The following is a 62221-nucleotide window of genomic DNA, read 5'->3' on the forward strand; positions in this document are numbered from 1 at the left end:
AAAATTAAAATGCAAAATATATATGCAAATTAATAAATGAAATTTAAAAAAACTTAAGCATTGAATTCCATACCTTCTTCCCCTTTCTTTTTCTTCCCTTTGTCATGGGGCTCCTTTCTACCCCTTGTCACGATCGCACTTACTAGTGATAACAGACCTGGGATACCATGACTATGAGAGGATTGAACAAGCTAAGAAGATTGGGAAACATCAGTATAATTGATTATAAACTGAAATAATTGGGATTGATTGAGAATATCAAATACCGGCTTATTCACACTTAAAGTAAATAACACAAGTTTGAGTTTAACTTGCAGGTGAAGAGTATTAGAACAAATGACATCATGTATGGAGATATGATCCATACAACATTATTTTATCAAAAGACACTTAGCATCTCTGCTCAACATCTTCGGTCGTCATCACTTCTCATTCTGTAAATTTTTAAAACATATGAAGGACTAAATATTTGGTATATTCAATTAACACATGCCAAAAGATATGTTTTTGGCAAAAGAAGTTTTGTTAACCCATTATTAAATGAGCTGTTTTATCTTTTAAAAATGTTTGAGTACACTAAATATTTCATCCGTAAAAGTCAACTGCGCAATCTAAATATCTTTAACATATATCGTATCTGAAATTTTTTTAACCGAGAATGTGGTTATATTCCACGATCCCATTTGTGTGCACTAGTCCGAGTTGGGACTCTTCCCGCACTAGGACTCGGATTTTATTTGTATTAGTTTATTAATCTAGTGGGGACTTGAACTTTACCTTGTTCGCTTAAATCCTTAACTTGACTTACCATTTCGGTCTCAAATAGCATGCAAAAATGACCTTTTTAGAAAGAATAATGATCAGACTTTAAAAATCATCTGACTTAAATAAAATGCATATATTATACATGATGTTTACTTTATTCTTTGTCTCATCTTAATGAATTTATGAAGTTATATGCCTTAATTAAAACATGAGATTTGATTTATTGCATTAGTTAATTTGGAAACACTAATTTAATTGAATTAATTATTTGGGAACTAAAATAAATCCGGAGATTAAATAGTCATCTCAATTTTTTAAAAACCATCTAACACATTTATGTCTTCGGTCTAAAACATTACTTCCTTCGTCCATAAAAATATATGCACTGTTCACTTCTTGACGTCAACCTCATTCGTCACTGTAGACTACAATCTGTGACTCTTAAAAAAATGCAATATACAATTGTCTATGACTAAAACCAAGTCTTTTCATAATAGACCAACATGACCAAGAGAATATCCGAAATAAAATTTTCATAATCAATATATTCATTTTAGGCATATCTAAATTCAATACATGATACATAGAGAAGTCTAAAAAATAAAAATGACTAAAAATCTTGAACAATAATATATTAATCAAAGTTAACTCAATTCTAACTGCATGTACTACTGCTGCCACCTTAAGTAATTTATATATAGATATAATGGGAAGTGATAATTGCTGGCAATCTCAAATTAAGATCAAATCTTAGATATTAGATTAGAATATCTAGTGGTTGAAATAATGCCACATGGATTATATTTAATTAAGAAAATTAATAAATAAAATTAGAGGGTATTAATGTTAATTCCCTCTCATTAAAATCATCTTAAAACTTTAAATTTACGTAACTCTCTCGATTTAAATTATTTTTTCCTAAAAAATATATCAAATTAAAGATAATTTTATAAGGATTCCAACGATATCTCAATTGCATATGTTCCGACGACGTTCGGATGATGAAATTTGATATTTTTTATTTTAGTTTTCGTAAATGTTGATAACCAGATTTTTATCAACAAATACATAAAAAAATATCAATATAATGCAAATAAAATCTCAATAAAACCATGTAAAAATCTCAATAAATATGTGTTGATATTTCTTGTACTAGTGTTGATATTCTTATGTCATATTGTTGATATTTGTAATACACTATGTTGATATAAAAAAACATTCACAAAAATTATCATATGATAACATAATAACGATATTACCCTTTTGTTGATATTTTGTCTACTATTTATTGAAATTCGTAAGTTTCAATCTCATCCACTCATTTTAAAATTTAAGGGTGGAGATTTGGTCTTGATTTTGGATTAGAATGCTATAAGCAATAGAAGATGACTCTAGATATAATATAGATATATTTATAAATTATAAAGCTTGAATATTAATCATAAAAAAAAATAGTATATAAAGATAAATCTTACTGTATAATTAATATATACATTTATTTACTTAATGAACAAGAATTTAATTTAAAAATTACATAGTTATACAAAGTGTCAACGAGAGAGTGTTAGGGTGCCACCACCTCTTAAAATAACACCATACCACCATTCCTAGTCAATCATTTGTACACGTGGACAAATAATAAGCTGCCACATAAAAAAAAAAGACCCAAAAAAGACGGCCAGGAATGTGCTACACCTTATACAACAATTTTTCTCGGCCAACAATATCAGACACACTATACAACAATCTATAGATTGCTATGTAGCGTTTATAATATTGTTGTGTAACGTTTATAATATTGTTGTATATGTGGTGTCTATATGTGATGTCACGGTGTCACTTTAAGAGGTGTTGTCATTTTAACACAAACTAGTGTCAACGTCCAATAAATATACATAAATATAAAAGCATAATATTACTAAAATCTCGAAATTCCAAATTTCGATCAATTATTGAGCGTACGATACATATAATTTGAACAGATAAGCTACTAAGCTAGGATACATGTGGTTGGGCGATCTCAACCGCAGAAAACAAAAGAGATAGTACTCCCTCCGTCCCAGAGAAGTTGACACACTTTCTTTTTTAGTTTGTCCCACAAAAGATGTCACATTTCCCTTTTTGGAAAAAGTTCTCTCTCACATGAATATAAAAATTATATTTTCTCTCTCCATTTAACACACAAAACAAAACCTCCTAAAATCCCGTGCCATTTTCAAAGTATGCCAACTTCTCTGGGACGGAGGGAGTAGTAGGAATTAATTAGAGGGTGTGGAGGCCGAGCACCTTCCTCATCACTGAAACGAAGTCATAAATCTTAGCCGGATCGGCCAAGGATTCCGACACAAAGTCTATACACCTCTTCACACATTGAGTGAGTTTGGGGCAGTGCTCTCGAATGCTGAAACCACTACACATTTTGTAGGTGTGGAAACACGTCGAATACGGGACCAATACCACGTCCAAAAACCCCAGCCTTTCGCCCCCGAAGAAGGCCTCCTCGCCCAGCTGCGATTCCAACTGCTTCAGAGTCTCAACCAATTCCTTCTTCCCTGCTTCCAGCTCTTCCTCGCTGCTCGTACACCAGATCTTCCTTCCAGTACCATAGAACTGCAACACAAACATGATAACAAGTCATTTTTGTTCATATAATGTTAGAAATAAAGGGATAAACTTTCCAAGCCGTTACAGGCGGTACTCTAACTATTACAATCGAAAGAAGATAATAACAATAAGTGGAATGAAAATTACAACAGAAGTAATAAAACAAACCGAACTATAAGTCGAGTCGAGGGAAGCCCTCTTTCCGCAAGACAAATTACGTCCCGGCTAGTGCTCACGGAATGACGTATTGTCCCCAAAGATAAAACGACTTCCTCCTAGCGTGTAGAAGCACCTCAAACCCGCTAGGCACCGGAGAACTTGATGGAGTTCCGAGAATTGAGCTATGCAATGCTACTATGATGTAGCGAACTAGAGAGAAGAGAGAATGCTTTTTGTTGGTCTCTTTCCCTCTTCCAAACTCTACCTATTTATAGGAGAGGGGAGGCCACCTCAAAGGTCTTAGTATCAAGGGACATCATAAACCAAATGGAGGTTACAAGAACATGAAAGGCCGAAGGACTTAGCCACATGAAAGGCCAAAAGCCTCTTATTTATCACACGTTTTCAATATATAATTCCAAGATAGATGAGTTATCTACCCTATCAAACTGATAAAGAATAACAAACCTGTTTGTCGATGTAATCAACCCAGAACCTAGCTTGAGCTCTCTGGTAGGGATGGGGAGGCAAAAGAGGGTATCCTTGGTTCCAAACCTCGTCGATGTACTCAAGAATGATGAGAGACTCGCAGACGGGCTTATCGTTCTGAATCAAGATGGGGATTTGCTTGTGAATGGGGTTGGATTGGAGAAGAAGCTGGCTTTTGTTGAACAGGTCTTGCTCTCTGTAGTCGTATACCACGCCTTTTGCTGCCAGCGCTATTCTCGCCCTCATTCCGAACATGCTAACAAACTGATCCAGCAGAATCACCTTCTCCCCCATTTTTTCTCTCTCTCTTTTACTTCTCTCAGATTTTCAGTTTTTTTTCTCTCTCTCTTTTACTTCTCTCATATTTTCAGTTTGTTGTTATGTAGGAGTAGTAAATATAAAGACTTTCTTTTTCACTTTTTAGCATATTCCGTATTTTATTTTTATTTTACATTTTACCCCTCATCATTATCCACATTTTTTTCACTAGTGAACAATTTCCATATTGGACGTCACCTTATTGGAGATGTAAAGATACCTGATGAAGTTGAACAGATTGATGCCTCATATGATGGACATGTGTCGAGTAATGAGCACATTCCAGCTCATGAAAAAGATCACAAATGGTCATGTGAAAGGAGATGGATTGAAGAATATGATTCTTGTTATTATTACAGAAAGTGGTTCCTTTGCTTTATGCTTCAGTAGTCCAATAGGATTATATAATAGGTAAAGTGTCCATGCCCTCATCATTATCCTCTTTTTTTCATTAGTTCACAATTTCCACATTGAGCTAAGTGCGATGACCAATTTTTTATTTATTTTTTATTAGGAGTGTTATTATTTTCCAGATAATAAGGTGCTGCTTGTCGCTCATTGAGAACGTGCATCGTGCCGCGAGGGTGGGGGCCGGAGTGGATAATAGGCTGTCGTCGAAATTTAAATATTTTATTCTGAATTTTAAATCTTTAATAAATATAACCTCATTTCACTTTCATTTCATATACTCATTTCCAACAAAATTTTACTCCATCTCTTTAGAAATGTACGTGGAGGGCTTGCCAATAATTGAGAGATAAAAATCCCCAGTCGGCGTTGCAGGCTTTGGGAAAGATTTCGGATAACAATTTACTTAACTTAAATATAAAAAGCATAAAACTCACCAACTATAGTAAAAAAATTTAAAGAATGTCGAAATTCCAGATTTCAATTATTGAATAAGTTGAAGAGATAAGGATACATGTGGTTGGGCGATCTCAACCACAGACAATAGTAATTAGGGGGTGTGGATGCCGAGCACCTTCCTTCCCTCTACAATCAAGTCATAAATCTTAGCCGGATCGGGCAAGGATTCGGACACAAAGTCTATCTCCAAACACCTCTTCACCCACTGAGTGAGTTTGGGACAATGCTCTTGAATGCTGAAACCACCGCACATTTCGTAGGTGTGGAACCACCTGGAATACCCGATCAACGCCACGTCCAAAAACCCCAGCCTTTCGCCCCCGAAGAAGGCCTCCTCTCCCAGCTGCGATTCCATCTGCTTCAGAGTCTCAACCAACTCCTTCTTCGCCGCTTCCTGCTCTTCCCCGCTACCCGTACCCCAGATCTTCCTTCCCGCACCATACAGCTGCAATACAAATAAAATATAATAAGATCACACAAGTCATTTTTTATCATACGTATAGATAATTCCAACTTCCAAGAAAAATTAAGAAACTGGCCTTTTTGTCGATGTAATGAGCCCAGAACCTAGCTTGAGATCTCTGGTATGGATGGGGAGGCAGAAGAGGGTATTCTTGGTTCCAAACCTCGTCGATGTACTCAAGAATGATGAGAGACTCGCAAACGGGTTTACCGTTGTGAATCAAGACGGGGATTTGCTTGTGAATGGGGTTGGATTGGAGAAGAAGCTGGCTTTTGTTGAACAGGTCTTGCTCGCTGTACTCGTATTCCACACCTTTTGCTGCCAGCGCTACTCTCGCCCTCATTCCGAACGAGCTAGCAAAATGATCCAACAGAATCACCTTCTCCCCCATTTTTTCTTTCTCTTTCACTTCTCTCAGATTTTCAGTTTCTTGGAGTAGTACTTATATAGAGTAGTTGCCAACGGACTGAAGGGAGTGATAGAGAGTGAACGGTATCTTATGAAATAAATATAAAGACTTTCTTTTTCACTTTTTAGCACATTCCACATTAGTTCACAATTTCCACATTGGACGTCTCCCCTCCTCGTACCCCTTCCCACACCCTTCACGTTAATTTACGGTAATTATTCAAAATACATACTACTAGAATAAATATGTAATTAGTTAAATAATCAAAATTTAATGCAAAAATCAGTAATTGAAATTAAAATACAATAAAAACACACATATTAATAATTGAAATAAAAAAAATATAAAAAGATAACTAAAATTAAAATGCAAAATAAATATACAAATTAATAAATGAAATTTAAAAAAACTTGAGCACTGAATTCCCATATCTTCTTCCCCTTTTTTTTCTTCTCTTTGTCCTGGCTTTCCTTTCCACCCCTTGTCACGGTCACACTTACTAGTAATAGTAGGCTTGGGATACCATGACTATGGGAGGATTGAACAAGCGAAGAAGATTGGAAAACATCGGTACAATTGAATATAAACTGAAATAATTGAGATTAATTGACTTGAGAATATCAAGTACCAGCTTATTCACAAGTAAATGACAAGTAAATAACACAAGTTTGGGTTTAACTTGCAGGGGAAGAGTTTAAGAATAAATGACATCATGTATGGAGACATGATCCATATAATATTATTTATCAAAAGACACTTAGCTTGTAATATCTCAGAAATGATCCTACACGGAATTTTTCATTCCGATTTAGAAATAGTAGAATCAGATCTTATGACAAATAATTCGATATAAAAAATAGTAAAAATTATATATGGTTGGAAATGAAAGGGAATTAGAAGGTTTATAGTCAAGATAATTAAAGTTTACAAATTAAGTTTTCGGTAATGGTTTTAATGCCTAGAGAGTTGAATAAATGAAATAATAAGTGATAGTTAATGAGAGTTATTGTATCTTTCTAATTGAGTGGCAATGGTTTTGATGCCGAGAGAGTTGAATAAATTTAAATAATGGAGCAAGTGATAGTTAACGAGAGTTATTTTATCTTTCTAAATGAACATTAAAAGTATAATATGAATAATGCAAGAAATTAGAATTTGATTGATGTTTGTATAAGAAATTGACAGAGCAAATTTGTAATTTCGCATGAAATACACTACTCTTAGACTTGATTTACGTGTGGCGATTTTATTCCTACAAGTAATACCATAAGATGAGTTCTTTTTAATTCTTAGAAGTATGTAGAAAAGTCTAGAAATTATATATATGTATGTAGGATTATGCCAAATGGCAACATAATGTTCATGAATTAAAATAATAGTTGGGGGCACCTTTTATGATCAAAATTTGAATTCTTCTTCCCAAAAATTATCATAAAAAAATCGGCTGCCCCTCTAACACTCCATTTTTCTCTATTTTTTCTCTTTCTTTTACTTTCGGGTTTATTTTTTCTCAATTTTTTAACTTTTTCTTGAGAAAGATTGCATTTTGCTTTGATTTGGTGGACGGGGCTCGGAACCCATATAAAAATTGGAGCAAACTCCTTTGGGTTTGTTCTTACTTGTTACTACTATAACGTTACTTTGTTTTAGGCTTATTTTGGAATAATTATCAAAATGACTCTGATTTGTGAAAAAAAGAGATAAGGGTCTGATTCTTGGAAGGGTAAATTTTAAATTAGTTTTTTATTCCATTTGTTACAAACTTAAAAATTGTCTAAAATAAGTACAATTGTTTTATGGTTGCTCATGTAAGTTTTTGCTGAAAATATCTTATTTGAATCGGATTAGAAAATAACACAAGAAATATTAATTTGTGATATTTCAAATCACTTATAAAGTTCTTAGAAATAACACACATTGATATTTTTGAAATAACATACGGAGGGGTAATTAAATACATAGTAGTACAAAATGTTTCTAATTTGTTCTACATTGGTATAAAAAAGTTTGAGGTTTACGCAGCCGTAGTAGTACAAACATTTCAACCATGTTTCAATTTAATATATTCTGTCATATGAGTTTGGACATTATTAATTCATTACCTAAGTGACGTAGAGAATATGAAACAATAATGAAATTTTTAGTATGAACATTAAACAACGATATAACTTTTTGTACAAAAATGAAATAACGATGGTACTCAACATACGCAAAAATTTAATGATTTCTATACATAACAAAATGAAATAGGAGTATTTTATATGAGTTGCGTAATTATCCCGAAATAAGAGATTTAGACCAAAATTCATAGTTGACCAATATCTCTTACTAATTTTTGTATTGATTATCGACTATGCTTTATTTTATTTATACGGTTTTATATTTATATATTAAGATTACTGAGTGTAAATAACTTTCTAACATGTTGAAATTTATTGATTTGTAATATTTCAATCATTCTAATTACAATATAGTTTGAGGCGTATAATAATAGAATAAACATTGCAAATACGAATTTTCGTAATACTTTGATATATAATTCAATGTGGTAGAAACTAGATTTGCTATAGTACAGCACTACAGCTAAGTAGTTGTAGTAACTAAGTTTGATCGCATTTATATATAATATCATCACTAATGCTACATTAATAGCAAATCATTAGTACATCAAAGAATTGAGTTTGGAATTTCAATATTTTATTGTAAATGTTTGTTAACAATACTCAACTTATTTACTGGATATTGGTTAAATAAATTACTCAATCTAGAGGAATACATATTATGCATTTGATATTTGTAAATAAATACTCTTTCCGTTTCACAGTAGTGAAAGCATTTCTTTCCAGCATAGAAATTAAGAAAATTTGTGTTAATTGAGTTCGGTAAAGAAACACTAATAAAGTAGAAAAAGAAAAAGGTAAAGAGATAAAAAGAGAATAAAAGTAAGTGAAAAGAGTAAAGTAAGTAAGAAGAAATTGACATTTACTAAAAGTAAAAATAACTCAACTATTATGGAACGTACCAAATTGGCAAAATGACTTCAGTGCCATGGAGTGGAGGGAGTAGTTCACATGGTAGAATATGTTGCGGTTGGCCCTCTCCTTTTGAAACTTGCTACAGTTGTCGTATCCCAATTGTTTGAGCTGAAAGTGTGATGATCAGTCCTTTTTTCCCCCTTATTTTCCAGATAATACACAACCTTAGGTGCTGCTTGTCGCTCATTGTAAACGTGGTGGGGGGTGGTAGGTGGTTTTAGGGGTGGATAATAGGCGGTCGAAATTTAAATTTTTTATTCTTAATTCAAAATCGTTTAAATATAACCTCATTTCACTTTTATTTCAGATATTATTTCCATCAAAATTTTACTCCATCTCTCTAAAAATGCACATGGAGGGCTTGCCAATAATTGAGAGATAAAAATCCACGGTAGGCATTGCAGGCTTTGGGAAGATTTCGGATAACAATTTAATATAAAAGCATAATTACTTTACCACGTAAGTTTAATATTACTAAAATTCACTAACTGTAGTAGAAAAATTCTCGAAATTCCAGATTTCAATTATTGAGCGTAAGTAGTAGGAGTAGTACATTTTATTTGAAGAGATAAGGATACATGTGGTTGGGCGATCTCAACCACAGAAAACAAAAGAGATGGAGTAGTAATTACTAACTAGGGGGTGTGGATGCCGAGCACGTCCTTCCTATACTCTACCATCGAGCCATAAATCTTAGCCGGATCGGTCAAGGATTCGGACACAAAGTCTATCTCCAAACACCTCTTCACCCATTGAGTGAGTTTGGGACAATGCTCTTGAATGCTGAAACCACCGCACATTTCGTAGGTGTGGAACCACCTGGAATACCCGATCAACGCCACGTCCAAAAACCCCAGCCTTTCGCCCCCGAAGAAGGCCTCCTCTCCCAGCTGCGATTCCATCTGCTTCAGAGTCTCAACCAACTCCTTCTTCGCCGCTTCCTGCTCTTCCCCGCTGCCCGTACTCCAGATCTTCCTTCCAGCACCATACAACTGTAACACAAACATGATGACTAGTCATTTTTGATCATATAATTCCAAACTGATAAAGAACAGAAACCTTTTTGTCGATGTAATCAGCCCAGAACCTAGCTTGAGCTCGCTGGTAGGGATGGGGAGGCAGAAGAGGGTATTCTTTGTTCCAAACCTCGTCGATGTACTCAAGAATGATGAGAGACTCGCAGACAGGTTTACCGTTGTGAATCAAGACGGGGATTTGCTTGTGAATGGGGTTGGATTCGAGAAGAAGCTGGCTTTTGTTGAACAGGTCTTGCTCGCTGTACTCGTATGCCACGCCTTTTGCTGCCAGCGCTACTCTCGCCCTCATTCCGAACGAGCTAGCAAAATGATCCAGCAGAATCAGCTTCTCACCCATTTCTTTTCTCTCTCTTTTACTTCTCTCAGATTGAAGTTTGCTGTTATGTATTCTTATAGAGAGTAAGCGGTATAAAATACTACTCCAGTAAATATAAAGACTTTCTTTTTCACTTTTTAGCATATTCCGTATATTTATATTTTTTTACTCCACATTTTACCCCTCATCATTATCCTCTTTTTTTTCGTTAGTACACAATTTTCACGTTGGACGTCACCTTATTGGAGATGTAAAGATACCTGATGAAGTTGAACAGATTGATGCCTCAGATGATGGACATATGTCGAGTAATAAGCACATTCCAGCTCATGAAAAAATCACAAATAGGGGTGATCATTCAGGTTTTGATTCGATTTTTTGCTCAAACTGAACCAAAACCGAATTTAGTTCAAAACCCAAACCGAACCGAATCCGAAAAATCGAACACCGAACTTCAAAAATTGAAAAAACCGAAAAATATATGGACTATATATTAATATATATATATATGTAATATAAAATTAATAGAATATATATAATACATATTATATAAAATATATTAAAAGAATATATATTATATACTCCCTCCGTCCCCCATAGGAGTCACACTTTGACCGGGCACGGGTTTTAAGAAATATAAAGAACAGTTGGTTTGAAAAAGTTAGTGGGATGTGGGACCCATTTTTTTATATTGGTTTTATAATAAAATGTGAGTGAATTGAGTTAGTAGAATGTGGGACCTACTTACCATTTATGGTAAAAATGAAGTGTGACTCTTAATTGAGGACGGACCGAAATGGAAAAGTGTGACTGTTAATAGGGGACAGAGGTAGTAATATATTAAATTAATAGAATAAATATATATAATATTATATTTAAAATATAATTCGATTTTTCAGTTTTTTTATTATTTTTCGTCTGAACTGAATCGAAAAACCAAATTTTTTATATTTTTAAAGCCGAACCGAATTTAAAATTTTCAGTTTGGTTAGGTTCGGATATTCGATTTTTGATTTTTTGCTCACCCCTAATCACAAACAGTCATGATGGAGCGATCAACGACGTGATGAAAGGAGATGGATTCAAGAATATCTGATTCTTGTTATTGTTACAGAAAATGGTCCCGTGTTGAGTTGTTGGCTAATGGATATGAAATCAGTTTTATGTCCCCTTCTTTATGCTTCAGTAGTCTAATATATAATGAGGTAAAGTGTCGGTGTAATATATTCTGCAATCATATCACTTATTGCAGCAAAAAAAAAAGGCTGAGTCCCCACGTTACGACATCATGCGAGGGAGTTAAATTAGGATACAAAATAGTCCTTTAAGAGGAAGGCCTTAACCCACTGGTTGTCAAAAGCCAATCACTTATAGTAATACAGCTAGCCGCTTTCTCTTTTCAAAACAATAGAGTTTCTCATTTTTCTTCACGCCTCTCCTCGTACCCCTCCCCATACCCCCCTCACATTAATTTATAGTACTAATTATTCAAAATACATATAATAAATATGTAATTAGTTAAATAATCAAAATTTAATGCACAAATTAGTAATTGAAATTAAAATACAATAAAATACACATATTAATAATTGAAATTAAAAAATATTAAAAGAACTAAAATTAAAATGCAAAATATATATACAAATTAATAAATGAGATTTAAAAAAACTTAAGCACTAAATTCCCATATCTTCTTCCCCTTTCTTTTTCTTCTCTTTGTCATGGCGCTCCTTTCCACCCCTTGACACGATCGCACTTACTAGTGATAGCAGGCTTGGGATACCATGACTATGAGAGGATTGAGCAAGCTGGGAAACATCCATATAATTGATTATAAACTGAAATAATTGGGATTGACTTTAGAATATCAAGTAACGGCTTATTCACACATGAAGTAAATAACACAAGTTTTTAACTTGCAGGGGAAGAGTTTAAGAACAAATGACATCATGCATGGAAACATGATCCATACAACATTATTTTATCAAAAGACACTTAGCTTCTCTGCTCAACATCTTCCTTTGTCATCACTTCTCAATCTGTAAATTTTTAAAACATATGAAGGACTGAATATTTGGTATATTCAATGAACACATGCCAAAAGATATGTTTTTGGTAAAGGAAGTTTTGTTAACCCATCATTAAATAAGCTGTTTTATCTTTTAAAAATATCTGAATACACTAAATAGTTCATCCGTAAAAATCAACTCCGTAATCTAAGTATCTTTAACATACACCGTATCTGAACATTTGTAAACTAGGAATGTGGTTATGTTTTACGACGATCACAGAACCGACGAACTCGAAGGATGACATCCTATACCCATTTGTGTGCACTACTAAGTTGGGACTCGTCCCACACTAGGACTCTAATTTTATAAGTATTAGATTAGATTATTAATCTAGGAGTAAAGGTCAAAATTGGTCCTGAACATATGACCATTTTATGATTTTGGTCCAAAATTTTATTTTTTGAATTTTTTGGTCTTGCACATTTCAAATCGGATCACAATTGGTCCTCCGTCAATAGTTCCGTTAATTTTATAACAGTCAACGGGTTTAACCCAATTTTAACCGAATTAGAATTTTAATTCTGATTTTTAACACACTTATTAATTCCCTAATTCTGATTCCTCATCGCCCTCTCCTTCTCCTTCACAAATCAGCGAACCACTCCAATTCTTCGCCCTCTCCTTCTCCTTTCCTTCACTCTCGACGACGAAGTCGCTGCCGACTACAGATTCTCCGTCAGCATCGTCGTCATTGGCCTTCCTGGTCAGACAACCCCTTACCCAACTTTTTCTCGGCGATTTGGTCGCCATCGCTCCAGCACCCGTCGTCTCCTGCTCGAAATCGGGCTGCTGTTCGGTGCATCGAGACCAGCCCTAGCCCCGAGTGAAAGCAGAGTTTTGTGAGTCGAAAATAAGCAATGAGGATTCTCAATTCCATCTCGATTTCAAACCAAGTTGATGCAGGGCTGGACGGCGACGACTCCTACTCAGATCAGCAGCCTTGCAGCAGCGGGCTTGTGAAACTCCAAGAGTGCAACAACGGCGATGCTTGCAGTGGCGACGGTATGTCGGCGAGAGAGAGTGACGGAGGTGTGACAGAGAAGGGGAGAATCGGAGGGGGAAGAGTGAAAGATGGGCTGACGGTGGCTGACCGCAGCTGCTCTAACTGGACTCGCGGCGACAAAGAAGCAGCGACGGCGGCGAACATGATGTGAGAGAGAAGAGAGGGAGAAGATGAAATTAGGGAGTAATTAATCATATATAACAATTTAATTTGGTCAAAATCGGATTTAATACCATTGCCTGTTAAATATTAACGGAATTGTTAACGGAGGACCAATTGTGATCCGATTTGAAATGTGCAGGACCTAAAATCCAAAAGATAAAGTTTAGGACCAAAATCATAAAAAATGACCATATGTTCAGGACCAGTTTTGGCCTTTACTTATAATCTAGTGAGGATTTGAATTTTATCTTGTTCGCTTAAATCCTTAACTTGACTTTCCATTTCGATCTCAAATAGCCTGCGAATATGACCTTTTTAGAAAAAATATAACATGATGATCAGACTTTAAAAAATCACTTGACTTAAATAAAATGCATATATTATACGTGATGTTTACTTTATTCTTTGTCTCGGTCTTAATGAATTTATGAAGTTATATGCCTTAATTAAATTAGGAGATTTAATTAATTGCATTAATTAATTTGGAAACACTCGTTTCTTTGAATTAATTATCTGAGAACTTAAATAAATCTGGAGATTAAATAGTCATCTCAATTTTTTTTGAACCATCTAACACATTTATGTCTTCAGCCTAAAACTTTACCCCCTCCGTCCATAAAAATATGTGTAGTTTCCATTTCGTGACGTCAACCTCGTCATTATAGACTACTGTCATTATAGACTACGTGCAATCTGTGACTCTTGAATCAAATACAATACAATTGCCCCATCTATGAAACAATAATGAAATTTTTAGTATGAACATGAAGCAACGATATAACTTTTTATATAAAAAATGAAATAACGATGAAACCTTTTATACTTCATATATGCAAATTTAATGATTTCTATACATAACCAAATGAAATAGGAATATTTTATATGAAGTTGTCTAATTATCCTGAAATAAATCGATTTATTACCAAATTCATAGTTTGAGGGAGACCAATATCTCTTACTAATTTTTTATACTATTGACTATGCTTTATTTTTATGTATACGGTTTTTTATATTTATAATTTAAGGTTACCAAGTGTAAATAACCTTTTTAAATAAGTATACAATATATGATAAGAACTCAACAAATGTTGAAATTTATTGATTTGTAACATTTAAATCATTTTAATTACCATATAGTTTGAGGTGTATAATAATAATAGAAAAACCATTGCAAATGGGAATTTTCATAATACTTTGATATATATTCAATGTAGTAGAAAGTAGATATGATCAGCATGTTGAAATCGCTCGGTCAATGGACTTTGACCAATTATAATTTCAATGAGACATTTAATTTTGTGAAACTAAATGATATAGCGTCGATCTACGTTCGGAGTAGATGACCGTGGTATATTCATTTTCTCAAATCCGATTCCCGGTGAGTGAAAAATAATGGATTAAAGTTGTGCAAAATTGCAAACTAATTAAATGAGCTATGAGAGAAGCTATGAGAATAATTAAGAGAGTTAATTATCCCACATTGGAAGTTACAATCTTATTAATCAAGTATTTAATAAGAAGGATTATTACATGTAATAATTATAGTGGACTAAGATGGGCTATAGAGCCCACATGCGCGCGCCGCCTGGCTATTGGTCTTTGGGCCTGGTCGTGGACTTGGTGCTTGGGCTTGACCCAAGGCTAGTAGGTCTAGTTCTTTTTAGACCACCACCGTTTCCACGTCAGCAAGCCAAGCGGGATGACATCTCGTTAGGATGAAGCGGTAAAGCCAACGTGGCTGACACGTGATAGTCCACATCGTGAATGAAGCTAGACGCGTCTAGATTCAACCTCTCCAGCTCTGAGCTCGTAACGGCTTGTAACGCCCGACCGTTACAGCCTCACCATGATGACAACTATCAAGACTGTGTTGACCCCTGCAGTGGACTGAGCCTATAAATAGGCTAGTCATTATAGACACACCAGAAACTAGAATTCACATAGCATTTGCATCATACGCTCTCTCCTCTCTCTACATTGTTTTTCTGTCGAATGCTTTGCCCTCTCCTCCATCCAGTTCGCCGGAACTCTGCTGATGTGCTGCTTCACCAGAGATGTAACCGTTTTATCTTTGGGGACAAAACGCCAATCTGAAAGAATTGCTATTTAAAAAAAAATGAGGGAGTAACTGGGCAGAATATGCTGTGGTGAGCCCACACCTTTTGAAACTTGCTACATTTGTCGTATCACAATTGGTTGAGCTGAAGTGCGCTGACCAGTCTTCTTTTTTTTCCTTCCAGATAATACACAGCCAATGGCGCTGCTTGCCCCGCCTTGTGAACGTGCATCGTGGCGCTTGGGTGGGGGTGGTTTCGTGGGTGGATAATAGGCTGTCAAAATTTAAATTTTGTATTCTAAATTCAAAATCCTATAAATATAACCTCATTTCAAATATTATTTCCAACAAAATATTATATCTCTAAAGACGATATGATTAAACGAAAAGCTTATAAAACTCTAATACAAATGTACATGGAGGGCTTGCCACTAATTAATCCAAAGGGAGATAGAAGATACTCCGAATTGAGAGAGATAACAAAGAAGTTGAAGTCTTTTGGAATGATTTCGGATAACAATAAACATTTACTTAACTTAACCACATAAGGTTAATACTACTAAAACTCACCAACTGCAGTAAAAAAAATACAGAAATTCCAGATTTGAATTATGATAATTTGAACAGATAAGGATACATGTGTGGTTGGGCGACTTATAATATCTCAACCACAGAAAATACTAGTACTCCAGGATACATGTGTGGTTGGGCGACTTATAATATCTCAACCACAAAAAATACTAGTACTCCAGTAGTACTTAGTAATTATTAGGGGATGTGGAGGCCGAGCACCTTCCATATCACTAAAACAAAGTCATAAACCTTGGCCGGATCAGCCAAGGATTCGGACACGAAGTCTATCTCCAAGCACCTCTTCACCCATTCAGTGAGTTTGGGGCAGTGCTATGTTGGAAATATATAGGATATATGTTGGAGGAGTAATTTAGTTTGGAGGAAATATTTGAGAGGAGAATGAGGGGAATATGTGGGAAATGATTTAGGAGATGTTTTGATGTGGGGAAGGAAAGAACACTCAATTTCTCAAACTTTCTCAACTTCACTCAACTTCTCAACTTCCTCAAAATATTACAACTTACCCTCTACTTATAGGCATCCCTTCCTATTCTAGAATTCTCCACTATATTCTTTAATATTTTATATCTAGATTTTTCTCCATAAAAATCTAGACTAAAATTTCTAGATATTAAAATATCTAGATATTTCTACTAAAATATCCAGATATTCTCCTACTTAATTATTTTATATTCTAAATATCTATATTCTAGAGAATTCTATCTCTAGTTAATTCTACCAAAATATCTAGATATTTTCAACCCCAATTCTAGATAATTCTACATAATATCTAGATATTTGTATAATATCTAGATATTTACAAAATCAAGTTTATATTTTAATATTCCAACACCCCCCTAAACTTGATTTGTCATCCCGAGCAACATCCTTAACTTGATAAAGTCTTCGTACTTGAGGGGCTTTGTGAAAATATCGGCAACTTGATCTTGCGATTTCATATACTCGACTTGAATCTCCTGGTTTGCAACACATTCTCTTACGGTAGCGGGTGTCGATATGCTTGCTTCGGTTGTGGAACACTTGCTTCTTGGATAGTGCAATCGCCGATTTGTTATCCACACAAATAGTTGTTCGCTCCTTTTGTGGCCACTCGAGCTCCGACGTGTCATTCTTCTCTATGGCTTTGATCTCTTCATCCATCGCAACTCGCCACTTTTCCCTTGTTGTAGCTTTTTCTGGTTCACAATCAGCAGATAAGCAAAATAAGGTGAGATCTTCTAACCTTGGGGTGTCGTCATACACTTCGCCCAAACTTCGTGTGCGTTGTGTTGCTCTTTCATTCAATAAAGATGGTGGCGAGCCTCTGACAGCTGATGTGGGAGATGTAGGTGGAGTTGTTTGTTCTTGTTGCACCTCTGTCACCGGCTCGATTGTTCCTTGATCTCCAAATGGGGGTGTGAAGGTGAAGTCATTGGCCGAGCTGAAATCCCATACTTCTTCTTCATCGAACTCTACGTCTCGGCTAATCACAATTTTCTGCGAAGTTGGATCATATAACTTATAACCTTTAGTGTTAGAGTCGTACCCGATGAAGATGAATGGTTTGCTTTTGTCATCGAGTTTACTCCTCGTCTGATCCGGTACATGTGCATAGGCTTTGCTCCCGAATACTCTCAAGTGGGCGATTCCTGGTTTTCTCCCGCTCCAAGCTTCCTGAGGAGTCATCCCCCACACACTTTTTGTTGGAGACCTGTTAGACAGGTACACCGCGCACGCCACTGCTTCTGCCCATAGCTCTTTGGGCAAATTCTTCGTCTTCAGCATACTTCGAGTCATCTCGACGATAGTCCTGTTCTTTCGTTCGGCAACTCCATTCTGCTGGGGGGATCTTGGGACCGTCAATAGCTGCCGAATTCCGTTTTCTTTGCAAAACTCTTGAAACTCCCTAGATGTGAATTCTCCACCTCGTTCGGTCCTCATTGCTTTGATTTGTAGACCGCTTTCTTTCTCGACGACAGCCTTGAACTTCTTGAAGGCATCAAATGCTTCTGATTTCTGCTTCAAGAAGTATACCCACGTTTTTCTTGAAAAATCATCAATGAAAAGTAGGAAATAGTTATTTTTACCGAGGGAGGTTGGCTTGATTGGTCCACACACGTCTGCATGGATTAACTCCAATGGCTTCTGAGCTCTCGAACTTGACTCATTTGGGAACGGCTTTCTGAATTGCTTCCCAACTAAGCATCCTTCACAGAGTTGATCGGGGTGCTCGATGGGTGGTAATCCTCGTACCATTTCTTTATTTGATAGCAATTTCAAGCTACCAAAATTCAGGTGCCCAAATCGAAGATGCCATAGCCAAGACTTATCTTTATAACATGCTTGAAGGCACTTCACCATATCATTTTGAACATTTAATTGAAACATCATATTCTTGGACATTGACACTTTGGCAATTAAATCATTTTTGTCATCTCTTATTGAAAGGCTATAATCTTTCATATGAATGTTATAACCTTTCTCTAAGAGTTGTCCAAGACTCAGTATATTATTTCTCATATTGGGCACGTAATATACGTTAGAAATGAAATCATGAGCTCCATTCTTTAGACGAATTAGAATCTTGCCTTTTCCTTTAACTGAAATTTTAGATTCATCACCAAATGAGACGTTACCACTTACTGATTCATCAAGCTCCACGAACATGCTCCTATTCCCGCACATATGATTGCTCGCTCCGGTGTCGAGGTACCACATATCATCTTTTCTTCCAGCTTCTCCTTTTTAGGCTAGAAGAACACATCCATTTTCTTCATTCGCATTCTCCACATAATTGGCCTTCTCTTCAACTTTTGATTTTGTCTCTCTGTACTCGGAAGCATAGTGCCCATATCTATGACAATTATAACACTCTATTAAAGATTTATCGTACCTCGACTGTGGATTGCTCCTTCCTCGTCCCATATTTGGGAACTCTTTTCTTTCTTCATTGTTTGAAAAGTATCCTCGTCCACAGCCACGTCCACGAGCATATCCTCGACCACGTCCACGAGCATATCCTCGACCACGACCACGACCACGACCACGGTCTTGTCTTTGTCCACGACCTCTTCCTTGTGGGCCACCACCATTGCTCGAGCTTTCTTCTTTCTCCTTTGGGCTTACTTGCAACTTCAAAAGTTGCTCCACAATTTCTCCTTTGGGCTTACTTGCATTTAACTTACAGGGGAAGAGTTTTAAGAGCGAATAACATCACGGAGACATGATCCATACAACATTATTTAATCGAAAGACACTTAGCATCTCTGCTCAACATCTTCCTTCGTCATTACCTCTCAATTTGTACATTTTAAAATCATACTATCAAGGACTGGATATTTGGTATACTTAGTGAACACATGCCAAAAGATATGTTTTCGGTAAAAGAAGTTTTGTTAAGCTATCATTAAATGAGTTGTTTTATCTTTTAAAAAGGTTTGAGTACACTAAAATATTTCGTTCGTAATAATCAACTGCACAATCTAAGTATCTTTTACATGTACCGTATCTGAACATTTGTGAACCGGGAATGTGGTTACATTCCACGACGATCACTGATCGAAGGATGGCGCCTAATATCCATTTGTGTGCACTAGTACGAGTAGGGACTCTTCCCACACTAGAACTCAAATTTTATTAGTATTAGATTATTAATCTAGTGGGGCCTCGAATTTTAACTTGTTTTCTTAAATCCTTAATTTGACTTTCTATCTGGGTCTCAAATAGCGTGCGAAAATTACCATTTTAGAAATAATATAATATGCTCATAAGACTTTAAAAAATCATTTGACTTTAATAAAATACATATATGTTACGTGATGTTTGCTTTATAAAGTTCTATGCTTTAACTAAATCTGAAGATTTAATTAATTGTATTAATTAATTTGGAAACAATGAAGTTCTTTGAATTAATTGCATTAGAATTACAATGTTTAGATCGTGCTGCCAAAACTAACGTGGATGACATTTTTGAAAATTTTCAGAAAAATATTCAATTATACTCACCATCTCACTCTAAGTGAAATATTTTCTTTAGGTCCTACTGTAAGTAACACATTTCTAAATATAGAAATATCATTCATTTAATTTTTTTATCTCTTTTCATTTATTCTCTCCACTTTACTCATAAAATAATACTCCCTCCGTCCCATTGAAGATGACCCACTTTCCTTTTTGGTTTGTCCTAACTAAGATGACCCATTACTTAAAATGGAAACACCTTTATCTCTACTTTATTCCCTCTCTCTTACTTTATTCTCTCCTCTTAACACACAAAATATAACTGCATAAAATCCCATGCCGCCCAAAAAAGGGATCATCTTCCTTAGGACGGAGGGAGTACTACGATATAAAATCTCAATACGAATTAGAAATGCTCAAGAGGATGGAATAGTATAGATGTGAAATTAGTAATTGAAAAATAAATTTGGCGCTAACACTTTTTTTTGATATACTATAAAAAGAATAGAAAGCCTCCAAAACCCCCAACACCCCATAATTGAAAGAACCCTTCTTCCCCACACGCTCCGCTGCCGCCTCATCCCGCCGCGGCCGCCACACCTCGCCGGTTCCGCTTATCCTCATCTCTTTTCCTCCCTCGAACGCTTTCGACTCGTTGGCCACCGCTCCTCGGTTAAGGTTGGTTTTCGCATCCACAACAATGCCCTAAAATCAGGTCATTTATCATAGGGTTTATGCATTTCAGAAAGGATTTCCGTGTTCTGACTTAATTTCAACACCTGTATGAGTTAAATAGCGTTGCTTTGGTTCATGTGAAGTTCTCGGTCTGTAATTTTTTTTTCGGGAACGGTTACTTGAGCTCGAGTTATGTGTTCTCAAGTTTTTGATAAGCTGAGCTCAAACAGGACTGGAAAAGTATTCTTCAAATGCATTTTTCGGTTTGAGTTCCCTTCTGTTTGCAGATTTTTGGTGATGCATTTTTTGTACAATTCATAGATGACAGTTCAATTAGTTTTTGGCATATGTAGATAGCTTCCGCCTCATTACTAGCATCTATTAATTGCATGGTCGTGCCTTAGTATAGTTGCTAGCAATCGTGGTTGTTATTGCCTTTAGGTTCATTTTATTTTTATGTCTTATGGTGAGCAATCTTGTGGGATTGGGAGCATGAAGATGCTTTTATTTTGCATTCTGTGACTCTTTGATAGAATTATGTATAGGTTGTGGTTTACGTCGCTTACTTAAACAATGTTCTTATAGGTTGAGCTTCAGAGTTTTATAAAACTACGAGATATGGACATCGACTCAAAAGCACCTGAAAATGCTGCATCAGTTGATACACAGTAAATATTTTATTTGTGATTCTGTGAATTCTTCATCTGTATCCTCTATATCTTAATTCTTTACTCGTTAAATGACATGTGATCAATTTGTGTGTTTAAAAGATTAAAGATGCTGCTGCCAACATATCCAAAACAATGGAGCAGCTGAATATTGTAGAGCCATCCTCTAGCTTCAAGAAGAAACCAGTTATCAGTATAGTTGTGGTTAGATGGCTTGTAAAGAAAAATCCGCTCATTTACCTATTTATCTTTTCCTTTTACTTTCACTACCATGACTATACTCTGACTATTCATCATCATATTGTCTAGGATGTGGAAAGACTACATTTCTTCACCGGCTAGTCAGCCACACTATGGCATCAAATATTCGAGGCTATGTTATGAATCTTGATCCTGCCATCCTGACACTTCCTTATGGTGCGAACATTGACATCAGAGATACTGTTCGATACAAGGATGTCATGAAGCAGTTCAATCTTGGGCCAAATGGAGGAATTTTGACTTCACTTAATCTGTTTGCTACAAAGTTTGACTAGGTAAAAATTTCATGAAGTTCCTTTCATGTTTTAACTTTTAACAGTGGGTCTTTTACGCCACATGTCTTATGATAATCAGTATACAATATGCCTTAAGGGATGTTCTTGAAATGAAAATATAAATTTGTGCAGCTTATTCCTTACAACCCAGGTTTCTTGATACCATTCACCAGCCGGTCTAGCAAGCAGTTATTCTGAAAACTCAAACTTGTGTATTTAGTGCCTTTGCTATTTTGTGAATTGAGCCGGTCTATTCATATATGGAAGTGATTGCTGCATGTTCCTCCACTGTTCTTCTGATTTTAGATGAATTCATTTGAGAAAAGTGGTCAATTTGAATAGGTCTTAATATTGGGCATGTTTACAGAAGTGCAATCAAATTGTTATTTAAATATGAACATTCCTACCATGTGACTTTTATTTTATTTTGTTTTGATGTGTTCTTGACCTACTTGAGTCAATATCCATCAAAGGCCTTGAAGTTCCTTCCAGGTTTCCATCAATGTTTGAACTCGGCTCAGATTAGGCCATTTTCAGATGGATTCCATACATTGTGACTTAATCAGAAACCTTAATTTAGCAAAGTGAAGCTCAATTAAGAAACTCATAGAGTTTCCAATGAAGTTTAAACCAGCTTGCTCTGTGGTGATTGGTGAATACTGAATACAAAGTATCTGCTTAGTCAACGACATCATTAAATTGATAAAATTTCTATAATGGTCTATTTTGTTGATTCAGTATTTAGCAAATGCAGTTTGCTATATGCACTGTGTGTAATTTTGGTTATCAAATCTTCAATTAGGAGAGGGAAGGTGTTGCTTTAATTGCTTATTTGGAACTGTAGGTCATATCAATGATAGAGAGACGAGCAGATGTGCTTGACTATGTGCTTGTGGACACTCCTAGCCAAATCGAGATTTTCACTTGGTCTGCATCTGGAGCAATTATAACAGAAGCTTTTGCATCAACATTTCCCACCGTTATAGCTTATGTTGTTGATACGCCACGTTCAGCTAGCCCAGCTACCTTCATGAGTAATATGCTCTATGCATGTAGCATCCTCTACAAGACACAGTTGCCACTGGTTTTGGTGTTCAACAAGACAGATGTGGCACAGCATGAGTTCGCATTGGAGGTATATTTTACGTGTTATCTGCCCTTACTCCTTTCCATGCACACACCGCTGCATTCCTCTTTAACTTATTTCAGGCCTGTATATTTGCACCTTAGAATTGCTTATGGCTACCCTGTTGTTTCTACTTTCATGTTTTCCCTTCCCGACAACTGAAGTATTCCACTATATGGCATCACTTAATATTTTCTATTTTTAAGTTGGAGTTTGTACACTAGCTTTGGCTTATTATATGTTTGACTGTAAATGCAGTGGATGAAAGATTTTGAGGTATTTCACGCGGCACTAGATTCCGATCATTCTTATACATCGACCCTGACCCGTAGTCTCTCCCTATCACTGGAGGAGTTCTATAGTCATCTGAGATCAGTTGGAGTGTCTGCAATCACTGGTTCAGGGATGGATGCCTTCTTTAAGACTATTGAAGCCAGTGCAGAAGAGTACATGGAAACTTACAAGTACTTCTTAATCTGCCAACCAAACCATTTCATATGCTAGTAATATTTCCGTGGTTCATCCTAATCACTTTTTTTTCCGGGCTGATCTTGACAAGAGACGAGCAGAGAAGGAGCGATTAGAAGAAGAACGCAAAAAAGAGAACATGGAGAAGCTCCGGAAAGATATGGAGAAGTCCAGGGGGGAAACTGTGATATTGAGCACGGGGTTGAAGGACAGACTTGTGGAAGATGAAGAGGATGAAGAGATAGAGGACGAGGACATGATCAGTGAAGAAGATTACGAAGATGATGATGACGAGGATGAGGATCTAGCCAGCGAGAGGATGAAGGGGTAGCCAGTTTTTTTCGGATTGAGGCACGAGTCCACAAAAAATCTACTTAGTAAACTTTGGTGTACATGAAGTTGGAGTCGTTTATTTCCTCTGGTGTGGTGAAATTGACTAAAGTGGTCTCATTTGTATAAAAAGATAGTACTAGCTGTGGAAGTTATGCTTTAAATCGCCTTAGTTGTTATGAACTTTAATTAGTACTAGTTGAGTTTATCCCATGATAATATAATCATGGACGAAACCCATCTTTCGGTACATAAGATAAGCGATTTATCATGGATGAAATCCATCGTTTGGTAGGTAAGATAAACGAAAAGCTCGGCCCGTCCCAGTGCTACATTAGTCATCTTCTACTGCTCAACTGTGTTTATTAATTTCACCACCCAGCAGATCGTTGCTATAAATTGGTATTGTTCAAATGGTAATTTTACCGTCGAAATTGATAATCATTTACAAACTGCTATTATCGCCTTGCGTTCCAGTGACTTGCCACAATTTCTGTTCATACAAATATCGATTCATTTACTAGTGGTTAGTATTTAATTTGTCTAAAATATGGAGTATTTCTTACTTTTTTAACTTTTACTCCTTCCGTCTACGATTAAGAGCCCCGTTTCTAAATGGCGCGAGTTTTAAGAAATGTTAAGAAAAGTGGGTGGAAGAAAGTTAGTGGAATAGGGTCCCACTTGTATATATTAGTTTTAAATGATATGTGAGTGAAATGAGTTAGTGGAATGTGAGGTTTCTTACCATTTTTGGTAATTATGAACTAGGACTCTTATTCGTGGACTGGACGGAACAAAATGGAAAAATGAGACTCTTATTCTTGCACGGAGGGAGTACTACATTTGTACCATTATAGTTGAGGAGTTTTATGTGGTGACGGATATTTAAAAATTCTCCGCATAAGTTAAGAAATACTCATATTACTTTATCTGCTTTCGAAAAGTATGAACATTTAGTTTGGCACATGTTTAAATAGTATATAGTACTATTATACTTAGAATTTAATTGTCTCGTATTATTTGCTATGAATCAAAGCGGAACATGTAATCCTTTAACTTTGGCAGTATTTTTTTTTTGACAAACAACCGATGAATCAAAGCAGAACATTTAATCCTTTAACTTTTGGAGAATTTTTTTTTGACAAACAACCACATTGTTTCTTTAATAAGTGTGGTCCTCTTAAGTTGGACTTGTATCGGATTATAGCTTTGTTCTATAATAGTTAAGTGTGGTCCTCTTAAATTAGTAGTAAAATCTAACAATACGTTAAACATGTCCACCTGTCAGCTCTTCTATCATATAATATCAACTTTTTTTGGTAATGATTTTGAAAATTATATCTACTCTGAATTTGGTTGAAAGATGGTGATTTAAATGATAATCCAAACTGAATATCCACCATTCGTAGGTCTTAACAAGTGCCCGGCTTTAACAGCTCAAATTGATGCGATATGAATGGGCGTCGAGCGAGCATCTTTAAATTCTTATTTGATTCATTAATTTTTAATACCCTGTCCATTAAAAATATTAAAATACTCCATTTTTATTTGTGGAGGATAAGTTTTTAATATCCAATTGACAAAGTAGGTAAGAAAAAGACAGAAAAAAGTGATAAGAAAAGTTTCATAAATAAAAATAAAAATTTTGGTGAATAGACCAAAAAATTGGAAAAAATGAGACTATATTTCATCGACAAAGAGAATAATATAAGACGCACGTCCACAAACAAAATTCTCTTTTGCTATTTTGGTCTGTTCACTATCAGAATCTTATTTTACTTTTTTTTATGAATGATAGATCCCAAAACTAGCAGTCCAAAAATTTATTTCCCTCCGTCCCTAAAAAAGTATGAGCATTTGTTTGGCATGGATTTTAACATATAATTGGTAAAATGAGAGAGATAAATGGTAGTGTAAGTAGTGTTAGTGCAAGTGGATTCCACGTCATTAGTAGTGTAGTATAATTGTATAAGTTGTAAATAAAATGATGTGTAAGGATAATGTGTTGTTTAACTATTCAAAATTAGAAAGTTCATACTTATCAGGGACAAACTAATAAGAAAATAGTTCATACTTTTTAAAGACGGATGGAGTAATTCTTTCTATGTTTCAGTTTTAAGTTTACCATAATTACATGATACTTAATTAGTTAATTTATATACCATATGATAAATGTAAGGGTTAAATATTGAATCTACCTCGATACTTAATTGTTTCATCAAATGTTATGAAATTTATCAATTTTCTCTAACTTGTAATAATTTTCTTAATTACTTAGCATTAATTAATAACATAATAATAATAATTAATCAAAGTTGAATAAAAAAATAAAATACTAAATATGTCTAGAATTCTAAAACTAAGATAAAATACCTAAGAAAAGTTGGGGAATTAAAATCCTGAAAAAGTTACCTAGCTTTTATTTTTTTAAGAATTATGATTACTTTACATGCCCATATATATGTGAATATCTGAGGATAAAGTACGTAACAAAACATCATCTTCAACAAATAGTATTGAAGTGGGAACCACATTTTGAAGGTGGGAGCCTTTGTCAGCCACTTTTTTATGCAAATGGATGAAGGTGATCGTGGACTCTTCATCACCTTTCTCTTTCCCTAGACACAAAATGAGGCTGGATATCTTAGAACCTTTCATGTTGATTGTGTGTGTGGCTCTCTTTCCTTATCCTCATGACTATATCTTGACTCCACTCTCTCCTCAGAACCTCCCTTCATTCATTTAACTTCCGTGGCGCATATGGTACGGTTCAGCATTCGCAGCAGCACAACATGTCGAATGATGACAACGCAAGTGTGTTTCTAAAGGATGAAACTTGGCCGGAACTGAGGTTGTCCGAGCTGCTGAGCAACGACCCTCTGGCAGGCCTTCATGCAACCATCAAGAGCGACTGGGATTTCCTGAGGCGGTCAGCGTGCCAGACAGCGGCTGGGCGGGCATTGTGGAAGCAGGTGATCCATGACCCGCTGGCTGAGCTGTTTGCTGGCGAGACGTTCCTGAGAAACATATATGAGAAGATCAAGAAAGACCGGCTTAACAATGCCAGGGAGATTTCTGGGGTTATTCTTGCTGTTAGGACGCTTTGGTTCGATTCAAAGCTTGAGGCGGCTTTGAGCTCACATGATGGGGGAGGAGCACAGGTTGTTCTGCTAGGTGCAGGTATGACAATGCTCAAACAATTTTTAATTTTTTTTGCTTTATCAACATAAATTGCAGCATTGTATAAATGAATCTCTACCATATTATATCATACTATGCCAAAGAAATATATCCATTCTGTACTTGTTTTAGAAATTTCAAAAAGTATGAGAAACCATTTTCTATAAAAATGGCACAAACGCCCTCTTTTGATATACTATTTCTAACTAATACAAGAAAAGAGAAATCAAAACAACCACTCAATTTGAATAAAGAATATGTTGTTTACCTGCAGGTATGGATGCAAGATCACATCGCCTAAGCTGTTTGAAAGAAAGCAGCGTTTTTGAAGTTGATTTTCCTGAGGTTTTACATGCAAAAGCCACAATTCTGGAGGCAGCAGCATCTTCAAGAGACAAGCATCATCATCCAATCGTTACAGCAAAGTCATTGACTAGAGTGGCAGCTGACCTAACGGAAGATGACTGGCTTGAAAAGCTCGAAACATCAGGATTTGAGCCAAACAAGAGTACAGTCTGGATCTTGGAGGGAATCCTGTACTATCTCTCGCAAACCAATGCCATGAAAGTACTTAAAATCATTGCAGAAAAATGCAATCATACCAAAACTGTGCTGTTAGCCGACTTCATGAATAAACAGGCAACGGCATTATCCAGCTCCACCTTCCTTTTCTATTGTGACTGGCCTGATGAACTACTTCCATCTCTAGGTTTTGCTGATGTTACGCTCTCACAGATTGGCGATCCAGATGCCCATTTCGGATTATTGCAGGATCCACTGAATCTGTTCAACAAGCTACGCAGCTTGCCCAGATCAATTCAAACTCACCCAGATGATGGCACACCCTGTGGTCGCTTGTATTTGTTACAAGCTTCTGGTTCGCCCAATCACATGAGCTCATGAGTTCCTGTTGTAATAAGCTATACATATCAGAGTTTCACTTTATAGTATATGAATAGGCACTATTTCTTGCTAGTATTATTACAGGCTTAGTCAGTGATGAAATTGCAGTTCTAGCTCTGTCAGAAGATCTGGTATTAGCAATTTAGCATTATAATCAGGAACTCCTTGTTCCCAATGAGGTTCTTGGCCTCACATTCGCTAGCATGTGATAACGTTTTAATACATCAACAGTTATGTAGAGTATTTAAAGCCAAAAGCATCATTTCCTAGTATTGATAACCAAACACTGTTCTTCATCTTTTCTTTACCTGTACTTTTTGAAGAGTTTCCTTGGCTTCAATTTGTAGCATCTTAGCGGTGACCGTCAGTATAATCAAAATGAATGACAAAATTTACTGCAGACTCCGCAAGTGGCACACGACTTTCAACTGGATAAATTCTTTCCATAAGATCAAGTAAGCTGGAACTTCAACAATTTTTAAGATGATAGCCAAATATGGAATAAACACCCTTAATAACTCCAATCACATATTGCTAGTAATCTATAGAAAACAAAAGATGGTTTTATGAGATCAAACTTGGTTCTGTCAACTTCTATTCGAGGTTAATCAACTAAAACAAACTACTGGTGCTTAATTAGTTAATTTACCTTGATTTGGTTGTCCATATGCCCAAGCTACATTTTGCTGATATTTAAAACAGTACATAACTATTGCAATAGACAGTGTTGGCGTTAAAATTGTAAATAAACCACCTGTTCTACAATGTACTAGTTTACATTAAAAAGAAGTCGCGCTAAGAACATTAGCAAGAAATGGAATGATCAAACTTGGAGACAGTCCTTGATACCCTGCTCAAAGTTGTTTAGTGAAGATATGGTATCCTTAAGTGCATCTACAACTCTTTGCTTCCTGCACAAAAGATGAACAGACCATATTCACTGTCAAATATGTATAAATGATTACGTGAGAAGTTGGTTAGTGGCATTAATTTGAGTGCCAGTTAAGGGGGCATGGTAGATTATCGAATCAGTTGGTTATTGAACCTGTTCAAAGTAAGTTGAACACTTTCTTCCCGAGCCATGCCACTAAGAGAAGAAAATGATCTGCAGTCAGCAAGAAAAACATTAGAATGAATTTGCTGATACTAGATTATCAACGTGCAGCTTGTTGTCTTCTAAGCATATTACATAGGATCACATGATTTGTAGCATCAACAACATTAAGCAAGACCCATTGGCTAACCAAGTAAACATACCTTATGAGATCATTGAGCTTGGATTCAGCTTCTAATTTGAGGGGGTCGTTGTCGTCAAGCAAGGACGCTGCATTTTTCACAATCAACCGGAATGTGCAGACCTAAAGGTATGATTTAGACTCCAGAAGTTAATTTCAAACTCTTCAAAAGCAAGTAAATTAACATATTACTTCCCTTTCTCCATTTGCATCTATTGATCTACTTTGTCATCACTAATTTTGCTCTATGAAGAGTTCTTCAGAAATGCAGAATAAATCCTACTTGAAAAATACACTTAACCTCTGACATTGCACGACTTGCTTGGAAGTTCCAGTAATGAGTTTGATAGCATGGAGACTATTTTCAAAGTTCACGTTTAAATGTTATGCTAATCCTATTATTTCCAGGAAACAATTACTGGCACACCTCATGTATTCACATAACACATAAATACTAGCTAAAACCTCTGGTTTTTCCAACTTAAGCTGAAGCTAAACAAAATTTGATCGAAAACATGACACCTTGTTCAGGAAGACTAATTCAGATTAACAAACTTTCTACATGGGCTGAATTAGCCTTCAAATGAGGATTCAGCAACATAGGCGAAACAAATGATAAGAAATTCTAGCTCTACTTAATCATTTTGTCAAACTAATGACAGGATGAACTGTTTCAACTGAACAAGAGCAAGTTAAACTCTACTTAACCATTTTCTCTAACAGTTGATCTGCTATAATTTTCAGCCTCATTTCTCAGAATCCAATCGGCGAAACAAATGACAAGGAAAAGCGCAAGCAAATAATTAACAAGGGTGCAATCTGATACCTCTACTCCAGTATTGGCTTGTAATTCAACGAAAGAACTTCTATCACGAGGAACACAATCTCTAGCTGCAGAAACCAACAAATTCTGAAATTCGTCCAATTCACCTTCATCTAAAACTCCTTCACTTTTCACTACATCAGTTAAAATCAGAATTTGTATTATTAGAGAAATAGAATACGCCCAAAAAAATTGAGCAGAAATGATAATGAACTAAATAGGCATTAGCAGAAAAGATAGTAATTGAGAAAAAAAGGTACTGAGCAAAAGGTAGGCGGACTGAAGGATGTTGCGTGAGGCATCAACCGGAGCTAACAGAAATTTAAACGACTTCTTCTTCTGCTCCTTAAGCCACTCCTTCGGTCCTGCTAATCGAAGTTCAAAAACAAAAAAAATTGACATGCAATTGAACCATACGTCTATGTTTATGAGAAATGTGTCGAATGAAATTGAGAAAATGAGAAGTACAGATGCCGATTGAGAATGCGGAGGCGAGAGGCGGTCGGAGGATGGGAATGATGACTGAGGAGAGCAAAACGGCGGCTGCGCGGCGCGATATCGAGGTGATTTCGGGTCGGGAGAGTTGAGGTGGTGGTTCTGCTGAGTGTAGAGACTTTAGTAGAGGCGGAGCGGCGGCGGGAGATAGGGACGCGATGACCGGTGGTGACATGGTGGAGATTGTGTGACGGTTAAGATGCCAATTGTATAAGAGCATCTCCAATGTCAATAGGTCAAAGCCATTCACCCTTAAAAGTCTCATAAGGCGTAGGTTTATCCATCCTTATAGATAGGATGTCACCAAGCCGATATGGGATAAGGATTTGGAGAATTTAACACACCCTATTAGAAATGGGCCACTCACCCCTTAAAAGGCCTCATAAGGGGAGGGTTATCCACACTTATATAGATTAGATTGGATCATCACCAAGTCGATGTGGGACAGAATTTAGGGAATTTAACACGCCCCCTCACGTGTGGGCAGGAAAGGACATCGGTCTTCCATCACGTGGGTAGGCAATGCTAGAGAACCATCATCGATGTGGGCCGGAAAGGACATCGGTCTTCCACTCGTGAGGTAGATAAGAGATAAAGAGAAAACCATCATCGACTTGGGCCCGCTCTGATACCATATTAGAAATGGGCCACTCACTCTTAAAATGCCTCATAAGGGGGAGGGTTATCCACACTTATATAGAGAAGCTAGGATCATCACCAAGCCGATGTGGGACAAGATATTAGAATTTTAACACGCCCCCTCACGTGTGGACCGGAATGACACATCGGACTTCCATCACGTGGGTAGGCAAGAGAAGAGATAAAGAGAATAAATCCATCATCGGCTTGGGCCCTGCTCTGATACCATATTAGAAATGAGCCACTCGCCCCTTAAAAGGCCTCATAAGGGGAGGGTTATCCACACTTATATAGATTATATTGGATCATCACCAAGTCGATGTGGGACAGAATTTAGGGAATTTAACACACCCCCTCACATGTGGGCCGGAATGACACATCAGACTTCCATCACGTGGGTAGGCAAGAGAAGAGATAAAGAGATAAACCATCATCGACTGGGCCCTGCTTTGATACCATATTAGAAATGAGCCACTCATCCCTTAAAAGGCCTCATAAGGGGGAGGGTTATCCACACTTATATAGATTAGATTGGATCATCACCAAGTCGATGTGGGACAGAATTTAGAGAATTTTACACGCCCCCTCACGTGTGGATCGAAAAGGACATCGGTGTTCCATCACGTGGGTAGGCAATGCTAGAGATAAGAGAACCATCATCGATGTGGGCCGGAAAGGACATCGGTCTTCCACTCGTGAGGTAGATAAGAGATAAAGAGAAAACCAACATCGACTTGGGCCCGCTCTGATACCATATTAGAAATGGGCCAGCCACAGGCTAGCCACTCTCTCTCCCTGCCATGTTATCAGCACTAAAAATCCACCTGCCACATCATCATTTTAATCAAATAGGCTAGCCTAAGGCCAGCCACAGGCTAGCCGCAATAAAAATAATTCAAAAACAACTACATTTACAAAATTAAATTTACGATAAACTACGGAATTAAATTTACGAGACATATACGAGAAAATTCATTAATTTCATATAAAAAAAGTACATTCATTTTAAAAAAAAATTACATAATAAAGAAAAAACTATCGCCGTGCAGTCTTCCGTGCCCACAACTCTTCAATTATATCCTTTTGGAGTTGAATATGAGCATTCACTTGGCGCATGTCGGCATGTGCCTGGAGGCAGCCGACTTCATCGTGAGGTACCCCACGTCGTACGTTAGGGGTGACCATTCCGTGGCTTGAACCGGCTTCATCGTCATTGGCCCAATTAGTCAGTTGTACGCCTTCGTCTTCGACGATCATATTGTGCAAGATAATGCAGGCGTACATTATATCACCAATGCAGCCGACATCCCACAAACGCGTTGGACCCTTGATTGCTGCCCATCGAGACTGGAGCACACCAAATGCGCGCTCCACGTCCTTGCGCGCCAACTCCTGCCGTTCCGCAAAGTAGGCCTTCCTGTCATCTGCCGCATGCCTGATCGTCTTCACAAAGACGTGCCACCTAGGCTATATCCCATCCGCCAAGTAGTAGCCCATATCATGCCGGTTGTCGTTGGCCACAAATGAGACGGCCGGACCGATACCCTGACATTGCTCGTTGAAGAGGGGTGACGAGTTGAGGACGTTGAGGTCGTTGTTCGACCCGGCTACCCCTAAATACGCATGCCAGATCCACAGCCGGTAATCAGCTACGGCCTCTTGATCATCGTGGGATTCTTTCCCTTGTAGCCGGTCGTGTATGCCCCCTTCCAGGCAGTCGGACAGTTCTTCCACTCCCAATGCATACAATCTATGCTGCCTAGCATCCCGGGGAACCCATGCTGCTCCCCGTGCATCTGCATCAGATCCTGACAATCTTGGGGGTAGGGCTTCGAAGGTACTGACCACGGAAAATTATAATCACGCCCTGACAGAAATACATCAGACATTCCAGGGATGTCGATTCACCGATGTGGAGGTACTCATCCCACATGTCTGCCGCGCCTCCGTAGGCCAACTGCCTGATTGCCGCCGTGCACTTTTGAATAGGGGTGTGGCCGGGTCTGCCAGCCGCATCGTGTCTGAAGCGGAAATACATATATCGACGCTCCAAAGCGTCAACGATACGCATAAACAACTCCCTGGCTCCCTGCGCATTCTAAAACGCCGCCTGAACATGTTTGCGGGAAACCGCAAGTTCTCTGAGAAGTAGTCGTCATATAGCCGCTGATGTGCAGCTACGTGATCCCGATCAATCACTGCTCAACGGTGGACAACGGCAGGAGGGCGAGGTACCGCCTGCTGTTCGACCCTTCGCATATACTGCTCTATCTCGCGGTTCATGTAGGCCTCCATAGCCTCGTTCATCCGCCGTTCGTAATCCTCAGTATCCCCACCACTACCACCACTACCACCACTGCTACCACCCGCGTTACTCATCGCTCGATGTTGCTCTTTTACAGAAATTTAAGAGAGAGAGAAAACTCGTTAAAACAAGTGGTACAAATGAAAATGAAACTAAAATCGCGTATATATAGTTTTTCAAAAAATTTCAAAAAATAAAAAATAAAAAATGGGCGCTCGCTGATCGCTCGCCGATCGGCACGCCACAATGGCGGCCAGAGCATCGGCCAGCGCCTGGAAATCGGCGTGCGCTCGCCGATTTCCATGCCAAAATGCCGCTGGCCGGTTCCAATAGTTCGGCTAGCCGACCGGCTAGCGACGCGAATCGGCTAGCCGGTGGGCTAGCCGCTATTGGAGATGCTCTAATAGTAGTAAAATGTAGAAAAGGAAAAAAACAATAATTATTCCAAAATTTAAATATTAAACAATAAAAACACAATTATTCTATGGTGTCTGGGGCTGGCAATTTTTGATCCGACACGAATCCGCACAAAGTTAACCCAACACGAACACGCACATTTAAGATTTGGGTCATTAATTTTGGGTTGGGTTGGGTTGGGTTATCCGTTAAGAAAAAAAAAATTATTTTGATTTTTTTATTAATTACAATAATATATTAAATTTTAATTTTACATATTTTTATTAATTAAAAAATATTATAATTTTAATTTTATTAGTAAAAATATGATTAATACTATTATTAATTATTTTTTTATGATAAAAAAATATTACTGCATACTTAAATTTTATCAAAAAAAATTATTTGAATTATTTTAACTTTATTTGTTAGATTTTAATTTTAATATAATTTAATTTTATTATTTGGATTTAAACATTATTTAAATTAATTATTTTAATTTTGTAATATCTTATTTTATCGTGTAATATCAAATTTGAATTATATAATATCATATGTCGGTCGTTATCGTATAACATTTATATTGTGTAGTAATTCACTCTCATTAAAAGGTGACCAATATTTTTTTGGATGACACAAAATCCGCACGAATCCGACGCGATCGATATTTTTTTGGATGACACGAAATCCGCACGAACGACACGAATCTGTTTGGGTTGAACCCGATAAGAACACGATGATTTGGGTTGGGTCGGGTTGGAACTCGATAAGATTGGATCGATATTGGATTAACCCGATAGCGACCCAATCAGCAAAATTTGACAGCCCTGCTATGCTCTAACCGACCTAAGGGTTATGGATTATGTAACCAATAATTATACGTGGTTTATTATGCTAATGTTTTGACCTTTGGTGCTCCAAGGCCGACCTCCACGTCATTTTCAATTAAAAAAACAAAAATTGAAACAAGAGGCCCTTCTCTCTCCTTGACCGAGGCCTCTTCCATGGCAAACACCAACAGCCCGATCTCCATTCTTTTTTATTTCATCAACCATGAGACAATCTCATTAGTTGATATATTATTTTTAATAATTTATATATCTTTAATGTATTATATTAAAAATTTATAAAAATTATATTCCCTCTGTCCCAGTTTAAAAGTCTTGTCATATTTTGCAATTTCTGTTTGTCCCAGTTTAAGAATCTCATTTAGAATTTGCTATATTTAAACATAAAATTTAACCATTGATAAAATTTACACTTAAATATCGTTACTTTCATATAAATAAAATAAAATAAAATGTTAAACATACAAAAATTCAAAAGGGTCAAAAGTTTTAGGATCATTTTGAAAAAAAGGATCGATTGCTTTCATGAATTTTGACCGGATGCATTTTGGCTTTTGTTTTTTTTCCAAATTCAGCATTTAGTTTGAGAAATTGATGGCATACACCTGATATGGCTTATGAAGCTGTGGAATCCTTGCAGCAAACCTTACGCATAGACATGGCCAAACCAAACCGGACTGCCGGTTAACCGCCGGTTTCTAACCGGTGGTTCGGAACCGGAACCGGAACCGGACGACGGTTCCGATTCGAAATCCGGTTACACGGTTTTTACGGTTCGGTTACGGTTCAAAAAATATGCAACCGGAACCGGCGGTTAACCGTCGGTTCGGAACCGCCGGTTAACCGGTTAACCGCCGGTTAACCGGAAAAATAGCCGTTCGCCGATAGGTTCGTAGGGTTGCAGGGGGTAGGTCTGAAAAAGCACGGTTAACCGCCGGTTTGTGTCGGAAACCGGCGGTTTGTGTTAGAAAACCGGCGGTTCCTGACACAAAACCGCTGGTTCCCGCCGGTTCAGGCGTAGGGTTCAGGCGTAGGGTCTAGGGTTCAGGCGTAGGGTCTGCCGGTTTGTGTCAGAAAACCGCCGGTTTCTGACCGAAAACCGGCGGTTTCCGACCGTTTCAAATTTTGAATATCAATTTTTTTTTTTTTTTAATATCAGATTTTCCCCCCATTTTTATCTATAAATACCCCCTTCTTCATCACTTCTACTCATCCCATTCTTGTGTTAACAAGGATTTCTCTCTCAATCTCCAATTCTCTATTCTCTACCTCATTCTCTCAATTTGCTCTCTACTTGTTTACTTAAGTTGTTCATCAATTTTCATAATTTGCACTTCATATTAGTTACAACTTACAACTTGTTCAACTACATTACTATAAAAAAAAATATGTCTTCTTCTCGTGGTGGTGGTGACCGTGATCGACGGGGCAAAGGAATTGCAGAAGATCAATCTACCCGTCCGAGAAAATCACGACGACCTACTCGTCGAGAAATTTTGGAGGAGGTTTCCCATGCTGAGGCTGTTCGCTTACAAGTAAGTTATAAAATATTTTGCATATTATTTTTTTTATACATAAAGTCATAACTTAATAAGTTTGAGTTCATGATTTTTCTATGTTCATCATCTTCTAAATTCTAATTCGTACATACTACGTATACTATTTGTAGATGGAAGAAGATCGTCGTGCAGCTGCAGCCATTGCACTATCCCAATTGGGTGGTCATGGCGCGGTTGGCGCCGAATCCGATGCTGATAATTACATCTCGGTCGATGATTACGATATTGATGATGTTAATGTTAATCTGAACGATGATAATGAGGACAGTGACGGTGGTGACCACGAAAATGAGGAAATGCCCCCCCCTTCACAAGACGGCCGCGGAGAAAAAACTAAATATAAATCTGATATATTTGTGAAACATTTCAAAAAGGTCCCAATAGTTTCTTCCGCTAATGAAGTGCCGGTATTTTTTATGGCATATTGTAACTACTGCACCAAAAAATACAAATTCAAGAAGTCCGGGGGATATGGCTCTCTCATCCGTCACATGCAGACGATTCATCCCGAACTATATGGGCATACCGCTAGCCAAACCCAACTCAACTTCCAAAGTGCGAGTGCCCATGGCTCCGCCTCCGGTTCGTCTCAAACAGGTACGCCGTCCTCCGCTCTTTTAAGATATGATCATAAGCATACTACTGACGTTATGGCTAAATTTGCTGCCATGCATCATCTTCCTTTTGGTATTTATGATAATCAAGATTATGAAGATTCGATGAAAGAGTGTTATAATTTGAACTCAAAAAGACTACCTAGAACTAGTATTCAACGATCTACCAAAAATCAATATAATGAAATGAAAAAAGATTTATCACGATATTTGAGTAACTTGGGACACAAAGTGAATATTTGCTCTGAGGTATGGACTGACGCTTTCCAAAAGCATGCATACATGGGAATTACGGTTCACTTTATGGACAATAGTTGGTCTTTGAACAAACGTTTAATTGCTTTTAGAGATTTTCCTACACCACACACTGCAAATGCAATTGCTTTTTTGAATTATTCAAGTTTTGAATGAATATCAATTATGCAATAAGGTGTTTTCTATTGCTTTTGATAATGCAACTGCTAATAATGCAAGTATTAGCGACTTGATTGATGCGTGCTCTCCGATTATCGATGGTAAGTATTTTCATCAAAGATGTGTATGTCATATTTTGAACTTATGTGTACAAGATGCGCTTTCTTTATGGCAAAAGCATGTTGATCCTATTAGAAATGCAGTTAGAGCGATTCATTTCAAGCTTGGCAAGGCTTGGAAAAAATATTGCCGTAACAGGAACATCAGGTATACAACCTTTATAATGGATGTGTCTACTAGATGGAACTCTACATATGATTGCCTCAATTCTACTTTGGAGCATAGAGATGCTTTGTGCGATTTTTTTAGAACTAATCCCTATGGTGATATAGTTCTTACGCCTAATTGTTGGGACCAAAGCATGAGTTTATGTCAATTGTTCAAAGCTTTCAAAAGTGCTACCGTTGAATTATCGGGTGTTTACTATTGCACATCTGTTCGTGTGTTAGAGCATTGCATGTATATAGCACTTGGTTTTAAAACATGCATGAAAAATGCTAGATCTCGTGAGTTAATGTGTGTTTTATTTTATATGATTGAAAAATGGTTGAAGTATTTTAGTGAAATTCCAACTGTGTTTTTAATTGCTAAGTGCTTGGATCCGAAATGGAAATTAGCTGGCACAACTAAGATCTTAGATTTCTATTATCAAAATTTGCGTTCTATTGATCTTAGTCCACTTCAAAATTTGCCTTTTGATGATAATGAAACCTCGAGAGTTTTTGAACTAACCATTCCTGATAGATCACTTGTTCAAGCTCAATTTGAAAGTAGTTTGCGTACTCTCTTTGCCGAATATGAAGAAAAATATAACCGTACCCACCAAATTCATCCACGTACACAACATGCTCCTCAACCGCAGCAATACGGCGGTTTTGGTTTTGCTTATGATGACCCCGATGCTCAATCACAATTAGCCGACTTATACGGCTACGGCACTAGCTCAAGTTCAAGGTCCACCTCAATGGGATCGGTAAGTGAGTTAGATTTTTATTTGGAAGCACGCCACCATACTTTTTGTGATGCAGGTCCGACACCCGCCCAAATCGACGTCCTAGAGTGGTGGGGAACACACGAGAAAGATTATCCCATACTTGCGTCAATGGCTAAGGAGATCTTTGCAGTCCCGACTTCCATTGTAGCCGTCGAGTCCGCTTTCAGTGTTGGAGCATGTGTCTTGGACGTGAGAAGAAGCAAACTCTCCGCGAGAAATATGGAAGCCGTGATGTTACTTGATGATTGGGGAAAAGCTGCAAGGAGAGCGCAAGAACCAGATTGGGATGCTCGTGAAGAGAGTGAGGAAACCTTCACCGACACCGAGGATGAAGGTGGAGAATGAAGGCCAACCGTCGTCAACCGCCAACCAACAAGGTAAGCAAGGTAAGAGAACTACGTGGACTTTGATTCCTCAATGCAATTGAGCATTAAGGATACGTAGGCACCTCAACTTAAATTTTAAATTTAAGTTGAGCTCAAGTCCTTTTCCTTTTATTTCTTTTTTTTTTCTAATTGTTTCAACTTTACTTTTAATATGTTTTTTTTAAATTGTAATTTTGTATTTAAATTTTAAATTCAAGTGTATAGTTGTAGTATTGTTGTATTTTGTAACTTGTAATTGTAATATTGTATTGTAGAAATTTACATTCAAAGTTTCAAATCAATAAAATTGCAATTATTTATCGTTATCGATTCTCTTTGGATTTTACTATAGAATTGCAATAAAAGTTATAACTCTAAGATTTAAAAAAAAAAAAAAAAAAAAACCGAACCGGAACCGGCCCGGAACCGCCGGAACCGGTGAAAAACCGGCGGTTAGTAACCGGAACCGGCGGTTAAACCGGAACCGGATAACCGGTATCCGGGCCGGTTACGGTTCATGATTTTGACGAATCGGAACCGGCGGTTTTCGAACCGTGGCCACCACTACTTACGCATAATTCTTCTACGCGACAATGGTCTTATCAGTCCTCTTGTTAAACAACGAATTATATCCATCCACGACAAAGCTGTTGGCCTGCAATTGAATCTCAAGCATTTTCCAGAAAAGGGAATAATAAGGGAGGTCGCAAATACATCAGAAGAGATTATTCAATATCTTTTCTCCCAGCAAAATTTCTCAGATTATGGATCCATAGGCCCAACTGTCAGACTTTTAGATCAGTTGGGGAAATTGGCTATGGAGCTCGACTCAACTGTTGGATATGTGGTTGACTACTGCAAGGAGAGTGATGTTGCGGTTGGTTTTGGTGAGGATCTAAGTGATTCTACTGCTGCTACATCATCATCATCATCAATATATCCACCCACGGGCAGAGATGATATGGTTGGTTTCGATGAAGATGTATTACAGATGAAGGACTGGCTAATTAGCATATCATCCAACCGAGAAATCCTCCCTATTGTTGAAATGGGAGGCCTTGGTAAGTCCAAACTTGCTACACATATTTATAATGATCCATTGATTAATCAACATTTTGATAATCAAGCTTGGGTCACAATATCACAAGATTATAGTATACCAAGTATTGTCTCACAATTACTAGCTTCGCTCAAAGGAAAAGTAGATCGAGTTGGAAGGGAGCACATAAGCTTGAAATTTACAAAATCTTATTGGGGAGGAGGTATCTCAGAGTAATGGATGACATTTGGAGTGCGGAAGTTTGTGATGATGTGTGGAAGCTATTTCCTGACAATCATAATGGAAGCCGGATCATATTAACCACAAGGCTTATTGAAGTGGCAACTTATGCTGCCACTGGGCAGAAAATTCATATGATGCGGTTCTTGGATGACGAACAAAGTTGGCGATTGTTCCACCACAAGGTTTTCGGAGATCAAGATTGTCTTTCATGAGCTACGTAGTGTTGGGGAAAAAATTGTAAAAGGATGTGGAGGACTGTCCCTCTCAATTGTTACTGTGGCAGGACTTTTATCGAGGATTCCTAGAACTCCCAAGTTGTGGCACCAAATTGAAGTAAATGATGGGCAGTTGGCATCAATATTATCTTTGAGTTACAACCACTTGCTTCCACACTTGAGGAAGTGTTTCTTGTATATGGCAGCCTTCCCTCAAGATTATGACATCCGTGCCTCATGAACTCATCAAACTTTGGATAGCTGAGGGCTTTATGGAATGGCAAAATGAATCTGAAAGAGTAGAAGTCGTGGCGGAAGGGTGGTTGGAGGAATTGATAAACCAAAGTCTAGTTTTGATCACTAGCTGGAAAATTGATGGCAAAATCAAAAGTTGCAGGCTTCATAGTATGGTGCGGGACTTTTGTGTGAGACAGGCCGGGCATGAGAAGTTCCTTCTTCCTGTCATGGACTACTTCCCTACTCCTATCTTAAGAAAACATTTTCTTCCACAAGTCCTCCAAAACCATCCACGCATAAGTGTTAGCTGGCATGATCTACATCTTAGAGACTCTATACATAGCTTGTCTACCACTTCTATCATATGCATCCCACAAAGAGGGTATAGGCCCAAAGGCTCTGTAGAGAACTTTACCTCACTTAGAGTTCTTCATGTTTTACGCAGAAACGATCGTTCTTATTGGGAGCTTGGTCAAGTATTTGAATTGATATATCTCACTTACCTTGCTTCCAACATTCCTGATAGTATTGTCCCTCCAGCTATAGCAAAGCTTCAAAATCTTCAGACTTTAATTATTTATAGATTTGACGTTCGTTTGCCAGTGGAGATTTGGAGTCTGAGACAGTTGAGAAATCTTATCGCCTTCTCATTTCAACCTTTACCCCTTCCCAAAGGAGAAGCACCTTTAAAAAGCTTAGCAACGTGATGTGAATCAAATGATACTAATTATACTCCAAGTTTTCTCCTATTAAGGTTTGATTATTATATATTAGTTGATAGATGTACATGTGGAGTAGGGTCTGATTGAAACTGTTCTTTGCCTATCAAGATGGTGTCCAAATTCTTTTATCTTACCACCATTATCTTCGTCTTTGAAATAGCTTCGCGTGGGTATATTGCACGCCTCAATCGGAGTTCAGATGAAGAAGTTATGGACATTTGACGAAGGTTGCGCGAAGCAGTTAAAACCGGCAAAAACGTCCGGGTTGGGCGTTTTCAGCATTAAAAACGCCCGGGGACAGTGGAAACGCCCAGGTGAGCATCAAAAAAGTCCGGGTTGGCACCATTTTGCCCGGTCGGGCGTTTTTCTCGAAAACTGCCGAATTTTAGGTTTCAAATTGGTTTCTGGGGCGGTTTTGGAGGGAGGGGGGGAGACATATTCAGACATGAGAAAAGGGAGAGGAAAAGAGAGAAAGAGAGGAGGAAGAAGAAAAGGAAGAAATTTCGGCCAACATTCCAACGATCCGTCTCCAAATCCCAATTCCACTCAACGTGGCATGTTTCCTATGGTTTTTGTTGCAAATTCCACCATGTGTTTAGGCTAAACTCTCTATGTTGCTCCAAGTTGTAATCTAGGCTTTGTATGGATGTTTCTACACATTTGAACTCATGTGTTTGTTACCAACAATGTGCTTAATGTTTATACACTATGTTTTTGGCTAATAATGTAGTGTTGTTCTTTCCTTTGCTATTGTCTCTTTAACGTAGTTTAGGAATGATTTATTGTTGGTATGCTATCGAATTAGAATTGTTCAGAGGATAATTTGATAGTGGATTAAGTAGGTGATTATAGTAGATGTTTATTTCTCTAGCGCTTCCGCATGAGTTTATAGACATCGAAGATTGGTTCATAGATTATGTGTTCAGCTAATTCTGAATTACTCATCGTGTACATGTTCAGTGTATGTGATTAGGTTGATGATTCCCTTCATATGTTTCGTTGATAAAGGTGTAGAACAATACAAGCCTAGTGAGTAACTTGGAGTGGCATATTTTCTCATTTGAATAGTCTTTCTTTAGTTAACTTGTTGCATTATTTTGTCTTTAACTTTCAGAAATCAAAAATCAAATCTTTATGCTACATCTTTTTAAGTTTTTAAGTTTTAAACAATCTTCTACCTCCCTGTGGATCGACACTTGAAATAATACTAACGACGCTGTAATCTTGCAGTATCGTAGTATTATTAGAGTTAATTAATTAAACTTGATATCTTGTGTGCACTGAATCAGATACTCTAAAATACGCATCACAACGCTTTCTATTGCAGCAAATTTTGTATGTAATGAAAGAATGGTGGATTTGATCCCAAACATAAGAAAGTTGGGAATTTGCTACTTGGTGCAGGCTATCATCTGGAAAATCTCATAGATTTGCTTCGACTTGAGAAGCTTAAATTGAAAATGTATGGTTCATCTGTGCTACATCCTACAGTCTTACTTTTCCCTCATCGCTGAAAAAGTTAGAATTGAGCGGTGGGTGGATTGCTTGGAGAGATATGACAACTGTTCATTGCCTAATCTTCAAGTGTTAAAACTAAAGAACTATGCTTGCCATGGGGAATACTGGGAAACCATTGACACGGAATTTTGTGGGTTGATACTTCTGTTTATTGATGAATCAAATCTCAAGTATTGGGAAACTAGAAGTAGCCACTTTCCGAGGCTCAAGTGCCTAATGCTTCATCGTTGTGCATACTTGGATGAGATCTCAATTCAAATTGGAACAATTCCTTCACTTGAACTGATTGAGATCGATGATCACAATCAATCTCTTTTGCACTCGGTAAATGAATTACAAGCTAGGCATTGGAATGATGGCCTAAAGGTTGTTGTGAAGCGTACTTGATCCTCTCAAACCTGACCGTCTCCGTCATATAAGATAGGGAACTAATAAAAGTTGCAATAGCCAAGCATCCTCTCGTTTTAACATTTCTCAGTTTGTAGAATGTTGGTTGATTCGTGTCACTTTTTCAGATGCAGAGCGTTAATGAGGTAACTTATCATATATTCTACAGATGAAAGATGCAGAGAATTAAAGGTGCAATGGTTGGTGATGTTTGTTTAAGCATGAATGCGAATGATAAAATTGTGTTACAATGTGTAGTATTTCTCAAAGTTAACTGTTTGTTTGGATTACCATTCTTGTTTACAATACTGTACATAGGGAAGAAATAGGCTGCTCTGGATGGTACTTTGTCCTTGTTAACGTTGTTGAACAAGTTTGCATAAACAAGTGAGAGCATTCAAAGGCAAATAAGTTATGCATGAGTTGAAAGGAAAAATTTGTAAATATGATCACCAATGCTAAATTTAAGAAACGTTTCATATTGCATCACTATATATATAGATCAGTGGACTATGCCAAGTAAGACGATATAATCTTACGTAAAGGCAACAAGTGGTATGCGAGTGGTGAAAGCTATATGAACTATGATAGTATTGGAACTTCATTAATGTAGATAAAAAGATGAGAGCTCACGGGCTCAAAGTCTATCATATTGTTATCTTCATTGTAGACAATGACGTGTTAGGGAGATTCAATATAGAAAACAGAAAAACGGATATCTGAAAGTCGTGAAAAACACTTTCAGATCAAATCAATTTCGGTGGTTCTACCAAAGTTATTTGATCGGATAAAATTCAGAGAGTGCAGGACATTCATATATATATTCGAGATAATGAACCAGAAGAATTGATCAGATTTTGAAGAAGACGAACCGGTGCAGTTGTTGACGAAACAGTGCATCTGTTGGGAATCTTAACTGAAAATAACTGATTTTCCGAAATTGCAAATTAGTCCTTCGATTTTCAGAAATTATATTTTCGGAAGCATTTCTGATACAGTAACTTCATTGGAAATAAAAAATTTCCAAGCTGAGCCAGGGGCTCTGCCCCTTGGACCCCGCTACCCGGGGGCGTTGCCCCCGGACCCCCGTTCATCTGTTTAGGGGCTTTGCCCCTAACATTATAATGAATTCAAATAAGCGTGCACTCCGCACCTCCATACTTAAATGATGTATCATTATAACAATACTGATCAATCAAGTTAATCCAATTACACTAAAATATCTAACATGACGGACCTAGAAAATAGAATTCGCGGGGTCGAAGCTATTACATAAAAAACATATAAAATATAAAATAATAAGTAACTATTAGCTTAAAACAATATAATATTTAAATTATTTTAAAATATGAAATTACAATGTAAGTAATATCACATTTTGTTATGCACTATAGTTAATTCTTATTTTCAAATATTTTGTTTTAATTTGTGAGACATTATATGTATAAATCTTTGTATCATCACTTTTTTAGTAGTATAATTTTATTTGCTATTCTACAAATATTATTCTTATTATTTGTATTTTAAATAAAAATAAAACTCAATAAAATAAATCAATGAAACATAATACTAACAACTAGTACACATTGATTAGTTTAATAAAATTAAATTAAAAGCATAAAATAAATAACTTGGGGTTTTTTGCGCTCAAATGAGAAATTATGATCTATGCATAAAACTATAATATATTACTAAAATAATCAAAACAAAGAAAACCTAAAATCATTTTACAAGCCGCCGCCTATGTAACAACTGCGCTCTTCTTCTTCTTCTTCTTCTTCTTCAAGAAAGCTCTCCTCGCTCATTCATTCTTCATCTAATTACCTTCTCCTTTTTTAACCCAAGATGTCATTTTTTCAATTTTGTTCACTATTACTTTGTTTCTTCTCTTCCATGGAAACACTATGGTGGGGTCGGAGGCGGTGCTATAGTGGTATCGGCCGACCGATTGATAGAGATTCCGATGGCTCTCACGGACCTGCGGTGGGGTCGGCCGACCCCACCTGGGTCCGTCATTGATTGTAGAGGAGTGGAGCATGAGTTCAGAACGTTTAAAATATATAGTCATTTTTTGTTAGACATATATAATATGTACACCTTCTGTCCGTGAATAGGAGTCCCGTTTTTTCATCTTAGTCCGTCCGCGAATAGGAGTCCCGGTTAACTTTTACCATAAATAGTAATAGGGTCCCACCTTTCATTAACTCATTCCACTCACATTTCATTTAAAACTAGTATATACAAGTGAGACCCCTATTCCGCTGACTTTTTTCCACCCACTTTTCTTTAACATTTCTTAAAACCCGTGCTGCACATAAATGAGACTCCTAATGGCGGACGGAGAGAGTATGTTCAATCGGGAGATTTCCTAGTTTTTTCGGATTGAATCGTGTACTGGTAATTATTCTTGCATCGTGAGAGTTGAGGTGGTGGTTCTGAGTGTTGAGGCTTTAGTAGCGCCGGTGGGATATAGGGACGCGACGACCGGTGTCCGATGGTGACATGATGCAGTTTGTGTGACGGTTAAGATGCCAACTGTGTAAAAGTAGAACGTAGAAAAGAAAATAACCATAATTGTTCCAAAAAGTTAAAATAGAAACATTCAAAAAACAGAATGATTTAGATTTATTTACCTTTTCCACTTTTAAGGGCGTCGATCGGAACGACTCATACTGCAAATGGAGAACCGATCATCAGCGGTCGTCGGACGTTGAAGAGAGATGAGCGCTCGATTGGTGCCTCTTGCGTGAACCAATCTCATTTTCAGTTTTTTTTTTTAAATATCATTTTTGATGTTTTTCTATGTTTTTTTTTTAATTTCTTCTGTTTTGTTATTTTATACTCCATCCATCCCACAGTAAGAGTTGGGGTGTGCATGGATTTTAAGAAAGACAAAGAATAATGGATTGAAAAAGTAAATGGAATATGATTAATTTTTTTATATTAGTTTTATAATAAAAAAAGGAAACTGGATATCTTCGTAAAACTTTTGTATTCCAGAAAGGGAATTTCATAACCGTCTCATTACATTTATAGCTAATCAGGGAATATTGTAAACGGCATTGAATCAATTGGGTGATACCGTGACAACACAACATTTATTCAATAGTTAACAATTTAATGGAATATAAGACTTGCTTATGATAAAAGTGTATGATAAAAGTGAGATATGGGACAAACCTAAATGCCAACGGTGAAGAGACGAAATACTTTAATGAATTCTCTAACAATGGATCCCACGTTATCATAACTTTTTCTAATCCCAATTCATCATAAAACAAGTTAAGAATTGGTGGCACCAATCTCAAGCCATAATCATTTTAGATTGAAAGGACTAAACATATCGAAGTTGATTGTCATTTCATTTGAGAGTGTGTTTTGAATCAGATAATTACTACTCCTTTCACTTCATCGCCCAACCAGATTGCTATCTTTACAAAACCGTTGCCGGGGAAGCGTTTCTCAGAACTTTGTACCAAGCTGGACATGATCAATATATATGATCCAGCTTGACGGGGAGTGTTAATATATTATACTCCCTCTGTCCCATTAGAAATGAAATGTTTTCCTTTTTAGGTTGTCCCAATAAAAATGAAACGTTTCCTAAAATGGAAACAACACTCTCTCTACTTTTCCTTCTCTCTTACTTTACTCTCTCTTCATTAACTCACAAAACACCACTGCATAAAATCCTGTGCCGGAAACCAAATGTTGCATATTTATTGGGACGGAGGGAGTGTGTATTATGTCCCACATCGGAAATGTAACATAGTCTAGCTTAGTCTCTTGTACTATATATATGTGGCCTATGTTTACTAATGAATAAAACAACTACTTTCTCTCTACTATGTGTCTATACTTTACTGTTCTACACAGACCAATTGGAGGAGTTGGCTGAGGTGCTCGAGTCAATTGTTGGATATGTCGCTGCCTACTGGCAGAGAATTAGCAGATGAAGATCCGAGTGATTCACCATCAATATCTCCACCCACGACCAAACATGATGTGGTTGTTGGTTTTGATGAAGATATACTACAGGTGATGGAGCGACTAACTAACCATTCACCCTATCTACAAATCTTCCGCATTGTCGGAATAGGAGGCATTGGTAAGTCCACACTTGCTAAATATATTTATAATCGCCTCATGCACAATTTTGAAATTCGAGCTTGGGTCACAGTATCACAAGATTAAAGTACATCAAGTATTCTCTCACAATTACTAGCTTCGCTCAATGGAAATGTAGATCCAGTTGGAAGGGATTCATTGAAAGTAATCGAAGCAGAGAAGCTTGAAATTTACAAAATCTTATGGGGGAGGAGGTATCTCATAGTAATAGACGACATTTAGAGTGTGGAAGCTTTGGAGTGCGTACAGTTGCTATTTCTTGACAATGATAATAGAAGTCGGATCATATTTACCACAAGGCTAATGGATGTGGTGACTTATGCTGCCATTTCGTGGGACATTCATGTGATGCGTTTCTTGGACAACGAACAAAGTTGGCGTTTGTTCTACCACAAGGTTTTCGGAGATCAAGATTGTCCTCATGAGCTACGTAGTGTTAGGGAAAAAATTGTAAAAGGATGTGGAGGACTGCCCCTCTCCATTGTTACTGTGGCAGGCCTTTTATCTAGGATTCCTAAAACTCCCAAGTTGTGGAAGCAAATTGAGGCAAATGATGGGCAGGTGGGATCAGTACTATCTTTGAGTTACAACCACTTGCCTCTACATTTGAGGAAGTGTTTCTTGTATATGGCAGCCTTCCCTCAACATTATGACATCCACGCCTCTGAGCTCATCAAACTTTGGGTAGCTGAGGGCTTTATAGAATGGCGAAATGAATCTGAAAGAATGCTTGGAGAATCTGGTCAAGCAACGTCTAGTTCTGTTCACAAGCCGGAAAAGTTATGGCAAAATCAAAAGTTGCAGGGTATAGTATGGTGCGGGACTTTTGTGTGCGACAGGCTGGGCAAGAGAAGTTCCTTCTTTCTGTTACGGACTACTTCCCTAATCTTATCTTGAGAAGGCATTTTCTTCCACAAGTCCTCCAAAATCATCATCGCGTAAGTTTTAGTTGGCATGATCTACATCTTAGAGACTCTACGCATAGCTCATGTACCACTTCTATCATATGCACCCCACAGAGAGTGTATTGGCCCGAAGGCTCTGTAGAGAACTTTACCTCACTTACAGTTCTTCACGTTTTACGTAGAAATGATCATTCCTTGTCCCACAAAAATATAAGTACACTTTTGGTTGAATACAAGTTTTAATGCATAATTGGTAAAGTAGAAGATAAGTTGAAAAAAAAGTAATTAACATATCGTTAGTGGCAAATACGTTCCACCTCATTACAGAGAAAATAGTTATCAAAATTAGAAAATGTGTATTCTTGTGTGACACACTAAATATGAAATAGTGTATATTCCTGTGAGACGAAGGGAATATGATACAGTCCTTCATAGTAATTAATAATCGTGACATGTATTATACTTTCTTGGAATGGAGGTTTCTCAAAAAGAAATTGACAAAATATACATTGAAGATAATTTGGCCAAATTGAAGATGCTTAGAAGCATACAAGTAAAAATTCCTAAAAAGGCTAATGCGTAAATAGATCATCTTGGAGAGACCAAGAATAGGACGATTTTACATCGTAGGCCTCCTGCGTGAGGATTCATTTCCGTTCCAGTTATGATAAAGCCGAGAGATTACTTCCAAAGATCTTATTAATTCAGCGTCATTTTTCTGCTGTGGTTGTGTGTGTTCTCTTTATTTGAGACAATCAAGAGGCGAGCCCTTCACTCCTAGCAATGTGAACGATTGGTGATGTTTGTAAAAGTATACATGTTTGTTTGGATTATCATTCTCGTTTACATTGTTTACTCTCCAGTCTATATTGGCTTTTAAGAATAAGATCACAATTAATGATGAATATTTTAGCCAAAAAAGTCACAGTACCTTAATCATCCGCATAATCATAGGCTATGCACTTATGTTGCTGGGCCGAGGGTTTCTTCCGTTGTGGGCTTTCGTCAGTGAATTGTGGACCGCTTTCTGGGCTATACAATGACGAGATTTTGGGCCCTTTTGCAGTTTTCGTCTCCATTAAGGGCCGCGAAACAGCCATAAATAGAGTATACTAGTATGTAATAGAGTAGTATTTATGTTTTTCATTGAAATAATGATTTAAAGTGTGAGTGACTATTATTCTACATATGAATTAATTGAGGGTACTAATTAAAGTTTCAAAGTTATAGAGTTTACGTCAACAATAATTGTAATGTTAAGGAATACACCTTTTATAAATCAAATGTCTACAAATATTAACTTATTAGCTTATCAGACTAGTAGTACTACCTTTCAGGTAACATAATCATATAATTTTTAATATTAAATTTTAACTACTCTGTTATTTAAAAAATAGAAACCATATTTTATTTTGGTTCATGGAGAACAAAATTTTCTGTTTTAGAATTTCTTTTCTACTCTTTATTAGGATGAAGCCAATTCTTAATTAACAATACTTGAGTCACTTTCATTCTCTTTTCTCTCTTGCTTTAATTGTGTATTAAGGAGGCAAGGGATATAGTTTTGTTACTAACATTGGGAATTGGTCTATTGTGATTGCAGAAGTTTGGTGCTTATATTATGGACTACAATTGGCTAAGGAGAGAAGATATAACAAACTGGAGGTAGAGAGTGATAGTTTTGTTGGTGTTTCGATAATTTTGGATCATTTTGATATCTCAATTAACTTTCGGCCTTTAGTACATAACCTTTAGTACAGAAAGTGCACGACATGCTCAAAGATTTTGATTCTGTTGTGATTCGATACATGTACAGATAAGGTAGTTTTACAGCGGACTTTTTGTCGCATTTTGCTTATAGTTTTCTTCGAAGAGTTCATGTTCTAGAGACTCTGCCATGGGGTATAAATAGTTGGCTGCTTCATGATAGAATAGATGTTCTTTAGGTTTTTACTCTTTTCTTCGACTATAGCCAGCTTATGTTAAAAAAAAAAGTCCATATGGTTTGAAAAGTTTTTTTTAAAAGATTGAGGAAGTATTGTTAAAGTATCTTTATCACTACGTAATTAATTAATACCAGTAATATTAAAACTTAACAAAATCAAATGAATCGAGATTCGACAATTTTGTTTACTATCAAATATTCAAATGGCTTATATAAAACCCATAATCCAAAAATAAAACTTGATCCAAAAAGTAATTAAAATTGAACCGCACTTAGATAAAACGACAAAAAATTAATGCATTTTATATCAAACAGTTAGAGTGAATCCAATAGGGGGCCGCGGCTGCGCCGAGGCGTGCTATAGCTGAGGAAGAGGGAGCCTCGGCGGGGTGGGGAGGAAACGGTGGGGTCATGGGCGCGGTTTTTTTAATTTTTTTTTATATTTTCAGAATTTATTTATATAAATACATCTATTTCTCTCATTGCTACTTCACACTCACACATCCCCATCCATTTATAATACAATGAATTTTTGGTTTTAATTTTTTGTCTAATTAAATTAAGTTTTTTTTTTCTAATTATTTTCTTCTGATAAAATTTTTATTCTTGTCCAATAATTGAATATATCAAAAATATCGATATATATAGTATATTCGATATAAAACGATATATCGCGATATAAGGAAATTCATATCGTTATCGTATCAAAAATTTATGACACAATATCGTATTGTATCAAAATTTACGATATACCGAAAATTCGATAATATTTTTATATTTTTCAATATAATAGGAGCGATATATCATTTTTTCGATATTTTTCCCCTGTCCTAGCATCACAGCATCCAAAAAAAAATTATGTATTGATTAAAATGAATCTCGCAATTTGTGTAATGCGTTTCAAAACACGCATGCGATCGTGCGTGTTCTGTAAGCCATAAGAAAATTTGTCCATTCAAGAATCCACTCTTTATTTTTGGGGGAAGGATCTCCTGCACTTTATGAATGAAACGCAGGTACACTCCCTTTTGATCTTATTTCTTTTATTTAATTGTGTGTGCATGAAATGGCATAGGGGATCCATTTCCTTATTTTTGTCCTAAAATAGAAAAAAGACCCCCTTGATTTAGTGTTTCAAAACTCATATAATAGTGAGAGCCTCGCTCGCCGGTAGTGGTTGGTATGGTTCTTTCGTTTGATCCAAATTATTCATTTTAAAAGGCTACTTCTTCACCTCACAGTTGACTTTTAAATCTTGCCGTTTTTGCATAGATTTAATGATGCGAATCCCAACTAACCCATAATCATACACTGATATGGCTTATGAAGCTGTGGAATCCCTGCAACAAACCTTACTCATAATCCTTGAACGCGACGATGATGATCTTATCACTCCTAGCGTTGAACAACAAACTATATCCATCCTCTACAAAGCTGCTGCCTTGCAGTTTAATCTCAAACATTTTCATTTTCCAGAAAAAGAAATAATAAGGGAGGTAGCAGATACAACAGAAGAGATTATTCTGTATCTCTTCTCCCCACAATATCTATCAGATCGTGGATTCATACACCCAAGTTTCAGACTTTCAAATCAGTTGGAGGAATTGGCTGAGGAGCTCGACTCAACTGTTGGATATGTGGTTGACTACGTACGGCAACGGAGTGATTCTGCACTCGAGAGTCAAGTTGTAGATCCAACGGAGATGATTGCAATAAGTACAAACAGGTTGAGGAGATTAGCGGGTATAATAAAGTCAAGATGCAGAGAATTAACAGATGAAGATTCACCATCAATCATGACCAAGGATCCTGTGGTTGTGGTTGGTTTTGATGAAGATATACGACAGATGATGGACCGAATAACTCCATATACATCCTATCCCGGCCTACAAATCCTCCCTGTTGTCGGAATGGCAGGCATTGGTAAGTCCACACTTGCTCGACATATTTATAATGATCCACTGATTAATCGAGTTTTTTATGCTCGAGGTTGGGTCACAATATCACAATATTATAGTATATCAAGTATTCTCTCACAATTACAAGCTTCACTCAATATAAAAATAGACCGAGTTGGAAGGAATTCATCCAAAGGAATCGATGCAGAGGAACTTATAATTCTCAAATTCTTATGGGAGAAGAGGTATCTCATATAATAGATGACGTGTGGAGTGCAAAAGCGTGGGATGATGTACGGAAGCTATTTCCTGAGAATCATCGTAGAAGCCGGATCATATTAACCACAAGGCTAATGGATGTGGCTACTTATGCTACTAGCAGTTGGAGCCCTGTTCATATGATGCGTTTCTTGGATGACGAACAAAGTTGGCGTTTGTTCCACCACAAGGTTTTCGGAGATCAAGATTGTCCACATGAGTTACGTAGTATTGGGGAAAAAATAGTAAAAGGATGTGGAGGACTGCCCCTCTCAATTGTTAATGTGGCAAGACTTTTATCGAGGATTCCTAGAACTCCCAAGTTGTGGCACCAAATTGATGTAAATGATGGGCAGTTAGGATCAATATTGTCTTTGAGTTACAACCACTTGCCTCCACACTTGAGGAAGTGTTTCTTGTATATGGCATCTTTTCCTGACGAGTACGAGGTCCATGCCTCTGAACTCATCAAACTTTGGATAGCTGAGGGCTTTTGGGAACATCAATTTGAATTTGAAAGGCAAGAACTGGTGGCGGAGAGGTGCTTGAATGATCTGATTGGGCAAAGTCTAGTTTTGGTCACTAGCCGCAATATTGATGGAAAAATCAAAAGTTGCAGGCTGCATATTATGGTGCGAGACTTTTGTGTGAGACAGGCCGGGCGAGAGAAGTTCCTTCTTTCTGATATGGACTACCTCCCTACTCCTATCTTGAGAAGACATTTTCTTCCACAAGTACTCCAAAATCATCATCGCATAAGTGTTAGTTGGCATGATCTACATCTTAGAGACTCTACACATAGCTCATGCACCACTTCTATCATATGCATCCCACAAAGAGGGTATATGCCCAAATGCAATGTAGCGCACTTTACTTCACTTAGGGTTCTTCATGTTTTACGTAGAAATGATCATTCATATTGGGAGCTTGGTCAAGTGTTTGAACTGATTAATCTCACTTACATTGCTTCCAGTATTCCTGATAGTATTGTCCCTCCAGCTATAGCAAAGCTTCAGAATCTGCAGACTTTAATTATTTATAGATCTGATGTTCGTTTGCCAGTAGAGATTTGGAGTCTGAGGCAATTGAGACATCTTATCGCCTTCTCATTTCAACCTTTACCCCTTCCCGAAAGAGTAACTCTTTCTCTAGTAAACTTGCAAACGCTTTCCATGGCAATAGACTTTGTGTGCACTGTTAAGATGGTGAAAATGATTCCCAACATAAAAAAGTTGGGAATATGTTACTCTGGAACGAAGTTTGGTGTTGGACATGATTATACTGACAATCTTATATATCTGCGTCAAGTTGAGAAGCTGAAATTGGAGATTTATGGTTCATATGTGCCACGTGTGACTTATTTACCTTTGTCGCTGAAAAAATTAGAACTGAGTGGCCGGTGGATTTCTTGGAGAGATATGACGATTGTTGGTTCATTGGCTAACCTTCCAAGTGTTGAAACTAAAGAACTATGCTTGCCATGGGGAACACTGGGAAACCATTGAGGGGGAATTTGGTAATTTGATACTCCTGCTTATCGATGAATCAAATCTGCAGCGTTGGACAGCTAGAAGTAGCCACTTTCTGAGGCTCAAGTGGCTAATGCTTCATCATTGTCCATACTTGGATGAGATTCCACATGATTTTGGAAATATTCATCCACTTAAACTGATTGAGATCGATAATCACAATCAATCTCTTTTGTACTCGGCAAACAAAATACAATATATACATAGGAAAGATCATAAAAATGATCCCTTAAAGGTAGTTGTGAAGTGATCTTGATCCTCTTTCATACATGACCGTGTCCATCATACAGTGTAAGGAACTCATAAAAGTTGCAATATCTATGCATCTTCCTCTCTTTTTTTATATTTAACAGTTCTTAGAATGTTGGTTGATTCCTGTCATTTTTTCAGATGCTGAGCTTTAAGGAGGTGGCTTATCAGATATTCTACTGATGAAAAAGGCAAATAAATAAAGGTGCAATGGTTGTTGAGTGTTGATGTTTGTTTAAGTATGAATGGTTGATAAAATTTGGTACTTGTTTCCAAGCTGGTTTCATATAACTGTGAATGATAAATATTGTGTAACAATGTGTAGTAGTGTTTCTCAAAGTTAAATGTTTGTTTGGATTACCATGCTTGTTTACAGCGCACTACATAGGGAAGAAATAGGCTGATCTAGATGGTACTTTATTGTAGTTGAACCAGTTTGTATACACAAGTGAGAGCATTCAAAGGCAAATAAATGATCCTTCCCTCCGTCCCCTAAAAATAGAAACTTTTGATTCTAGAGAATTTCTTTGTCTCTAATGAGGTGAGGCTCATTTTCCACTAACACAATTTTCTTTCTATCTTTTACTTTACAAATTTTGTATTGAAACCCGTGTAATTCTAAAAGTTTCTATTTTTAGGGACGGATGAGGGAGTAACAATTTGAAAATAGTATGATTATCAATGCTAAATTTAGACGTTTCATATTGCCTTAGTTCACACTATATAGATCAGTGGAATATGCCATGTAATATGATAAACTTAAGTAATGGCAAAAAGTGATACGTGATGGGAGCTTATGGGCTCAAAGACTATGATATTTTTAATACTAGTATATTTGTATTGTATAGAAGTAGAGAAGTAGAGCATCAGTTCAAAGTGGCGGATCCAGGATCCGGAAACGGAGGGGGCGGAATATATAGTATTAGCTTGATTTAGTGTGAATATGACTATTTTTTTCGTTGTTCGGAGCGACGTCGGAGACAAACGAAGGGGGCGGATATGGTAATTTTACGTCCTAATAAGGGGAAAATAGTCGCACGGAGGGGGCGACTGCCCCCTGCCCACCCCCCCGATCCGCTACACTTCAGAACGTTTCTCGAATTGAACTATGTACCGGTAAAAACAGAATCATTGAAGATTTATTTACTTTTTCCACTTTTAACAAATGGATCCCACATTATCATAACTTTTTCTAATCATTACTAGTGGAAGATCGGTGGCACCAATCTCAAGCCATTATCATTTTAGTTAGACAAATTGGCTGCATACACCTGATATGGCTTATGAAGCTCTGGAATCCCTGCAACAAACCTTACGCGGCGATTATCTCATCGCTCCTCCTGTTAAATACCAAATTGTATCCATCCACGACAAAGCTGTTATCTTGCAATTGAATCTCAATCATTTTCCAGAAAAAGAAACAATGTCAGATGTAGCAGATACAGAAAAAGAGATTATTCAATCTGTTTTCTCCCTAGAAAATCTATCAATTTGTGGATCCATAACTGCCCGGCTTTCAGATCAGTTGGGGAAACTGGAAGAGAATCAGAAGAGGTAGATTCGAGTGATTCACATGTTTCGGCTGGTTTTGATGATTATTTGAATGATTCTGCTGCTGTTGAATTAGCAGAGGAAGATCCGAGTGATTCATCATCAATATCTCCACCCACGACCAATCATGATGTGGTTGCTGGTTTTGATGAAGATATACGAAAGTTGATGAACAGAATAACTGACTATTCATCCTCTTCCTACCTACAAATCCTCCCTATTGTCGGAATGGGAGGCATTGGTAAGTCCACACTTGCTACACATATTTATAATCATCCAGTGGTGATGAAGCGTTTTGATATTCGAGCTTAGGTCACACTATCACAAGATTATAGTGTTGAAAGTATTCTCTCACAATTACTAGCTTCGCTCAAAGGAAAAGTGGATGAAGATGGAAAGGACTCATTGATAGTAATCGAAGCAGATAAGCTCGAAATTTACAAAATCTTATCGGGGAGGAAGTATCTCATAGTAATAGACGACATTTGGAGTGTGGAAGCTTGGGATCATGTGCTGAGGCTGTTTCCAGACAATAATAATGGAAGTTGGATCATATTAACCACAAGGCTAATGGATGTGGGCCATGTGGCAACTTATGCTGCCATTTCGTGGAACATTCATATTATGCGCTTCTTGGATGACGAACAAAGTTGGCATTTGTTCCAACACAATGTTTTTGGAGATCATGATTGTCCTCTTGAGCTACAATGTGTTGGGGAAAAACTTGTAAAAGGATGTGGAGGACTGCCCCTCTCAATTGTTACTATGGCAGGACTTTTATCCAGGATTCCTAGAGCTCCCAAGTTGTGGCAGCAAATTGAAGTAAATGATGAGCAGTTGGTATCAATATTATCATTGAGTTACAACCACTTGCCTCCACACTTGAGGAAGTGTTTCTTGTATATGGCTGGCTTTCCTCAAGTGTATGACATCCGTGCCTCTGAACTCATCAAACTTTGGGTTGCTGAGGGGTTTTTGGAATGTCGAAATGAATCTAAAAGCATAGAAATGGCGGCGGAGGACTGCTTGGAGGATCTGATCAAGCAAAGTCTAGTATTGATCAGTAGCCGGAAAAGTGATGGCAAAATCAAAAGTTGCAGGCTGCATAGTATGGTGTGGGACTTTTGTGTGAGACAGGCTGGCAAAGAGAAGTTCCTTCTTTCTGTTACGGACTACCTCCCTACTCCTATCTTAAGAAAACATTTTCTTCCACTAGTCCTCCACAATCATCCACGCATAAGTGTTAGTTGGCATGATCTACGTCTTAGAGAATCTACACATAGCTCATGTACCACTTCTATCATATGCATCCCACAAAGAGGGTATAGGCCCAAAGCCTCTGTAGAAAACTTTACTTCACTTGGGGTCCTTCATGTTTTAAGTAGAAATGATCGTTCATATTGGGCGCTAGGTCAAGTGTTTAAATTGATTTATCTCACTTACCTTGCTTTCTATATTCCTGATGATATTGTTCCTGCGGCTATAGCAAAGCTTCAGAATCTGCAAACTCTAATTATTTATAGATCTAATGTTCATTTGCCTGTGGAGATTTGGAGCCTGAGGCAGTTGAGAAATCTTATTGCCTTCTCTTTTTGTCCTTTACTCCTTCCTGAAGGAGAAACTCTTCCTCTAGAAAACTTACACACACTTTACATGGCAACAAACTTTGCATGTAGTGGATGGATGGTGGGAATGCTCCCAAACATTAAAAAGTTGGGAATATGCTACTCTGAAGTGAAGTTTGGTGTAGATTACCATCTTGGCAACCTTATACATTTGTTTAAACTTGAGAAGCTGAAGTTGAATATGCATAATTCATATGTGCCACGTCTGAATCCTATTTTTTCTCTGTCACTAAAGAAGTTGGAACTGAGTGGCGGGTGGATTTATTGGAGAGATATGGCGATTGTTGGTTCGTTGCCAAATCTTCAAGTGTTGAAACTAAAGAACTATGCTTGCTATGGGGAACACTGGGGTACCTTTGACAAGGAATTTGGTAATTTGATATATCTGCTTATTGATGAATCAAATCTCAAGTGTTGGACAACTGAACGTAGTCACTTTCCGAGGCTCCAGTGCCTAACGCTTCTTCGTTGTCCATACTTGGATGAGATTCCATATGATATTGGATTGATTCCATTACTGCAAGTGATTGAGATTGATGATCATAACCAATCTCTTTTGTACTCAGGCAAAAAAAATACAAGAGGAACGCCAGGACTGGGTAAGAGAAGACCTAAAAGTTGTTGTGAAGCGTTTTTGATACTCATTCAAACTTGTTTGTGTGCTTCACATCAGGTAAAGTTTTCATAAAAGTTGCAAGGTTTTACATTGTGTTTAGCAACCATACTGTATTGAGCAGTGACGGAACAAGAAATTTAACCAAGCTGGGACTGAAATTAAAAAATATACTCTCTCCGTCTCTCTGTAATAGAAGCATTTCTTTTTGGCACGAGATTTAAAAAAAATTATAGAGAGATGAAGAGAGAATAAAATACTTTTTTGCCGAAAAAGGAAATTACTTAGCTACAGTGGAACAAACCAAAAAGTAATACGACTTAGTTACAGAGAGATGGAGGGAGTATCACAAAAAATGGAGTATGGAATTTTACATGTAATATATGCACAATTTTTACCAAACACTTATGATAGTGGTTTTGGACGAGTAGACATGTATCGCCGAAGAGGTATCATTTTCATTTTTTGTTTGAAATTTCTCTTCTAATGTGTATACAAGATATCAGCCATCCATTTGTATCTCATTTTATTTTGCTAATTTATAGTATTAATACTCCCTTCGTTTCATAGTAGTGGAGATATTTTTTTTCGACACGTGATTTAAGAAAAATTGTGTTAAGTGAGTTAAGTAAAGAAATGATAAAGTAGGAAATGAAAAAGGTAGAGATAAGTGAGAAGAAATGTATTGGCTTTTACTAAAAAGGAAAATGACTCTATTGCTATAAAATGTTTCAAAATGACAAAATGAATCAATTACTATCGAACGGAGAGAGTAAGTTTAATTGAAAAAATTACTTTTTTGACAGAAATTGTTACGATCGAGAGAATCAGTGTCAATTCACTTGAATTTAGAATTCAAATACTTGCATTATTCCTTAAATTTTTTGAGAGTATTCTTTGATTTTTTTAAAAAATACTGATACATAATAAAAGTAAGCAATAACAATAATTTGTTATTAGGAAAGTAAGAAAATAATTTTATAAATTAATGTCATTATTATACCTTTTTTACTAGCTTTTTAGTTTACAACATTATGTTGTCAACATATAATGTCACTAATTTTGTCAGACTATCAAGTGGGTCCAAATACCAATTAATTTTATTATTATATTTTGTTTTATCTTACCTACGAGAGAGAAATTTGATAGTATATAATGTTAATAAACAATCCTATTCTACAAACGCTCAATAATTAAATAAAAGGCCCAAAACATTGAAAGCCCAAATAGTCTGTCTTCCCCCTTTTCTCAATCTCCAGTTTCAGATCGGCGTCTGTCTGGATTGAGGGCTCCTCAGACCTCAAGTTATCTGGGGCGGAGACCTAGCGGAGGACGACTGTAGCAGGGGAATTCTGGGTCCGGTGCTAGCCAGGCCCTATGTAGTTCCGTCACGGGTATTGAGTAAGCTAATTAAGAGGTTATGAAAAGTTACACACTTAACCATTAGTTAAGCATCTTCCTCTCTTTTTAACGTTTCTCATTGCGCAGAATGTTGGTTGATTCCTATCATTTTTTTTCTTCTCATTTTTTCAGATGCAGAGCATTGATGAGGTAGCTTGTGAGATATTCTACTGACGGAAGAGGCAGAGAATTAGAGATGCACTGAATGGTTGAAAACTCCTACTCCCTACTTGTTTGCAAGCTACTTTCAAGTAATGACGACATGTTGTGTTATCAGATATAGGACTAGGTTGATCAAAAGTAATGACGACAATTTCATCCAAAATAAACCTTCAGGTCTCAGCACCACAAACATTTACATATTGGGTAAGCAGTTATGCTGGTGGGCTTTGCTATTGGGCTTCCGTTGTGGGCTAGAGAATGACGCGATTTGGGTCATCTTTTGCAGTTTCGTCTCCATTAAGGGCCAATATTTTAAAATGTGTTGATAACTACTAGAAGAGAGGTCTAATAAGGGGAAGAAAGGAATTAATAAACGGAAGAGGGAGTTTATTCATCACTGCTCCGGTTCAACATATAAATACAATCTCTACTCCAGTATTGGATTGTAATTCAATGAAAGAACTTCTATCACGAGGAGCACAATCTCTAGTTGCAGAAACTAACAAATTCTGAACCTCGGCCTAGTTTGGATTTTTTGGTTGTTTCTTTACCATTTATGTCCATTTTTGTTGATTTTGAGTGATGCACTTGTATTTGTTGGAGTTTAGACCATCTCCAATAGTACACTAAAATCTTAAATGGGATAGGTATTTAGCTCCAATAGTACTCAAATCCAATCCTATTTTTGGTTTTTGAGAAAAAAATATCTATCTTTAGGTTTACACTAAACCAAAACCTAAAAAATTCTCAAATTTTGTGAGTAAAAAAAACATAATATAGAGAATATTCTTTTAAGTTTGAGTTTAGTGTAAATGGTTGGAGTAAAATCAATATTTAGCGTGAGATTTACACTAAAATGGGTTTGAGTTTAGTGGAATGGTTGGAGATGCTCTTAGTAACCAATCTCTTTTGCACTCGGCATAAATTATACTCCGAAAATTTGACAGTGCTGGCAATTTTAATTTATACTCCATCAGGTAACAATGACGGACCCAGGAAATAGAAATCATGGGGTCGGATAAAAGAATTAGTAATATACACTTACTAATTTAATTATTATTATTTAATATTAGCCGCTGTGCATTATTAGAATGAAAATGTGCATTATTAAATGACACGTGACATTAATCTAACCGTCAGATGACAAAATCGTGGGGCTAGGATTAAGAAGGAAAAAGGACAAAAGATATGAAAATGATTTGAATACATCCCTATATATATATATATATAGGAGTGATCAAGGTCTAACTAATTTTAAGTGTATAACTAGAGAATAAATTTCAGCCACACATCTTGTTACTCCAATTTAATCTTAAAGGTTGAACAAATTTTCAGATTTTTGTTAAAAATAATAGCCCAAGGGCATTTTTGGAATGGTATATCAACATCTCAAACTCAAGCGTCGATTTCTCCCAAATTCAAAGTGCAATTTCCTCCAAAATTCAAGCGTTGATTTCTTCAGAATTCAAACGCTGATTTCTTCCAATCTTAACCAAATTTGTTCGCAAAATCAACGTGAATTGTGTTGCGTGATTTCTGAACCAAATTCAGCTTCCTATCCAAATTCGTTCACGTTTGATCTCGACGTCACTTCTCGGTCAAATCGCGACGTCTGGAGTCGGGACTGACGACGAGCATCATCCAACGGCCGAAGCAAGAAGGACAAGATGGCGTACCGGCAGCTGACTCAAATGCCACAGCCAAGATTCGTCTCTGATTCGCAATGAGGCAGGAGACCAACACTATGTGCTGCAGGTCACCGACGACGGTGAAGGTGTCGACTAGGCCTGCGGTGAGGTCGAGAGAGAAATAGTGATAGAGTGAGAGAGAAGGCAGTTGGGGAAAGAGGAGGGAGACGCTCGAACCGCCACACGCCGGTGACTGCGGTGGTCCTCCGCGACCAGGCGAAAGAGAAAAGAGGCGATGCAACGGCTGTGGTGAAAGATAGAGATAAAAGTTTGGGCACATTGTTCAGGGTTTAGGAATATACTTCACTATATGAGAATATACTTCACTATATGAACAATATACTTCACTAAAATGAAAAAACGGTACATTATTAGACATGCAGAATATACTTCACTATAATCACAATATACATCACTATATACACAATATACTTCACTGAAATGAAAAAAATGGTACATTATAAGGCATGCAGAATATACTTCACTATAAGCACAATATACATCACTATATGCTCAATATACTTCACTGAAATGAAAATATTTTACACTGTAAACTATATTCTTCGCTGAAATATCAAACATCATATTTTTAGTTCACTTCTTACTCATTTTTAGTTCACTGTGTATATGTTTTAGTCCACTAAACGTGAGTTTTATTTCATTGTCAGCTTATTTTTAGTTCACTTTTTACTGGTTTTTAGTTCAATACGTCCATGTTATGTACGTCAGTTTTATTTTGTTGCAAACTTATTTTTTGTTCACTTTTTACATATGTATAGTTCACTGCATACTTGTTTTAGTTCACTACTATAGTTGTTCACTTCATACCAAAACTTATCAGATTACAATTTTAAGTTGTGAACTATATTTTGTTAAATAATTAACAAGTATTCATATGTGAACTAAATAGATTGAACATAAAGTGAAGTATATTGTGCATGTCTTATAGTGTATTGTATTTTTCATTTTCAGTAAAGTATATTGTGC

The 62221-nt window shown here is 36.9% G+C and overlaps 5 protein-coding genes, 1 long non-coding RNA gene and 5 pseudogenes across 9 annotated transcripts; 6 read left to right on the forward strand and 5 right to left on the reverse strand.

The window, feature by feature from the left end:
* Positions 1-2655: 2655 nt before the first annotated feature.
* LOC125223559 (putative glutathione S-transferase parA) lies at positions 2656-4387 on the reverse strand. Its single transcript, XM_048126760.2, has 2 exons — positions 3997-4387; positions 2656-3375 (listed from the first exon to the last, which is right to left on the reverse strand). Exons 1-2 carry the CDS (start codon positions 4309-4311, stop codon positions 3028-3030), a joined length of 663 nt encoding a protein of 220 aa, XP_047982717.1. The 5' UTR covers positions 4312-4387; the 3' UTR covers positions 2656-3027.
* Positions 4388-5206: 819 nt separating this feature from the next.
* On the reverse strand, positions 5207-6142 carry LOC125223557 (putative glutathione S-transferase parA). Its single transcript, XM_048126758.2, has 2 exons — positions 5742-6142; positions 5207-5647 (listed from the first exon to the last, which is right to left on the reverse strand). Exons 1-2 carry the CDS (start codon positions 6054-6056, stop codon positions 5294-5296), a joined length of 669 nt encoding a protein of 222 aa, XP_047982715.1. The 5' UTR covers positions 6057-6142; the 3' UTR covers positions 5207-5293.
* A 3469-nt stretch (positions 6143-9611) lies between these two features.
* On the reverse strand, positions 9612-10541 carry LOC125223555 (putative glutathione S-transferase parA). The gene is made up of 2 exons (XM_048126755.2): positions 10169-10541; positions 9612-10101 (listed from the first exon to the last, which is right to left on the reverse strand). Exons 1-2 carry the CDS (start codon positions 10481-10483, stop codon positions 9745-9747), a joined length of 672 nt encoding a protein of 223 aa, XP_047982712.1. The 5' UTR covers positions 10484-10541; the 3' UTR covers positions 9612-9744.
* A 10267-nt stretch (positions 10542-20808) lies between these two features.
* On the forward strand, positions 20809-24274 carry LOC125223552 (GPN-loop GTPase QQT2-like; annotated as a pseudogene). Its single transcript, XR_016136217.1, has 6 exons — positions 20809-20966; positions 21549-21631; positions 21941-22167; positions 23012-23302; positions 23552-23757; positions 23855-24274. The product of XR_016136217.1 is annotated as a GPN-loop GTPase QQT2-like (transcript).
* A 2208-nt stretch (positions 24275-26482) lies between these two features.
* Positions 26483-27675, reverse strand: LOC125223563 (uncharacterized). The gene is made up of 2 exons (XR_007176741.2): positions 27540-27675; positions 26483-27108 (listed from the first exon to the last, which is right to left on the reverse strand). It is a non-coding gene; the product is annotated as an uncharacterized LOC125223563 (long non-coding RNA).
* Positions 26884-28470, forward strand: LOC125223551 (Leucine carboxyl methyltransferase). Its single transcript, XM_048126749.1, has 2 exons — positions 26884-27271; positions 27546-28470. Exons 1-2 carry the CDS (start codon positions 26884-26886, stop codon positions 28172-28174), a joined length of 1017 nt encoding a protein of 338 aa, XP_047982706.1. The 3' UTR covers positions 28175-28470.
* A 416-nt stretch (positions 28471-28886) lies between these two features.
* On the reverse strand, positions 28887-30955 carry LOC125223556 (plasma membrane fusion protein). The gene is made up of 6 exons (XM_048126756.2): positions 30701-30955; positions 30493-30600; positions 30236-30366; positions 29432-29532; positions 29220-29279; positions 28887-29085 (listed from the first exon to the last, which is right to left on the reverse strand). Exons 1-6 carry the CDS (start codon positions 30945-30947, stop codon positions 28998-29000), a joined length of 735 nt encoding a protein of 244 aa, XP_047982713.2. The 5' UTR covers positions 30948-30955; the 3' UTR covers positions 28887-28997.
* A 5348-nt stretch (positions 30956-36303) lies between these two features.
* On the forward strand, positions 36304-43282 carry LOC148933628 (putative late blight resistance protein homolog R1A-3; annotated as a pseudogene).
* Positions 43283-47203: 3921 nt separating this feature from the next.
* On the forward strand, positions 47204-48558 carry LOC148933629 (putative late blight resistance protein homolog R1B-12; annotated as a pseudogene).
* A 3001-nt stretch (positions 48559-51559) lies between these two features.
* On the forward strand, positions 51560-54554 carry LOC125223547 (putative late blight resistance protein homolog R1A-3; annotated as a pseudogene). The gene is made up of 2 exons (XR_007176729.2): positions 51560-54236; positions 54336-54554. The product of XR_007176729.2 is annotated as a putative late blight resistance protein homolog R1A-3 (transcript).
* An 899-nt stretch (positions 54555-55453) lies between these two features.
* LOC125223545 (putative late blight resistance protein homolog R1B-16) lies at positions 55454-60207 on the forward strand (annotated as a pseudogene). Its single transcript, XR_016130290.1, has 2 exons — positions 55454-59750; positions 59833-60207. The product of XR_016130290.1 is annotated as a putative late blight resistance protein homolog R1B-16 (transcript).
* The last annotated feature ends 2014 nt before the right edge of the window (positions 60208-62221 follow it).

This window comes from Salvia hispanica, chromosome 1, assembly GCF_029641045.1.
Source record: "Salvia hispanica isolate PSC_SH4W2 chromosome 1, Shi_PSC_v1, whole genome shotgun sequence".
Classification (NCBI taxonomy): Eukaryota; Viridiplantae; Streptophyta; class Magnoliopsida; order Lamiales; family Lamiaceae; genus Salvia; species Salvia hispanica.

Excerpts from the sequence above, each read along its gene's own strand:
- LOC125223559 (XM_048126760.2), bottom strand. The coding sequence starts at position 4,311 with ATGGGGGAGAAGGTGATTCTGCTGGATCAGTTTGTTAGCATGTTCGGA. Across the intron at positions 3,376-3,996 it reads TTGATTACATCGACAAACAG|TTCTATGGTACTGGAAGGAA; the intron begins GTTTGTTATTCT and ends TTTGTGTTGCAG.
- LOC125223557 (XM_048126758.2), bottom strand. The coding sequence starts at position 6,056 with ATGGGGGAGAAGGTGATTCTGTTGGATCATTTTGCTAGCTCGTTCGGA. Across the intron at positions 5,648-5,741 it reads CTCATTACATCGACAAAAAG|CTGTATGGTGCGGGAAGGAA; the intron begins GCCAGTTTCTTA and ends TTTGTATTGCAG.
- LOC125223555 (XM_048126755.2), bottom strand. The coding sequence starts at position 10,483 with ATGGGTGAGAAGCTGATTCTGCTGGATCATTTTGCTAGCTCGTTCGGA. Across the intron at positions 10,102-10,168 it reads CTGATTACATCGACAAAAAG|TTGTATGGTGCTGGAAGGAA; the intron begins GTTTCTGTTCTT and ends TTTGTGTTACAG.
- LOC125223551 (XM_048126749.1), top strand. The coding sequence starts at position 26,884 with ATGTCGAATGATGACAACGCAAGTGTGTTTCTAAAGGATGAAACTTGG. Across the intron at positions 27,272-27,545 it reads GGTTGTTCTGCTAGGTGCAG|GTATGGATGCAAGATCACAT; the intron begins GTATGACAATGC and ends GTTTACCTGCAG.
- LOC125223556 (XM_048126756.2), bottom strand. The coding sequence starts at position 30,947 with ATGCTCTTATACAATTGGCATCTTAACCGTCACACAATCTCCACCATG. Across the intron at positions 29,533-30,235 it reads AAGCCAATACTGGAGTAGAG|GTCTGCACATTCCGGTTGAT; the intron begins GTATCAGATTGC and ends TCATACCTTTAG. Across the intron at positions 29,280-29,431 it reads AAGCTCAATGATCTCATAAG|ATCATTTTCTTCTCTTAGTG; the intron begins GTATGTTTACTT and ends TGCTGACTGCAG.